This window comes from Taurulus bubalis, assembly GCF_910589615.1.
Source record: "Taurulus bubalis genome assembly, chromosome: 4".
NCBI lineage: Eukaryota > Metazoa > Chordata > Actinopteri > Perciformes > Cottidae > Taurulus > Taurulus bubalis.
This window is the reverse complement of record NC_136592.1, coordinates 26,947,786-27,019,874: the sequence shown is the minus strand read 5'-3', so window position 1 is coordinate 27,019,874 and position 72,089 is coordinate 26,947,786. Positions and strand designations below refer to the sequence as shown.

Here is a 72,089-nt window from a genome sequence, read left to right as displayed (position 1 = left end):
TCATCTCTATGCAGTTATGCAACACAGATTTTGCTTATCTCACGGTGTTACAATGGATATTTTCTGATGACACTGTATAATGACGCAGGCACACTGGAGCACAAATACAAATATCTTAGTGATTATGGCTTTTCAAAGTTGTTTATGGCTGAAAAACGTCTATTTACACTACAGCTTTTCATAAGAACTCCAAGTAGTGTGTCAAATATTGTCTTGTCAGACACCTACTAAAGGCGACTGTGGCTCAGTGGTGAGCAGGGTTAGCCTTCAATCAGAGGATCGGGGGTTCAATCCCCGGCTCCGCTTGATTCGGCCTAGAGTTCTTCTTCTTCTTCACATCACATTTGCAAACCAACTTTAAAGATGCATACCTCTACTTATTGTGTCTAGTCTAGTGCGTGGTGTGAGGAAGAGAGAATTATAAAAGCTTCAGCTAATGGAAATAAATAAATTAATAATATATCTATACCTTTTAGTATAAAAGCAAGACCAAGTAAACGCTGCACAAAAGTTAGTTACATGAATGAAATTACAAAGTGGTTGTTAAATTTAGAAAAGTGGATGGCGGAGGAGAAAGTTACTCTGGAGACAACACAAGCAAAAATGCAATTGCACAGTACAAAATAAATGGATGCTTTTTTTGCTTAGTTGGCACAAAATGTTAAAGTAGTATATATATATATATATATATATATGACTCATATCCTTTATTTATGTTCACATGAAGGCCCTCTCTTCTCCATTACACTGGAAAACACGAACCAACACACACACAAAAAACTCATTTCTAAACATAAATAGTGGATGAATGACAGTGGGAGGTAGGTTGCGAAATGTGTTCACACGGGAGAGTGTTTACATGCTGCAGTACCCTGATGGCTTTTAATAGATGCAAGTAGTAAAATGCTTTCAGACAGTTTCAGGATCTCTGTGGCTGCATTACATCTGAAGAGAGGGCAGTGAACGCTGCCTCTCACACTGTGAAGGATATGAGCTTTAATGGAAAGCCCCTGGAAATCTACAAATAAACCTCCTAAAACAGCAGGACCGTGTGCATTTTCCAACCTGCCTTCTTTGCTCCTTGAAATTATTTTCTTTACTTTTTTTGAGAAATAAATACATGATCCGTCCTCTAGGAAAGAAGAATCAGTTTCTCCAGTTCAGAGGGTCAACAAGACGTGGTTTAAAGAGATGTGTTTCCGATAATTGATCGTCTCACCACAATACTCCATCAATCCAAAGAGATTTATTTTAACTATATATATATATATATTATTTACTTAATTTGCATGTCATTCATTCATTCATTTTTAGTGTTTCCCTGTTTTTATTTTGTCACTCACTGCCTTTATGTGCTTTCCCGCCCCCAGTTTTAATGGTGCGCCCGGCCCGTGATTAGTTTCACCTGGCCCTCGTTAGCCCTGCAGTCACCTGACCTCCTGCTCACCTGCCGCCCCTTAGGTCACTCACTGATTGTACCAGCACAGTTCCTTTCTTCGCCATCGGTTTGTCTTTGTTGCTGCATGGACTTTTTGTAAATCTGTAATCTCTCTGATGTCCCTGCCTGCCTTTTGCCGTCATTCAGTTGTTGTTGTTTTTCTTTGCAATATTAAAGTATCCTCGCTGAATCTCCCAGTCTGCATCCACCATTTGACACATATAAAGCTCTATAAAAGAAGAGAATAGACTTGATTTGGGACTACGGACCCTTTTACAGTTTGTTTAAAATAAAGACATACAAATGTGAGCATGTGCACTTTAACAACAGATGTATAGTGGAATTAGCTGCCAAAAGTTGGGAATGCAACTTGAACAAATTGACTTGATCCCGTGTGTTATTAGAGCAGTGGTTCTCAAACTGTGGGCGCGGGGGGGGGGTGATGCTGTTTTAAAAAAATAACAATAAAACATTTTTTTGCCAAATATTAGTTATTTTTTGCACACATAGAATTTTATTTGCATTGCTCTCACAAAGTGATTGCACATGATATTAGTTTTGGTCTGATGGAGCGATCTGGTTTACTTGAAAGGGATTTAAATTTTCTTCATTCTATTATTTGAAAAAGCACGAATGTAGGAGACACAAAAAGTTGGGCCATTTTGTTACAATTTTGTTGGGGTGGTGGGGCCCGAACATTTTTCTTCTTCCAAAGTGGGGCGTGACAGAAAAAGTTTGAGAACCACTGTATTAGTGAGTGAGTAGAATACATTACAAGAGGAAGGTTATATAATGGCCACATGTATTTGGCCTGTGACGTCACACCGGCCAGAAATGACAAGCGTACCAGCGACTAGTGAGTTAAAACTAGATTGTTATCACATATAGAATGTCAAAACACCATGACACAGACTCGGTGTTGGAATTTATCCCGTTTAAAATGGGCACTACAAACACAAGCATTTTTTTTTGTATCTGTCCAGTGGTAGTCAACACGTTTAATAGCTTGCAGTCACAAATGCCGCTGGTATTTCAGTTTACCGAGTGACTGCGTTAACCTCCAAAAAGCCTTTAATCAATTCTAAATACTGACACGTATTTTTTAAATTAACAACCAGACATGTTGATGCTATGAACTGTTTTTATTCAACGTTTAAAGCTCGCTGACCTGCCTGGATGACTGGGGAAAAACTCCAATTCTGTTGCCAACGTGTTCACAAACATTTTTGATGACTTCAGCTGTAAAAAAAAAAAAAAAAGGGCCTAATGTGCGTGTGCTGTTATCGTATCCAACTACTTTTTTGGAGTCTTTTTGAAAAATGTGTTTAAAAAAAGTGCTACCTGCTATTTGTCATGTGAACCTTTTTTGGAATAAAAAGAGAGAAGAGAAGCTTCCCCCTCCAGTATATTAACAGAAGGTAACGCATGGAGGGAGTATTGCCAGCAAGTACAGAGCGCTTGTATAAGATATGAGTAATAGATGAAAAGGGTATGATTAATGGAGCTGTGGTGTTGCTGTTGATGTAATCTCCTGTGATCACCCGGTGGACATTGAAGTGCAGGCAACATGAAATAGCATGAAAGTGTTGTCCCCTACAGGGATTTTAGAACTGTGATCACAGTCTCAAATTGAACAAAAGCCATTCAAGTCTTTTGTGTCGCTGCATGCTTTCAATGTTGTCTTTATGTCTATTTTTAAAATGTCATTCCAGCACACACACACACACATATATACACACACACATATATACACACACACACACACACACACACACACACACACACAAAAGATGGGATGCAAACACGCCTTTTACAATGTGACCCAAGTTCCAAATGAGCGATGGCAACTGAACAATCCCCATTCAACGAGAAACCTTGTGAGATGGGATTGAATGCTTCGGAATAAAAACCACTCAGTGGACCTTGAAGCACGTTTTTTTTTTTTAAGACTTTAAAAAAGGCTTTTGATGCTGTTAACCACAGTGTGTTGATATTCAAATTACAATTTTCTGATCTTGCATAACAATGGTTTGATTCGTACCTCAAGGGAAGAGTACCTTGTGTGAGAGTCAATGAGTAAAAGTCCACCATCCATGCCAATAGCATTGGGATACCCCAGGAGTCGGTTCTAGGTCCATTGCTATTTAGCATGTCTATCAACGACCTTACCTGAGAGTTTTGCGGAGGTTGGCTGCCAAATGTATGCCGATGATGCAGTTATTTATACATCAGCCAAAACATCTAGCAAGGCTGCTGATCAGTTAACTAACTCCTTACATTCTGTATCGCAATGGCTTGAGCAGAAAAAAACAGTCTCAATTTGTTTTTCAATACGCAAACGACATGAAAATGCAAATTTATGGGAAAAAGAAAAGAATTAGGTTATTAGTGAGGTTGGCCCAGCTTTACATGCATGCCATGCTATTCTCTCGGCCTATCATACTGGTCACAAGCCTCACAAACAACTATACGACCCATCATATCACTGTATAACCATGAAATCACAGAGGAAAACATGCGTTATTGAATTATGTTACTATTCTTACTGATTTTCCGGCAAAATAATTGACCAAAAGCTCCCTGAAGCACATAGAAACATGAATGAATACTACTTACTGTGTACTTTTACCTCATAGCTACATTTTGTAGTACTGCATTAACCTGGATGACAAATGTCACTTGTTATGTTGCAGATTCATATTTGACTCACAATGTAATAATGAAATATGATGCAACATAACTTTTTTGCAGGACTTTTTTCTCCTCTGTTGCTCTCCCGACGATTTCTTCTTTTTTTTCCTCTTTGAAAATTTTTTTGGGGGGGGGGGGAGTTGTTCTTGATTTGATGTGATGACAGGGATGTCGTATGTGAACAGATTGTAAAGCCTCCGAGGCAAATTTGTAATTTTTGATTTTGGGCTACACAAAATAAACTGAATTGAATTTTTTGTTTCCATAATCAATTACTAAAACAACGCAGTGATACAACAATGTCTCTGCAGGTTGTATCTATTCATTTAGCATGAAGGTAATGCTAAGAAACTGAATGTGATGTATATATTGTGTGCGACAATGCTGAGCAGCAGGGAATATTTTAGCAACGAGTATGTTGATAAATGCATTTGAGAGCAATACATTCAGTTTAATATGATTGTTATGTGAAAGCTATGAAAAACTAATTTAATCCGAGATACTGATGCTATTGAATATTTTTTAGAGAAACAAATTGTGACAATTGTTTGCACTGATCATCTCATCTCCGACATTCAGTTCCTCTGTAATAACCTGTGTCGTGTAAATCGCACTGCAGCCCACAACGCAACAGCTCTGGCCGTGAGCCAACAGCACCATCTAGTGGACATAATCATACATGCAAATATTCTGCAAAAAAATGTAATTATATTCATCAGTTGACCTTTATGTCCCTTCACGAATAGGCTCTTAATTGGATGTAATGCATGTTTCAGACTATAATAAAAAGGCATTGATGATCAATAATAATATTAAAAAAAATAATTGACTAAAATAATAGACTAATCACATTACTGTAACATAACTCACTGGCTCCTTTCGTACACATGTACAATGATGATAGTAATAAAGTTTATTGCAATCATTAAATCAACTTTTATTATACCTGTAAGTTCAGCACTGTTGACAATATCATTAATGTGTCATTATATTTAGTAAAATATATGCGCTTGGTTGTAGTTTCTATCAACTATGAATATTGATATATGCCATGTATCTGAGTAACCTTTGACACATTCCCACTCATTTATTAATATCTTGACATTTTCTCTCCAACACTTTTATGGACGCAGCATATGTTTATACAGCATGGGTGCAAACATTTAAGAAGTCAACCTGCTGGTAATGGACATTTGCTTTGCTTGAATATATTTCCAGCTATTTCTTTGGGTGTTGAACTCATGCAGTAAATGCATTTTAGTCTTCACATGTTATGTAAAAGTGAAACCTGACGGTACGTTTTGCATGATGAGAAGAGTTCATACGAGTACAGCGGAGGAGGTGAAGGTCAGACCCCTGAGTGGAGAATCCCTCCTTCAAGAGCCTAATACTGTTTGTCTTTTTTTGTAAACCTCGGTTACACATAATTGACAAATCATGAACCCGCGCAAATGCTTATTAACCTTTCACTGGTGTGACCAGACGTATGTGTTGTAATCGGGTGTTGGGGCATCATTACAAAAGTAAAAAAAATACTAAAGGTGCATGTGTTATAACACCATATAACTTTCCACTTTTTTTTTAATGCTTCTTTCTTTCTTTCTTTCTTTTTTCTCTTTTTCCCGGCAACTTCAAAGCATGATTGGAATAACTCATTATAGCTTTCATTAAATCCTCTTAGTGACAGACTGGGTAAAACCTTCTCTTGGCCACAACAGAGCTGATAAATGGCCATGTGTCTATTTCAGACCTCGGTTAGTCCTGCTTTTTGCCACCTTTTTTGTGACGTTGTCTGTGCTTAACGTTAAGTGTAAACGTCTCTCTCTCTCTCTCCCCCAAAATGAGCAAAAACAACAATCATATAGTGGCAATGCATTCCCCAACCCCCTTGGCACCAGGTTTGTTTTGCACTTTGGGAAGTCCACATTACCAGATCAACAAAATTTCAATAAAACTAGATTATCTAAGCACCAAAAAAGAAGTAAGAACTCAAAACGTGTATAAAGAGGAGCAGCAGGAAGCGGCCCCACCACCACCTTATTCTGCATGCATAATAAGCAACAAAATGTCCATCCCTCTTTGCATATTCCAGAATATATTGCAAATATCAATTTTCTCAACGTGAAGAGCTACAAATACAGTATAACATCATGAGAGACATTATACAGGTTGCTCAAATACATGTTAAAGACATCTTTCTGTCGGAACCCCTGCTGTGTGATCATCTTAGAAACCTCTAATCGCCTCTCAGGGATTTCAACGTGGATTGCACGGTTGCAGAACCCACGAACCAACGAAACATCGGCATGAAAGGAATCCATAACCATGCACCTGGAATTATTAAACAGAACACCGTTTTCTTACACGCTCATCCGGATTCTCGAGGCTCAGCCGTCTTGTGGGCAAGAAATCTGCAGTTACACTCTGCCGACCAAGACGCCGCAACGCTTACTGTACTCTAACGTCTCGCAATAGGATGGGGATGCTGACCAATAAGTAACCATCAGCTACATAAAACGCTATTGGGCACACTGCGGTATCCTGAGGGATCTTGTCTCCCTAGCCTATCCGCAGAGCGTATGTAATCTAATTAAAGAGATTGATATACCTATTCCAAATTAGCATGATCTAGAGCGCCTTAGCCTCTTAGCGTCTTTTTTTCCAAACAGAAAAAACAACACTATAACTGATTAAGGACAGTTATAAACTTGGGAATCAGCCATTTTGGCAGATAAAGTCATGAACAGGTGGCCATGCGTCTGGTGTGTAAATGAGCTTTAAAACTAAACTCTTCTGAAAAAAACAGGTCAACTCATTCAAGGAAAAACAGTCGGTTTTACAGGTTCAAAGGGAGAACAGTGTTCAGGGTAATAACTCTGATGAAGGCCCTGAGCTTAAATGTAAGTGGTATACTTCATCAAACTGGTACACTTCATCATTTATTTCATCTGTTATGGATAACGAATTGTACTAACTGCTGCTGCAGGCTAGTCAAAGCTCAGTTTTCCATGTAATAGACAAGACTATTGGGGAAAAGTCAGAGGATCATTAATGACATGTTTTAGAAAAGGCCTTGCTTACTTTGAAAAGTACTGTAGTTCACGTTTTGTATTTGTTTTTTAACAATGGATTATTATGTGTAATGTGGAAGAGGTCACTCTAAATGACCCCACACACACACACACACACACACACACACACACACACACACACACACACACACACACGGCAAGGTGAGTTAGGGTGGAAGGTGATCAGAGGTGTCAAGTAACGAAGTACAAATACTTTGTTACTTTACTTAAAATAAATTTTGGGTATCTATACTTTACTGGAGTATTTATTTTTCAGACAACTTTTTACTTCTACTCCTTACATTTTCACGCAAATATCTGGACTTTCTACTCCCTACATTTTAAAAATAGCCTCGTTACTATTTCATTTTGGTTTGTTTTCACTCCGGCTTGTCATCGTTCAAAAACACACACACAAAAAACCTCTCCGCCCCCTTGCCCACAGATATGTGCGCGCACACAGGTGAGCGCTGAGCACACACACCAGCGGACAGAGAGCGTCGAAAAATATGTCGCGTGAAAAGTAAACGCTCCCAGGGTGAAGATGCAACAGCAGCTCTCCTGTGAGGAGCAGCGGAGTTCTCCTCGCACCAGAGCAGCTCTCTGAACCCGGACCAGCTCTCTGAACCCGGAGCAGCTCTCTGAACCCAGAGCAGCTCTCCTGCTCCAGGTGAAACGAGACAAAGTGCTCGTGTCTTCTACCAACAATGAGCTGCTGGCTTCACATATTACAAACGTACAAAGTACACGGATATAAAACTAAGTCATTAATAAATTCATGGACAAATGCCTGTACTTTCGGGTAAATGGTTACGGTACGCCGTTAACAGGTTACGCTTACGCATGCATGAGTCACACAATTATGTTATTTACAGAAAAAGTTTGAGAACCACAGCTTTAAGTGTTTGTGTCGGAGTCGCCGCCGCCGCCTATTTTGCACTATTACAATACTTATAGGCAACTAGTTATCGTGTCTTCCGCTCCATGAAACGCATGTTAATGCTCAGTAGTACACATATGGTACTTTAATGTATTTGCATTGTAATAAAATGTGATCATTTTAAATGGGCATATATGTAGCTGAAACGGGTAGCTTAGTGCATCCCACATTTTTCAACATAACATTTTAAAACATTATAGTCATTATGGCCTTTATAAAAATTATTATTTTGGGGGAGGTGGGGTAGTGCACTATAGGCCCCTGAGACGTGGCTTAAGAGTTTGTCCTTAATGGAAAAAAAACATTCCCCTTACATTACTTTTATACTTTTAAGTAGTTTTTAAACCAGTACTTTTACACTTTTACTTAAGTAAAAAGCTTGAGTTAATACTTCAACTTTTACAGAAGTATTTTTAAACCCTAGTATCTATACTTCTACTTGAGTAATGAATGTGAATACTTTTGACACCTCTGGAGGTGATGAATGAGTCAAACAAACACAGGACTTTCACTCAGGAGACCACAGTTTGTGTCTTCTATGAAACCGAAAGTCAACATCGACTTATTTTAAGTTGAGTAAGTATGTGGATTGTAGAAACGTGTTCTGGGGACTGAGCAAAATACCGTACAGCATACTGTTGGAATGCACAAACCTGTAATTTACATGTTGAAGTAATATGAGCCGAAGATGAGCCCTTCCTATGAGTTTGGCCTGCCCCCACATTTAGCTGCAAACTTAATTCACTCAGAGAGAAAACCCCACCAACATAATACCGCCTTAATCCTAAGGCCACATTAATCGCCTGTCTCGTAGGCGGAGTGGAGCTTTGGGATTCCACAGGGTTAAAAAAACAACAACACTTAAGACCACGAGATGCCCATTTCAAGTCTGGCCACTCCAATGTGGAGTTCATACCCAGAGTTTTCCGGACTATGGACTGTTGAATTACAGGTCAGCCATGGGGCAGACACATCAAACGGAGAACTGTGAGGAGATCGATGTCAAAGTAATTCAGGATATGTATAAAAAGTTTGTCATGGAGTGCCCAAGTGGACTACTTTTTCTACACGAGTTCAAGCGTTTCTTTGGTGTGGACCCGACGGGGGAAGCGTCCGACTATGCGGAGAACATGTTTCGAGCTTTTGACAGAAATGGGGTGAGAGAGTGAAAAGCCTGGCATACTGTACATCTTGACACAACATGTGGAAATGTGTCCCCAATTGTTCTTATTCAACCTACCTTTTCAGGACAATACAATCGATTTCCTTGAGTTCGTGGCAGCAACGAACCTCGTTTTCCGGGGAGACCTGGAGCATAAACTGCGCTGGTCGTTCAAGGTGTATGACAAAGACAGCAATGGCTTTGTGGACAGGGAGGAACTACGCTCAATAATTAATGTAAGTTCACCTAGATGTCACTTACGAGTGCAACTGTCTTTGGGGTGTTGGATGCAACTGAAGTACTGAGCTGGGAAAAAAAGAATCCCTCACAATAAATTGTCCTTTTACAGAATGGCATCTAGGATACAATGTCTACCTCTGCTGTATAAAATGTTTTTCTCAAACTAAAGAAGATGAAGACAGAAGAAATAACCTAAATTATTCTCTATAAGATAAAATATATGCCTATAAGCTAAATGCAAGTCTATTCCTTGTGAAGCATACAATGAATACACAAAGTATTACGGACAACGTCAATTTTAACATAGATATTATACAATCTTTTTACCGGCCATCCAGAAGTGTTAAATTATCTTGAGTAGGTGCTCACGTACATCTTTGTATCCTCAATCTGGTAGCGATTTACAGCCCAGTCGGAGAGAACATGTTTGGCATTGCACATACATTAGATTAGGCTGCGTATGCATGGTGCCACCTGCCTATCAGGACTAATGTGTGTGTGTGTGAATGTGTGTGAATGTTAACATGTAGTGTACAGCGCTGTGAGTTGTCAGATGGTGCTCTGTATGTGCAAGGCTATTTAATAATTCAGTTTCTGCAAACCACGGATACATTGAATGTGAATGTTTTGCAGCACATTGAGTAGCACATCATTGTTGGGTTACGGTGTTACATTATTATTATTATTATTATTACTTTTTTCTAACCGTAACAAAGACGTTTCTTTGCCTTAACCTCACTACAATGAAAACTACAATGCCAAAATTTGTCCTGGCGACCGGGATGCTAGCTATTGGTGTGACAGTGGATGTGAACATGTGCAATCCTGTGGAGCAGATTATAACATTTCATCACTCAGGTTCAAGTCTGAACCCAAATATCCAATTTGTTTCTCTGCTGAATTCCAATCTTTCTCATTCAGATGAAATCTGTTTTCACAATAGCACTATATGATTGTGTATTTTAACTGGTAACAAAGGAATCTGTATTTTTCAACAGTCAGTGCATCAGTGCAGCAGCTTATGCTAAAAAGGCTGTTTTTCTTTGTTAATAACGTTAAATATGACGTTCATATTTTTGTATTTTCTGTAGAGCCTCTATCGGATAAAGCAAGGCATAAAGACCGATATGGGTGAGCCACAACTTACAGCAGATGAGGTTGCGGATCGAATATTACGGGCCGTCGACAGTGACGGTGATGGTAAGCAATAATTATGGCATGTTTTGCAACAAGAACACTTTTGTAGAGGGAATATTTAGTTGTTTCGAGAGAGAAAAGTAATCCAGACTTTGGATATTTTTTGTTTCGCAGGTCATATTAACCTGGAGGAGTTCATTCGAGGCGCACAGGAGGACCCTTGGGTGCTCAACATGTTGCAGTTGGACATGAACCCTGCTGGATGGATGCTGGAGCAGCGGAGAAGGAGTACACACTTCTGAAATGACACTTTTTCATGTGGCGAAAGGGAGAACAATTAGTTCAAATCTAGGCCTTGAATCGTGTTTGGAAAAATGTATTAAAACACGCGTTTTAAATGTTTCTAATTTACAAACTGAAGAATGAAAGAATTGTTTCAAAACTGGCAATCAGTGGGCTTTTAGTAGCAAAACTATAATAAGTAAGCTTATAGGGTTAAGATGAATTACATTTTAAGATTAATTCCACTTTCTTTTAATACTATTCAAGCAACTATATATAAAAATATATTCAACAACTATATATAGTACTCAAGTCACAGCTGTCTTGTTATAAAGTGTAAATATGTAAATATGATTATAATTTCTGCTTTTCTATTGTTTTTTTTACAGTTTTTTATTTTTGTTTTGTTTTTTGTGTGCAAAAAAATAACATTACAAGAACACTATTACGCCTGCTTTGTGCGTATTGAAATATATACTGTAAAGTTATGTTGTTTAACCTGATTACTGTTGTAAAAGGCCATTTTTTCTATCCTATGAATTAAAGTTCAGTAAACAATCACAAGTCAGTGTCATGTCCTGCTTCCCAGATGTGCAAATGTCTGCGGATATCCTTCTTCTTTCCACTGAAATAGACCAGAAATGCATGCTCCCCTCTTTATCATAAGACATGCTAGACTGTTAGACCACCTGCGAGACAGAGATCGCCTCTTGCAGCACTGTAAAGCTGCGCTCAGTCAGTGGCAGGGCCCCGTCCTCCTAGTCACTCAGACCCATAAACCCTGAGGATTTAGTTACTTAATTATTCTAGCTCCAAAGGTTTACCTGAGTTTCCCCCTGTGAGTCATACGGCAGGTTACTGACTCAAAATGTAAGCTTTGGTTACCACTTACATAAGCATAACACTGCCTGTGATTTGCAGTGTCATTTTGATGTTGGAAACAGGAACCAATGAATATGTATAAGGTGTTGACTAGGTTGTATCGGTTGAGTAAAGGTTTAATTAAGTTGTAAAACTGATGATGGCTGAATCCCCATAAGCACACACAAAGAAAACCACAAAGAAAATGAAGGTTAAACACTGAATAAAGCATGCCATCGCTATACCAGGATCCAATCCACAGAGTACCAGTGACCCTGAGTCACAAAAGGTTCAAGATGGGATCAAGTGTGTGGATTACTGGTTGCCAAAGACTTTGGCTAAAACTAAGCCTCAGTTATTACACTCAGTTCCAGACTGGGACCAACAACAGCAGCCATGTGGAGGACACTGGACTATGTGTTGCAAGCAAAATAGAGACACGGGAAGAAGAACTGGAGTCAAACAGCATCCAGGACCTCTCCAGGTGCATCATGGAGCTCCCCAGTGGATCTCTGTACCTGCACAAGTTCAAAAGGATGCTTTGGAGTAGAAACATGGCACACCGGAATCCCAGGACATGGACAGCATCTTCCGAGCGTTTGACATGAATCATGTGAGTTCCAATGTCGCTTTGAAGGGAAATGTTTCAGTCTTCAAATGAAAGTCTTAACAATATTGAGCCACAATCATCTGTTACCTGAATTGTGTTCTTTAACACGTTTTTCCCATGTTTTTAACTTCCCTTCTCTCATTTAGCTAGCTAACAGCTCAGTGGTGACTTGAGCTAAACGCTAACGTGAGCACGCTTACATGCTCACAATGGCAATGCTAACGTTCTGATATTTGGCAGGGCAAATGGTCACCATCTTAGTGTTAGCATGCTAGCAATGACTACTGAGCACTTACACACGACGTACAGCTGAGGCTGATGGGAAATGCATTAGTTTTGCAAGGTATCGGAAGTAAACGAGTATTTATTTAAATATCCTGATGATTGTGCTAGATAAAAGGTCTACTGATTACTGAAGTTATTATTGATCATTATTGTTATGGTAATTTGGCACGGCATTTTTTTTAAATTTATATTACAATTTTCTCAACAGTATATCCCTACATATATTTTGATACAAACAACCACTTTACTATAACATTATTAATACAATTGTTATCACCTTTAACGTCAAAATACTTACCAAGGAGGAACTGATCCAAATGGGCTCTCGTCATCATTGTCTGCATCAGCTTTTGAGTAGCCCTTGACACCTGAAGTGCTCTATATAATAAAAATTATCATTAGTTTCTGAAAAAGTACGTTTTCATTCTGCTATTATTGTGTATGTTTTTTCAAGTAAAAATCTAAATTAATTATTTTCATTCCAGAAATATTTCAACAAATGTTATAGGAATTAAGTAAATGAAGAACAAATTACCTCCTGAAGCTGAACGGCTACATTTCAAATGTTTAACCGATTCACCAATGTGTGCACTTTCAAAGACGGGACAGGATCAAAGGCGGCTTTACGCATGCGCGATTCACTTTCAGTTTGGTTAATGAGATAAAGTTGATATTATAATTCACTGTTGATAACATGTTCCCCTGACATTCTCCCCCCACAGGCAACTTCATCTTCTTCATGCAGAAGGAGATTTTTGAGCAGCGTCAGAGTCTGTGTTCAATACAATGAGGGGGAGAATGAACTTTGACAACACAGGTTAGTTTTCTCAGTGGCCATTGATGTAATAAAATATCTATAAATGCACTATTTTCAAATGTGCATGCATGAACACATTGTTCATTTTGGTTCCTTGCATGTCACTACATGTCATAATAATCATACTTTTAAAAGAAGAGAAGTTGAGTTTATATCCATTGCAAGGCGCCGGTGCTGAATGTTGATGGCGTTAGCAAAATAACTATTAAAGAGGAGTGTGTGTGTGTGGAGTGTGCACTAATCCAACAATATAAATACTTTGACCGACTCCTCATGCCTTCATTCTGCAGATAGAAAAAAAAATTGTGTTGACTGTATTTTTTTTGTTCGAGGACTCTTAAAATACTCTAACTGGACTTTTTATTCTGTGAGAAGAAATGTGTGATTTTACAGACATTTGACAGAGATCTGACTTTGTGACCTCATATTGCTTGTCATGAATCTTTTATAAAAACTTCATGAAACTTGGTGGTTATTGGTAGCATACAATGTAGTGGGTTCAAAGAGAGCTTCAAAACTACTCAGTACTACACTTCAGAAGAATTGCAGCTCCAAAACGATGAAGTGGCGAGAAGACATCTGCCCGGTCCGGCGTACTCATGGACGGGTCACGGCACCAATGTAACCTCTGTGAGATGTCTCCTGGTCAAATTAATCTCCTGGAGCTGGGCAGGCTTGTGGCAACAGCATGTTTATTGTGTTTCTTCTAAAGGGATCCTGCGTTACTCTGAGAGTTACCCACATTTATAAACTAGTACAGTGAAACAGTGATCGTATAGTGGATTTAACATGTGAATAAAATAAATGAAATGGAACAGAAAATGTCTCTATTAAAAGGCATGAGGAGAAATACAATATATACAGATTTCACACCGTGGACTGTTACCATATTTTAACATATTTTACATTTTATAATACCAATTGTGTAACTGAGTAAAAACATGTAGACTATAGAAAAATACTTCTGCATATTTAAAACATTACCACAACAATAGAACAACATACTGTATAACTGCATGTATGACTAAAGGACATATAACAGTCAGCTCCTGTGGGCGGAGCCTGCTCTGTCTAGAAAGATGACATCATGTTAGCGTTAGCTAGCTACTCTGCTGACATTCTTACTGGCAATAAAACACATAAAAAACGAATAGTTAACTCAATGAAAACAAGGCAAATATACTCTCAGACAATAACTTTCCAAACAAATAAAGCCAGGTCAACTCTTACATACTTTTACAATTAGTTAACACTATCTTTTCCACAGACATTCATAGACATGTTACCTTCTAAAGGGATCCTCCGTTACTCTGAGGATTTCCCAGAGTCCTTTGCGTCTTATATTAAGCGCAGGTACACATGCAGGTGGCATAGGTTTCCCATTTTAGGATTGAACATGCATCTATTCAACGATGTTACACGTGCATATAAGGAGGCTAAGTATTTCCATTGAGGTTTATTCCCTTACGATTACGATCAACAAGAGCCCTGTCATCTTGGCATTTATCACAATATTGTTTCTGACAAATCAATTAATGTAAAAGGAATCATTGTAATCATTGGATTCACTAGCAGAGGCCCAATAAATCTATGCGGAGCGTTTGTTTAGAGCTCAACTTTTAATGAACATCAGACCTACCAACTCTCACGGTTTCGCCATGTGACACACGCTTTTGCATGTTTTCACACGCACTCACGCCACACAACCAATTTCTCACGGCAAAAAAAAATTCAGATTTTGGGCCGAGGCGCGTTCGTGCCTTTTCAAACTCCCGACGATAGATGGCGCTAAGGAGCGCATCTGTAAACCTATTCGCTGCATAGACATCCTATTTACCCCAAAGAGTCCCGAAGTTAGCAACAGAAGAAGATTTTCAAACAGACACAACCGCGGGAGAAACTCAGGAGGAGCAGAGACTAAGGCAGACCTGGGCATCTTACGGCCCGCGGCTCTCCCAGTCTGGCCCGCGTGAGGTCAATCAAAAATGAAAAATAAATAAATAAGGTGCACGCCATGAGTGCAATACAAACGGCACTGCTTTTACTTTGAAGGCGATTTATTTATGTGCGCGCCTCCCTAGGAGCCTCGCGCTGCAGTCGCCGCCTCCAGATTGAAAATGAATCGCGCAAAGCCGCCGCGGATCTGACATGCGGTCTGATCCACTATGGCAGAGCACTTTAAGTCAGTATCACTTCTGGATTTCTATTCTTCTCTCAAAGAGGAGAACTTTCCTCACATGAGGAAAGATGCTCAGAAGATGTTGGTTCTCTTTGGATCTACCTACATGAGAACAAACATTCTAGTGATGAAGTTCAACAGATCAGATCCTCTCTCTCTGACACCTGTCAGCTGTCCTTCATCTCCACCTCATTCAACCAGACTTCATGCTCTTGTTCAAGCAACACAGACTGGACTTTTCTCCCTGAGTAAGAACAACTGAACTGGAAAACATCAAAAGCGCTGATTGCTTTTGTTTAAAGTTAATAAATTGCTGGTCTTTAACATACATATTTAAGGTACGGTTTACATTTTTTTAAACTTAGTTTCATAGCATTATTGTAGCATGTATTCTTACCAGTAGCAGCTCAAAACAATATAATTTACAGTTTTTTAATAAAGTAATAACATTCATATTGAGTTAATTGAATTAAGTTCAGACTATTGGTTCGGCCCTCCACAACGGTCCAAATTTCTCATGTGGCCCCTTGGGAAAATGAATTGCTCACCCCTGGACTAAGGTATGTTAATGACATGTGGTTCCCAAGCGCTCTTTGGAGACGTGGGTGATTACGTTACTGTCATCTGTCCATCATCGTATAAAGCCGGCAGCTCTGGAACTTTAACAAACCGCTTTGACATTGCTGACCTTTTGAGGGAACAGAGAGTCCAAGCTACATTATTTCTTGTATCGGACCATTTAATAATACGCTGTAGTTCAGTGTAACTCGAAGAACGTAGAAGAAAAATGTTTTAATTTACCATCCAGCTAGCGACCAAATAGTCACCATGTCACCAAGGTTCCAACCCGAACTTTTCAACCAGATCATGCAAGTGGATTTTGCTGTGCTAGTTTCTGGAGTGACCAAGCACGAAATCTGAACCTCTTCATGCAGACAATGAGTGATCAGAATCTTAGATTTACCACAATATAATGTTTCACCAGGAGTAAGGCAGCTAGATAATGGAAGTTCCTCAAGAAATGCACAGACTGGAGGTACTCTATGTGAACCAGAACAACCTCACAGCCATTCCAGAAAGACACACATCTTCACACATCCAGGGCCAGTAGCTGGTAGTTACTCGCCTCAGGACTCTATAGTTCTGCCAGATCTAATTCTCATGTTACTCTCAAAGCCTCACATTAAACATTCTTTCATACTCTTTAGGATAAATCCCCTTGCTTCCTTCCTTCCTGCTTTCCCCGTACTCACCGTCATCCAGCCTGTTCTGTACTCTAACCTCCGTGCCTATTGGTTCCTTAAAAATAATTATTTTTATCTTCACCAACAATCTAGTCTGTGTCCAGCTGCACCACAAAACCAATAAGGGAATAAAGATGAAGGGAAGATGGAAAGAAAATGAAATTGGGGGGGAAAGCAAGACATCAGAATGAAGAATACTTTTTTATTTTTTAAAAATGTATTTCTGTTCTTACTGTCAGTATAGCATCACTTCCAGTATCCCTGTGTATAGTAGCTCCCTCTGCTGCTTTCTTACTGACATGACTCGTCAATGCTCTAAGTTCTTGTTATTAAAGAACAAGCCAACATTACTGTCTCCAATTTGACTGTTTTGTTTATGTATTATACAAATCTATTTTCTATCTTATTCTCAACACTGTCAGGTGTTTATTCCTGTAATAAACTACTGTAGTGTTAGTATGTAGATTTGCAGGATAAAGTACATACATGTTACATACACGCCAGTCACACACTGATGAATATATTGGGTCCGATATTTAGTAGATAGTCCAACATGATACTGACAACAAGCCTAATGAAATCCACCTAGCAGAATGCACCTCTGTTTTTCCTCCAGTTCGCAGCCCCTCTCCTCTCCGTGAGAGCTGCTGCTGCCTTTACGGTCTCCTCGTAAAACTCCACGCACGGAATGTGACGTGTTTTTCGAGCACTTTTAGTCAGATGAGATGATACATTATTAATCAGAAAATAGTTCCCACTGGGGAGGAAGGTTCTCCAAAATGTTACCTTGTTGTGGTTGGGCTTTGGTGAACATTTTGACTGAATCTAGGGCCTGGCCATTTTAGCATTTTTACACTTGTTCTGCTGCTTGGCTCAGTTGGCAATCTTTAACTAATTTTTAATACTGGGCTATATTAATCTTTTCTGTTTAAATTGTAGGCTAATTAAAACAGATGAGCTACTTTTGTACAATGGACAAATACATTTGCATCCATCTCAAAAACAACACGGCAGGCTATGTAGACGTCCTCGCACAGTTTCTGCAGAGCATCTGTTCTGCCCCACGGTCCGCGAAGGCAGCACCCTATCGCTGCATCGCCGGGCCTCAGGTGTCTCTGCTGGGCGGCTGCTGCACGAGGAGCCCGATGGAGGGACGATAAACAAGGGCAGCATGGCGGACAGAGAGAAGAGGAAAGTCAGCCCGCCGCCCGGCCGCAACCTCCGGGTGAACTCCCCGGCCAGCTTCAGGTAAGCGAACGGGAGCTCGAGGAGAGCCACGCTCGAGAGCCTGCGAGTGAATGAGCGACGAGCTCCGCAAGAAAAAACACCTGAAAGTGCTGATGCTGCCGGCGGCGTTTGGCACCGCTCAGCTTTGCGGACTGAAGTCGCAGTGTGTGCGGTGCGGAGTGTTTTTGGGCGTGTCTGCTCCCGCAGGACCAACACGAGCGGTGCGCTCCCCGCAAGGAGCTGCACCTTCACACATGTGTCGCAGACTTTGTATTTTTTGGGGGGGTTACCTGCTCCAAACTGAAGTCCCTGTAATAACTGCAGCGTTTTTTTTTTTTTAGGAGTTCCAGCATCTGTTTTCATATTGGCCTGTCTGCCTGCTTCATGGTATTTTGTTCTTATTAATCTCCATTAATCCATATAATTAGGTTATTAGAGGAACTCGTGTTATTACGTGTACAGGACTAATGAGTTGGCAGCAACCTTAGTGTAATTTCTATTTTTTTTTTGGTGTGTCTCTGCAAATTAGGCCGAATCCAGACAAAATATTAGAGAACTTTGAAGTTCAGCAGACACATTTATTTTTAATACATATTTGAATATATGCATAATATGCCTTAAATCTTTTGTTTTTATGGCAACTTAAAGCTGGAGTTTGTTTTTGGGGGGGGGGACACAACATCTGATAGCTCCTCTTTTTTTTCTTTTTATTAGAAATTTGATATTTTTTATTAATACATTGTTTTGTGTGTATAATTAAGTAGCTATCTGGGCTCAACACAAACTTTAGTTTCACTTTTTGGTTGTCGAAACCGATAATATAGTCGCAATTTTCAGCCACCTTGTATTTTAGGTGATTAAGATACGCAGCCAACCTAATTGTTAAAATGTGACATACGAGAACAACATATTGATTACAGTTAATTATAGTAATTGTTTGTAGTTTGTGTTTAATCTGAGCCTTTAGAGAATTTGAATCTCAGCAAGTGGTCGCTTGTTCATCCTTTCTCTCCCTTTTTCAAACGTGTGGACCTTTTTTCTGGACCTTTTTTTTGTGCCGATTCCCACCACAGGTCTGTTTGACCCCTTCGGCATCCACGTCCTGGATTTTTATGTCTAACGTCAGCTGCTCAATCGTCTCTACTTCTAAGAGATGACCTCCACTTTTGGCTGCAGGTTTTTTTTTTTGTTGTTGCTGTTTGCATGTTTAGTACATGTTAAGAAGTGACTGCAGCCAAAGGCCGTGAACCGGTTCGCCCCAATCCATTGACGACGGCGACGACCTGGCAACTGTTACCGTCGAGGACCGGGGTTTTTGTAGTTAAAATTCATATCCCCACCCATGCCACAGCCTTTATTTAGTAAAATATAAAATATCGTCTGATTATAGTAGAGTATTTTCCACTTTTTCCATTTCATATTCGTCTAATTTAAGTCCGTTTTGCTTTTTGACTGTTGTAAGGACGGAAAAAGTATCCTGGAGAATTATTGTAGCCTCAAGGGAACTTGCGATGGGTATTTCTATTGTGCAGACTGAATTAGCAATGAGTTGCATTCAGACGTAATTGAATGGCTGTAAAAAATGGCTGGTCGATAATGAAAGCAGTGCAGAGACAGGAGAGACAGTATAGACTGCATCAGGGCGGTTGATCAGCTGGAGCTTTAATTTAACCTGCAGCACAGGTCACATCAACATGTTGGGAGAGCTGAGCAGGGCCAGGGATTAGCTGCATGCTGTTGACGTGTTTCAATACTCTGTGTCTCTCTCTCTCTCACACACACACTCACACGCGCACACACACACAATGTTGCCTGAGGAAGAGCTGTGATTCTTCAGAGGCATGACTGGAGTGGATGGTGGCCTGTGATCAATGCACCCCAGTCTCTTTCTCTCTCTCTCTCACACTCACACACACACACACACACACACACACACACACACACACACACACACACGAAGGGTCCACAACCGTATTTCTTCAGATCTTCATCGCAGTGGCATCAAAGTTGCTCCAGCAGTGTTTGATATCACTGACAGAAATATATATAAATATGATTTTTTTTTTCTCCCAAGGGTCTCAACAAATCAGGGAAAACAAGCAGTAGAAGCAATGGAGTCTGAGTAGCGCGACTAATTTAAGACACATCTGTGATACAAGTGTAAATTAAAGCACTAAATAGTGCAACTAGAATGATTATTGTAAAGGATTAGCGGTAAGTGAAACTCTTAATTTATTTATATAATTGTGTAAATTGCATGGTAAAAATAAATAAATACAAAGGAACAAAACCAGACAATAAAATAAAAAAGCTATAAATTAAACGAAAGGAATTATGACAGCTGCTTTTAAAAGACACATCCTCTCTTTAAATTGCATAAGGAGACTGAACTGTGTTGCTTTGATATTTCAGAGTTGTAGTCGGCGAGGGAAAGTAAAGCCGTGATAATCCACAACCTCAGGGGTTGGCCCGGTCCCAGAGCGGCCATATGCCGGCGTGTTTTTCCCTCCGTCACCCTCCCTCCCTCCCTCCGCCCACTGGGGCCGACTCCTCCGTCTCTCCATCAGCCGCTCTGACGGAAAAAAATGGAGCAGCTCGCTTTCAAGTCTTTCTTTAACATTTTCCTGCCGTTTTTTGAGGCTCCTAACATGTTCACGACTCGGCAACAAAGAGTTAATAAGTGGTCATATGAGTTTGAATGAAACATGTTTGTATTGTTTCCAACAGTCTGGATGGATCAACACATGGGAATGGAGCATCCAAGATTTAGAACAAAGTGTGAGAGAGAGAGTTAAACAAAATGGAGGTCTTTCCCTTTACACAACACCTTTATGCTCTCATACACTGTTCACAGCTATACCTATGATAAATAATGCACTTTATTTGTATTCAACCCACATTATCAATGTGTATATAATCTACATACTCGTGAGAACTTTATTAGAGAATGTGCACAATATGATGACAGGGATTCACATAAAGTGAAAAATGAGAAGAAATACAACTAATATAAAAAAAAGTAGACAATTGAAAATAAGGAAAAATCATTAATCATAACCCGCCCACACACACACATGGCCTTTACATGTGTTCACAGAGTTTTCTAGTACACTGGACTTTCACCCAGGAGACCGCTGTTCGTGTCCTGAGTGAAACCAGAAGATTATGTTGACTTATCACATCACTCCCGCACAGACTTTAGTTATTTCACCCTAAACGTTGATTATTTCTTATGTAACTTCCTAACTTAATAAATGCAACCTCCAAAGTTTGCACAATCTTCACCTTCAAGCAGTATTGTTGCTATAGCAACAGCAGGGGTTTGCATGGGCGCACCAATTGCTCACGTTTAGGGACATTTTGTTTAGGCGCATTTAAAAAAATAATAAAATATCTTTCAAGTGAGACATCATATACTCGTTGTATGGGGACACTTAACGGTGGCATACAGCAGCTGACACATGACACATTTTAGATTTTCAGTTCAACTAATGATTGAAACGTTTGGGTGTGTCACTCAGACATCAACATGAAACTACTTAAGTGACATTCAGCTCTCAACATTGGTTTTCTGCTACGCCGCTGAAAACGGCTCCCGGGACGCAGCATTGACAGAACAGGAACACAATCGGCGGTTAATGACATTCACGCTGACGGCAAAGTTAAAAATAGCGTCTTTGATGACATTTCCCAGGTTCACACCTGCAGAGCGCCGCCGCTGGCCGACGACTGCGTCTGAACATCGCCGCTGCGTTGATGCCGGCGAGGAAGAGAGAGGCTGTTCTCCAGACAGCAGCGATCCACAGTGACATGTCGTTTCCTCGCTGATGAACTCAAAACACTAGTGGAGGACACACAACGTAGTATACCAAGTCATGAGAAGGAAAGCGGTGAAATCTGAGCAGCTCCACATATGAATTTCACATTTCATATCATATATTTAGGTTAATTGTGCCTTTTAAAATTCTCCATTACTGCATTGATCATCTGTGTATCCGTCTCTATGGTCAATTGTATTATAAAAGATGGACAGCTGGTGCTGTCGGACCCCGTTTTGTGGCATTGTAATCTAGAATCATGCTTTGTTTCTTGTCCTCTGGTGCTGATTTCAGCAGTTCTATGGAGAGTGCTCATGAGCACAACATCATTGTCAAGTTCATAGGTGTTTTGTTCAACTCTTGTCCATTAGGTTGAAAACCTTCAAAACACAAAATGCTAAAGTTCTCCAAAAATGTAAATACATTTCAAACTATTTCAATCCAACAAGTGAATTGTTACAGTACCAGTGGCTTCTTTTGGTTGTACCATGAGTTGAATCCTTGCTTGCCTTTCACTGTCTCTGCTGAAATGTTTGCCTGGTGTTCCAATTTAAAGTAATGAGCAGCCGGCACTGGCCTGCTGGTGGTGCATTGTGGGACTTGCAGTTTTGTAGGCAAAGTCAAGTGAGCTGATCTGATGAGGAACTGAAATGAACTTGGCCAAATTTGAGAGTTTTGTCCCAACAATCATTGTGAGCTTTCTCTTTAGAAGTCAGATGTAAAAAAAATTGTCCCACGTAACAATGTGCACCCTGAGACCCTCTGCCATGTTGAGCACAACCCTCACGTCCTGATTCTTCTCTGGGGCGCCTCCAATCGGCTTTCCGGTCTAAATCTGCAGGTTCAATGCACAGCTGGAGTTTGCATCACATGCTGCAGATTTGTATGCCATATTTTAGCAGTTTCAGAAGGCACGTATTGCCTAAATGGGCAGAGACCTCTGAATGCCACCGACCTTTCATCTGTGACGTTAGGACCCGGGGTATAGAGGAAGGGAAGACCCTCTACCCACCCACCCACACTGTCCTACCAGCTGCCAGCTCTTCTCTCCCGATTATCAAATTGGATTACTCTGGAGAAAATGTGAAAAGTCTCCAGGGACATGGTGGCTGGAAATATGGCCCTGCCTGTGTCTGCAGCCCACAGGCTGGCTGCCGATTCATCCTTTGAAATGCATGTAAATGCAGCTCATCCAGCTCCTTCCACTTCTCCCCTAAAACACGTCTCCCTTCTAGATTAGTAATATCTAGAATGACTTTCTGTTTTGAGTTTGGAATGACCAGCTTAAAAGCTGACTTAATGTCTGTGACACCAGTCACTTATATGATGTGCTTAATAATAGTGCTCATACTCAGAAAAGGCATAAAGAATATAAATCAGACGCATAACGCGTTTCTTTGAAAATGTGCAGATCACTGAGTAGTCCAGAGATCCACTTGAAAGCTCTCTCTCTCTCTCTCTCTCTCTCTCTCTCTCTCTCTCTCGCTCATTGGCTACCCTCTCGCTTTCCTTTCATCTTTTCACTGCAGCTTCAAAACCGACATGACTCTGCTGGCGAGATCCGCTCAGCCAGATGGATTCACAGGGTATGGGATGTGAAGAGGATGTGAGTGATAAAGAGAGAGAGGGCGGGAGGCAGATTTTCAAGTGTCAGTTTCCCAGATTCACTTCATGTGTCATGGGCATTTGTCGGGGGAGGGGGGTGAACATAAGCTACAGGATTACCTTGCTGTTATATTTTATGTTTAGTCGGGAGAGAATTTAAATTGAGCTGATTTAAATTTCACCCACAGCAGAAGATGACGGAGTGGACAGTTATTGCTCTGGTTGCATCTCTCTCCTCTCAACATGCTCATTATTTACAGCCGTCGCTCAATTCTGCTGACATGGCATGTTCCACCTGATGGCACCTCCCCTCTGCCTATACAGTTCTCTCTCTCTCTCTTTCTCTCTCTCTCTCTCTCTCTCTCTCTCTCTCTCTCTCTCTCTCTAATATAAACTGGGCTTTATTCATATGTTTCTTCTTTTTAAATGATTATAATAAAACATCGTTTTCATATTTTAGTAAGAGTAGGAACGAGTCACATGCGCAGATCAAGGCTAAACGATCAGGTTTAAATAAAACGTCCTATAATAGAAAAATAAGAGCCTTTTAAATATAATAATAATAATGGGTTTTAAAAAACATGGGGCTGGTTCTACCTAGTTCAGATACCAAATGTACTACAACCGGTGATTATTTTGTATTATTAGTTAATCTAATTGATCTGAGTGTCACAACCACAGTGTTTTAATTTTTCTGGCCAATTGAGAAAGTATCAGTCCGGTACTGTGAGATGAATTCATCTTGTTACCGACAACCCTCAGGGCCATTACGGGGTTAATTTCCCTCTGCTGATGAGCTGCACAGGGATTAATGCACAATCCTGGGATCCCACTCTCTCTCTCTCTCCATTTTCCATCAGAACACTTTGTCCGTCTTCTGTGTGTTTTACAGCTTCATATATGTTCCTACAGCGTGTTTTTCCTCACACATGTGTAGGGGGGAAGTGTTGAAGCTCCTCTGGTGTGTGCGCTCCAACTGGATAGTTGCCGAGGCCGTGCAGTTATTATTTATTAGCATTTATTAATTTCTGGCCACTAGGGGGCAGAGAAACATCACAACAAGTGGACTGAGAGCTGAAACATTAGCATGTCATAAAGCTCACATTGTAGCTATGTCCAGCAGACATAGACCTATATAATAAACACCATAGTGTGTGCAGATGATGTATGTAAATGTAAAATCCTCTCCTTTTTTGCTCCGTTGTGGTTTTCGACAACTCCCGGATCTAAATATCTGCCCCTGTCTGTCTCCCTTTTGGTGCTGGACTTTCACCCAGGAGACCGCTGTTCGCGTCCCTCGTGAAACTGAAAGTCAACGTTGACTCGTTCGCCATTCGCTGGTCATGCGAGTCGTTAGTCAAGTTAGCCGGCAACACGATCCTTTTTCTGACCGTAACACCGAACGCCTCTGCGGGAACGCTTGCGTAGACTTTTGATTGGACATCAGAGCCGGGAGGCGGGGTTTCCGGGGGTACCTCACATCCCGTTGCAACAACGGCAATAACTCTATTAAATCTAGTTGTGTTGTCCCAAACGTATATGGAACTATTGAATCATGACTATCAAATACATCAAAGACCACCTGACAAAGGATCTAAAAACCCTTTTTGTCGAGGTGGGAGTGAGAATGTGTTGGCAAAGGAAAACTGAGATATATCCCTTTGCTTTGTGGCTACAGCCCGATGCTCCTAAATACAATGCTATTGATCAGATACAGTGCATGCACACACTGGTATACACTGTTGGAAGGTTTTAAGGTTGACGGGGTTAATGGACTGTACAGTTCTTGTTGCATGTGCACACAATTCCAGACCATATTGATTTTGAGATGACGTTTAACCACCATGCATGAGAATATGTTAAATAACAGGTTCATATTTTCATTTATTCATTTGTGTACCTTGTTGGTCATTATTTCCGCCTGCAACAACAACATTGCACTCGATGTACGTTGTGAACATCCATCACAGTTTACAGACCGGACTGCCTGGCTCCACTTTGACCCACCAGTGCATCTCCCTGCATGACAAGAGATTTTCTATTGATTTGTTTTTTCAGTTTTACCTTTAAAAATGCACAACCAGGCATCTTTTTGTATTAATGTCGCCTCGTCGCCAGACCTCAGCAATTACTTTGGGAGGGTTCAAGTCTATATTAACTGATTGAGACCAAAACTACCCCGCAAAAAATTATAATAATAATAGAACCCACGTTGTGATAAACTGGAGTTTTCCTTTAAGAGGATGATTAGAGAGAAAGAGAGAGAGAAAGAGAGAGAGAGAGAGAGAGAGAGGAATATTAGGAGTCTGATGATCAATGGGGCCTCATGAATAATTGAGCATGACTGTTTTGCAGAGAGAGAGAGAGAGAGAGAGAGAGAGAGAGAGAGAGAGGTGTCTGTTGAGCTTATGTTTCTCCCGTTTGCCGTGGTGTTGGATGTCCTGCTAACACCAGCACTTTCCTGAGGTGGCGTAGTAAATCTGATGCACACAAGACCGAGTAAACAGAGAGAGAGAGAGAGAGAGAGAGAGAGATTATACAACACTACTCCTCCGCCTGAAATAATTCCCCTCTTCCATCTCCCTCTCTCCTCCGGATGAGCGGCAGCAGCGGGGCTCTGAGTCGGACGCCTCTCCCATCGACCCCGGGGGAGCGGCACCCCTCCTCCCCTCTCCTCCGGCTCTCCTCCTGCTCGCTCCTCCCTCTCTGCCGTCCTGCCTCCTTCCTCCTTTCACTTTCTAACCCCGATCCTCCTCCTCCTCTCCTCTCAGCTGTGGATGCCCTCCTCACTTACAGTATGGACTCGGGAGGGGAAGGAGAAGAGGGTTGGATGGAGGACCAGTGGGAGAAATGGTAGGACACCTCTCTCATTCTCTTCCCCCCCCCCCCGTGTGGTTTTTATTTTTACCGGCACACACATGCGACACACGGCTGTGTGTGACCTTGTGAGCGCGGAGCCCTATTTTTACTCGTTATATGTTGCCTCCTAAAGCTCAGGTCAGGCGTGCCCTTGAAGGAGAGCGGCTGCATATGGCTGTGTGCGTCTGAAGGCGGGAGGTGGAGCGTGCGGCAGAGGTTTGCCGGTTTATCTTGACCCAAAAATAGGACCGGAGAAGACGCACCACACTTTGTGTTGTGGGGGTGTGTGTTGTCATAGCGATGCCCATGCAGGAGATGCATTGTTTGGACGAATTTGTGCCTTTCGGAGTTTGTTTTCATACAGCGGATGATGAAGGAGGGGTGGGGGGTGTTTGACGGGACGGTCCTCTTCCTCATCCTGGTCCTGTCCTTGCAGGAGGACGAAGCTGACGACTGTGTGCAGCCTCGTAATCTCACAGTGGGAACATAAACGTGTGAATTAGTGGTGGGTTTCATGCGTCTGCTGTGACGAGTAAACGCGAGGCTTAATGTGTATGTTGTGTGAGGTGATTCAATTGTAACGGCACAACGCGGATGTTATTGCTCATTAAGTGGAATATCGGAAGCTATTTGCAAGTGTAAAGAAATTCCTGGTTGTGTGTTGTTTTTCCCATTTTAATTTTTTCTTTATTTTTTTTGGTAACTAGTAGCTCATTTGCATTTTTCTCTTGAACTTTCTAACACCGGAAGCATTTTTCTAGTCTGCCTTCGCCACTGCATGACCTTTTCCTCCGTCGTAAACTGCATGAACTGCGTCTTATTAGCTAATTTTCCATGAAAATAAAACAAAAGGTGATGAACCTCATCTCCACTTGACCGTGCGTGCTATTTGCAACTAAAAACTGGGAAATGCATTGATTGTTGGGTCATGGCTGGATTCAGATAAAGACTAATGAGCTGCCCGGGCCCATCGTGGCCTGAGCGCGAGGTCACGCTGTCCTTCATTAACACAAGCAGAGAGGAGGCACAAACAAGCCGGCAGGCCGCCCACTGTCAGCCCAGAATAACGCAGGACTTTATCCCAAATCCTTCACGAACATAAACTATGGACAAAGTGTCGGGGATGTTTTCTGAAGGGGCATTTTTTGATCCTGCACTGGGTCGTGGAGCAGAGATCAAACACACAGAGAGAGGTGAACTCGAGGCTTGAGATACATTAGACATCTTATGGAAAAGAATACGTATTTTAAGGGATGTTCAGGGTCTTCTCTGGTGACTGGGACTTCCTGTAGCATGTAGCATAACACTTCCCAGATTCGTATTTGTTTGATCATTTTGTGTCTAGTGCCATAATGTATGATAATTTGACTATTTTGTGACACTCACAATTGGTAGTTTGGTTTATTGTAGTTACATATTGAATTAGCTTAGTTTATGGCCTTAACTGTTTCCAGTCTTGTAAGTCAGGCTACTACAGAAATGCTGAGACTGATGGAGACGAAAAATAACCACATGTGGCTCGATTTGTAGGTATGTGACACATTTACACCTATTGGTTCTCATGTTATGACTGGTAGACAATAATCTTCCTCGAAATATGATAATTCCAAACCTCTCTCTCCTACGATAGTTTAGCATTTCCTATTTGGCAATGCTGTCGGTAGGCGACTTCGTCCTCTGCTCAGGTAGACATCACTCCGCTATATCTTTAAATAGCAACTAGTATTCATGCTCTGAGTATCATAAATGGAAGAACTTTAAACCAAAACCATTTTTCCCCATCCTGAACCAGCGTACCAGTGACATATGGTCAAGGTTGCCCAAACATCCACTCCAGCTCTCTTCCAATCACATCAGAACCTCTCACCTCCTTAATTGAAAAAAAAAGAAATACGAGCTGCCATTGAACAAAATCCAGGCAGCAACTAAGTTCCTCCTAGAACTTTGTTGGCATGAGCAAATGAATAGTATAAATATGTAATACGTAAGAGAGAGAGAGAGGGCTGGTTAAACAGATTTCATAATTCCTTGACATCGTTTCAACAAGCCTCGAAAGGCCAACACTATGTGAGGATGCTGAGATCCAAACTAGTTAGCAGTTACCTTTGCTACCTGGATGCTCTTTGGGGTCGTGGGAGGTAACAGTGTCACAGTGTCAGGGTGTCACAGGACTCTCTGAAGACTGCCGAGTCAGCCCGCATTGATCACGGAGGGTACTGTGAGGGAAACGATGGCTGGTGTACAACGTACAGGAACACAACCCCAGGGGAGACCAACACGGATATTAGGTTATTGGATTTGCTCGGCTATTTGTAGCTCCATTTCGTGTTCATTCAGGAAAGTAAGATGGGATGTTTTTTTTCTTTTTATATATTTAGATGTGTAGGTGTGCTGATTGTTTGCACACATATATGCAAAAGTGTACAAAGATGTGGAGCATCTCTTAGCTATAGGAGTCAGGACTTGCCATGGCCCCTTTGTTCTATTGTCATGCCTCCTCTCCCCTTTTCTCACGTTTCCTCATCTATCAGAAATAAAATGTGTGAAAGTGAGCTCGACAGTTCAATGAACGACAGCCTTGCAGTGGTGAAAAGAAAACCTAAAAATACATTTGGCATGACTTCAGAGTTTGGGGAAAAAAACTAAATACTTCTCGCAGCAGACATTTTGACAAGTAGGAAACGCACAGGTGCTACTAATCACACTAACGATTAGGGCCGTGATATATCTGTGCTATGCTGACAGCGGAAACCTCTTATACACTGTGTTGGTTTTTCTCTGGTGTGTGCAGCCCTCCTTACCCACAATTCACTGCAGCAAAGGGGTCACCCTGTCCTGCCCAGGTGGTTTATCGCCCAGCACTTCTTCCTCCCTCCTTTCACTTTTGTTCCAATCCCTCCTTTTACTGCCCGCTGCTTCTATTTGCACTTTTGCTCGGGGGTTTGATCTCCAGTCACAACATCATCCTCTCGCTTCTCGTTCGCCACTCTTGAGACTCCCCTCCTTCTTTTGTCCTTGCAAAGTCCTTATTACAGGTCAATACCCGCAATTCAGGGTTCAATATAAATGACATACTTATGGCCGATTGGCGAGCAGCCGTCCCTTTCCTATCCTTCATCCCTTCACTCTTCTTCTCTCTCCTCTAGTCTCCTCCACCGTTCTTCTCCCTCCTTCCTGGAAGTGAGGCCGATAACGAGGTCGCACAGGAGCATATTGATTTAGTTCCTCTCCCGAGCGTCTGTCTGTGTTGTAATAAATTGCATTTGTAGAGAACTGATAAGGTTACAGTTTTTGTTATTCAAAAGCAGAGCCGTGTCCCCAGACCAAAGTCCCGTCAATGCAATTCATTTGGGAGACAAATTTCTATCCCTAAAATTTTAGATTTGCTGTGTGTGTGTGTGTGGTTCATTTTGCGGTTCACTGATATCAAAACCGACTGTCCAAAACAATAAAACTATGCAAACTTTTCCCCCCGCACTGTTTCGTCGATAACGGCCCCCTACCAGCTGGGGGCCGCTTGAGAATCGGGAGGGAGGAGTCAGCCGTCAATCAATGGCGCTATCAAACGGACAATTAAAAGTTGTTTTGAGAAAGTTTGAGTCACTGCAACTATGAGAGCTCTTTTGGGAATGCAGCCATAAATGAGCCCCCGAATTATTGGTGCAGCAGTATGCCAGATTACAGAGATACTCACTCACTCAATCAAGCACACAGATTAAAAGTTCCCGATGCTGCAGCTTTACTTTGTGAGTCGGAGGATTGTTCAGTGAAGGTGGATTATTCCACTGGTTATTTATTTAAGTCCCTTTCTCCCTCTGTTCCTCTCTTTCTATCAGGTGTACACGTGTTCCTCTCTATCTATCAGGTGTACATGTATTCCCATCTGGCATCCTGTATCCCTTACCAATAGATCCACTTTCTTTCTCTTTCTCCCTCTCCATCCTTCAGCCCCTTCTCTCCTGCCTTCTCCTGGGCCTAATTATAGAGGTACACAGATGCTTTACCTCCCATGCCCATATTCCAACAGGCGACGGCTAAAGCCGGCCATAGCTGTGCGTAACGTTGTAAGAGGAGACGGCTGCGTCGTCGATTTAGCCAGAAATAGCATTAGCTTCATGCTTCAACAACAGGGGGATCCAAACTCTCCCGAGTTCACCAGGTTTCTCCGACAGCTTGCTTTTATGCTCCTTGTGATGACAGTCATCTTCTCTTTCCTCCCTCTAATAAGATTTCCCCGCTCTCTGACTCGGCCTGTCACGCCCAGGAGGCTGCAGCGTAAAGAGATAACAGGCGGACATAATTACAGATGGTGGGGGGAGGGAAGCATTGTTTACTGGAAGCTAATTGAATCCTGCCACAGACGGCAGGACGGAACATTTCCCCGTTTGACACTGGAGTGAAGAGCAGTAAATCGGGTTCTTCCCTGTGAAATATAGTATCTAGTATAGACTTTTGGATGGCTGGATAAATAAAACAATTATGTGCCTCCCATGTGTTGGCACTTCATTTACAGTGGATATTCCTGGTCCCCAGGGGGTGAATCCTAATGCGTTGGGGGTGTTTGGTCACCACGTCCGATCGCCTCAGCACCATTGTCATGCCGACTTTTCCTCAAATAAACAAACAAATCATGCCCTTCGATCTACTGAGCACATTCTTGTTCCTCAGAGGATGAACCCCATCCCTGAATTTGCATGCTATGACCTTACTTTTAGGGCCACCCTGGAGCAGCACAATAGGGCGAACAAGACTCTACCACAATCAGGACGCATTGACGACCGCTGAACGTAGTCGTGCTCCTCAGAGGATGGATACCAATTTATGCTGTTTTTGATAAATGCCCCAAAACCCCACAGTATGTGTATTGATGTGTGCCATGTGGTATATCCTGAATGAATGGCGTGGCCGCCGAAGTCTCGTTTTAGTCTCGTTGATTTATGGATTACACAACACTTCCGTCATTGAGTTCGGGCAGGTTTAGTCTCTCAAGCCTGTCATGATTTTTGTTCAAGTTAACTCATAGGTTGAGCTGCCATCTGTGATGATGCCGTTGCCGCTCCCATTATGATCCGGTCTTCTGGTCGCTGCAGGTGTGTCGCTACATCCAGACTGCTAATGGCCAGAGGTTTTGGGTGATTGTATTTCCAGGATAAGAGTAGGCGTTGGAGCCGCCACCCCGTCAGGCAGATTATCCGGTCGGAAGGGAGATTTGAGAGTGCGGAGGGATTAGCATTGATTTTTTCTTTCCTCATCTCGCTCCCTTTTCCCTTTCTACCTCTTCTCAACCAGGTTGACCCATGACATCAGCCTGGATGAGTTTGAAGACGACGACCTGTCGGAGATTACGGAGATCACAGACGAGTGTGGGATGAGCCTCAACTGCAACGGCCCAGATATGAAGGTAAGTGACCTCCATACAGAGCTGGTTCTCACAAGATGTTATTTAATCAGAACACAAGGAAGTCTCTTTATGTAACTCATGAGCCGGTGTGTATCTGTTGAGGTTTTTCACTCTTATTTGAAATATTCACTTTGTAAACCTTATGAAGGAGTTGTGCTGTGAAATAGAATATTTGCAGATTGTTGAGTTAAAAAAATGTTTTTTAATCACATTTCATCTAAGCACACAACAATAATTTCCCTCAGATTTCCATAAAAATACAAATAAAAAAAGTAATGAGGCTTACACACAGTCTCCAATCGTTTTATGCTCATCATCATCGTTTCATGAAACTGCACGAGGCATTTTGTCCTGAACAGCTGCTCCATTCAGCTTCCTGCCAGCCGAGAACAAGAGCCCAGAGGCAGAGAGGCCTGATGGACGCCGACAGAGCCGCTCTGTAAAAAAAAAACCTCGAGTCTGATCACACATGATTGCCCCGTTGCATCCTGGTTATCTGAATAATTCACACTGAGCTGTTTACTGTTTGTTCAAGTCCTCTGAAGATTGAATTGGAGAATTATCCGGTGAGGAAAGTTTTGGTGCCCCACTAGCACCCTGGCGTTCTCACGTTGTAGTGGCGTAGAAACGAGTGGGTCATGAAAGAAAACTGGAGCGCTGCTCGGAGAGGAGAGAGACGTGGAGTGGTACAGAGGGAGAAAATAAGCAGAGGTAAATGTATTATTCTGTCAGATCTCTCCGGCTCTGTTCCCAGTGAAGCCCTCATCACCTCTTCCTCTTCCTCCTCCTCCTCCTCCTCCTTTCAGCTCTGCTACAGTAACCAAGGCAACAGGAGGGTCCAGGGTCTTTTTTCACTGTCAATTATACGAGCACATGAGCGATATTTTCTTTTCTGTGATGCATTTTTGATTGTCTTAGTGAGGCGCTGACCTAACGGATGAGGAAATTGCCGTCACAGAGTGATATACATTTTTTGGGGTTGAAAAGCCATTTATCCATCTCTGCCTCTGCTTTTTCTTATTCTCCTATCCAGGGAGCTAATTATAGCCCAGCTCGTTGAATGTGAGGGCTCTCGCCTGGAGGTGTGTGTGTGTGTGTGTGCGTGTGTGCGTGTGTGTGTGTTCGCACTGATGACGCATCACCTTGCACGGAGATCAGAATCCAAAATGGCTGCTTGACAGCGGCAACAACAACAAACCCCACGTGTCATAGACGTCACTCTCGGGTCGTGAAAGAAACTGTATAACATCGTCTTGTAGGGAAAGAGCAGACTCTGCTGGTTGCTCTCAATAATGTGTCCCCCTCCTCCTCCCATTCTTACCTTTGTCACCCATCAGACATCAGTCGGTATCTCAGTCTCATGCCCTCACTGTGCATAAAGGTGCTGAACTCTGAAGCAGTTGGTATCTTACCGGAGGCAATTGTGAAACTGCGTTGTCAGCCGATGACTAGTCGGTTCAGAAGGCTGTTATCTTATTCACATGGTCGATAGTTGTAGTAGTAGTTTAGACGGGAGCCAAGGAGGCAGTCGGGTGTCGTGGTACGGACAGCAACAAAGTCGGTTATCGATGGCGACGGATGAGACGGACAAACACAGGACTTTTACCCGGGATACAACCGTTCGTGTCTCGCGTAAAACCAAAAGCCAATGTTGACTTATTTCACTCTACTTTTGTGACTTACATACTTACCGCAGCAGCAGCGGGGAGTTAGCAGCGGGGAGCTAGCAGCAGGAGAAGGAGGTTAGCTCCTAGCTGACCGGAGGTAGGAGCGGCTTGTAACCCGACTTTTACGGTATTTAAAGGTAAGATACTTTCCAAGGAGTTGGCGAGCGAATATTGGACGTAGATTCATCAGGTGGGCACATGAAAACATATTTACCTCTCAGCTGGGTAAGGCGGACTGAAGTTATTTCTGCTCCTGTCATATTTCAGCTTTCCTCACAGACCTTAGAGGCAGCTTCATTCCTTCCCTTCCCATTTAAAAGTGCAAAGTGTTCGATGGAGGCTGCCTATAAATGTATGATGAGGCGGTGCAGCAGGACGTCGGGTGACTGGGAGGATGGAGGGAAGCACTTCATGCAGAGCCCTGACTGGTGACCTCATCAGTGAGCTCATCACCCCAGGGGAGTTTCAGGACATACATCTTGGCTCATCAATAATGGACAGTCACATGGAAGGAGCTTCACTCACCACAGACAGGCGTGGTGTCTGCCTCAGCGGGGTGTGTGTGTGTGTGTGTGTGTGTGTCAAGGGGTTTATAGGGAGGGATCAGAGGGCGCATCCGAACTAATGGAGACATTTTATAAAAGCCGCTAGAGTTCAAACTGGGTTCCGAGCACATTAACATTTTAAGATTGTTGTAGTGTTTGTGCTGCAAATTTGTATGACTACTCTTACAACGATATAAAAGGGCATTCAAATGTATTTATTTGCCTCCTGCATCTCTGCGACGCGTGGCCTTCTTTCGAAGAGGAATCGCGAAGATCACAATCTCCAAATTGTATATAAACGGGACCCACATATAGATCCAACTAGGATTGTTCCTCTTTATCGTTTTTTTTTTTTCAAAATGTTGCCTATGATGAGTGCAGATGGATTTTTTTTTTATCTCTTGTCCTCCCACAGTAAAAGAAAGTCCTTTTACCCACCCGGAAACTGTCAAGTCAGGAGTGTAAAGAACTCAACATTGTTGACTAACTGAACACAAGGAACTGACCCTGCATCTCAAAAGGAGTAACAAACTTCCTAACTGTTTTGAGTTTGTTATTCCTGGTTGCACAGGCTGATTGGTTGTGGGCAGAAGATCTTCACAAGAGAGAAAAACATGGAATTCCAAATTAGTGTGCGCATGGCCGTTGTTAAGAAGTGTGGAGCGGCTCACGTCCAGAAAGAAGCTATAAGAGATTTGGTGTTCCTAAGAGACGGGAAATGACAACATGCATTATCTCAACCACTCTGTGAGTGTGTGTGTGTGTGTGTGTGTGTGTGTGTGTGTGTGTGTGTGTGTGTGTGTGTGTGTGTGTGTGTGTGTGTGTCATTTATCATGTGCAAATGGTTGAAAAAGTCAGCTGTCGGCCAGGGGTCGGATAAAATGGCCAATAGCACTAAGTGACTGTAGAAGCACACACACACACACACACACACACACACACACACACACACACACACGCACAGATATATACTATACCCTCCTTCGTAACATTGTATCAGACATAGACAAAGGCATTTGTGAAATTAAATGGTAATTAAATTGTTTGTGTTTATAAATATGTCATGATTATCCCTCTATAGATATACATAGTATATTAGCCATGTACTTGAACATTGTTCTAAAACCTTTGAGCCAATTGAGATGAATTATGTTATTTACCTCTTAAAAAACAGTGTTTAACTACATCAATGCACATCAGGAAAATGGATCTCATTAACCCAGATAGGGAGGGAGTGAGAGAGGGAGAGGGAGAGAGAGAGAGAGAGAGAGAGAGAGAGAGAGAGAGAGAGAGGAAGCAATGCAACAAGAGAGAGCAGATTGAGAGAGATAAGCCGGATGGGAGGGGGGGCAGCAAAACACTTACAAGAGGAGAAGGAGACCTATTTCCATGGCAACAGTGTTTCTCTCACCTACCCCATGTGTCAGAGCTGAAAATACATGCATTACACATACGCACACACACACACACACACACGCTGCCCCCATGGATACTGTTCACGTCGTGTCATCCACACATGGCAACAGCAGAGAAGAAGCTGCCTCATCAACACAAACGGAAACAAGAGGAGCCCTTTGTATCTCCGGTCCCTTTAAAGAGTGTCATCCACCGTCATATGTTGTTGTTTACTGATAGTCAGCTGTTTGTTGATCTTCATGCATTCCCATGCATTATTCAGGCCCCAGCACGTTGTTTACTGGGAGTGATCGCAGACCGTGATGGTGACGATCCACAAAAAATGAGGACAAAATCACCCGGATACGCAAGCGGCCATTTTGCTCTTTTGACGTTATTTGGAGAGCCGGGGCCGGAGAGGAGTGGTCAGGCGATTGGCGCCTGGTCCCGCCCACCCACCCGCCCCGAGCCAATCACAAGCCAAGCACGACCACAGCTTGTTAGCGTTAGCCACCTAGCTACTACGCCACCATAGCATCTCCTTAAATACATGATCAAATTGACGCATTTTCAATTACACGTTCTTTTGGTCCATTCGGTGGCAGTGGAACAAGTTCAAAACATTTTGACGTATTACGTTACAGAACTGTTGTGGTTGTGTTTTTAACAAATACCAAACATTCATTATTCACTAACTCTCCCTTAGGCTCCACTTTGGTCTCCTCCAACTCCTGAGAAATATAAATGGCTTTAGCAACTAGATGTTCTCTGTATTAAAGTTGGCAACTAACTGGTGAAGACAGAGGGTTTATCAAAGCTTTTTTAAAATGTTTTATACTACCTGTTAATGCTTAGAAACAAGGTTGATGAGGCTGCCTTCTCTGGGACGGAAAAGCAAAACAACGAGCCGAGGCTTCATGATCTGTATGTTGTTCTTCTTTGTGAGTTTGTCCCTATGAGTGGCTCCTTTTCTGTTGCGCATACTCATGTTATCCTCTGTTGCCATAGAAATAGTCATGAGTGCAGCTAAGAGGCAATCCAGACCTATAGTGGGTCAACATGTTGCTTGATATTCACAGTAACAGATTGTTTCTAGCTAAAAAGCAAAGCGATTTTAGTTATGTTCAATCCAATTATATCATTTAAAACCAAAAGTTGAAATAATAGTGATTTATATATATCCTTCAGAAGTATTACACAAGATCTTGGCTTTATATATTGTCTTTTTTTGGACTTTTCTCTATATCTATTATTGTATACTGTATTGATTCTATTGGTTTTTTGCTTTCTGCTTTTCATCTGTCTGGTGTTGTTATATTTGACTTGTTGGTGTGTTATTGCCCTACTGGGGCTGTTCTGATTGGACGAGAGCCGAGCATCAGTAACTTGGAGGCAGCGGTATCTCCTCAGGCTCCTCGTCGTCACGGAGCCCCTTGTCTCTTAGCAACAGGGGCCCGGGCTCTCTTAAAGGGGTCAGGCGTGATTTGAAGTCCTGATAACGTGAGAGGAAGAGTAGAGGCCCGCCGCATCAGCAGGCATTGATCGTCTGCAGGTGGAAAGATGAACAGGCGGGGAGAGAGGAGAGAGTGAAAATGACGAGCTGATTACAGACAGGCAGACAGGCATTGGTGTTGTGTGACTGTGATTAAAATACAGGAGGATCTCAAACATATTTTCCCAACCCCAACATGACTTAAAATAAAATAACAAAATAACCCACAAAATTCCCCCCTCTCTTCCTGCTCCTTTTCTCTTCCTTTTTGTTGTTGTTGTTGTTGTTGTAGTTCTGAAAGAAGGGATGGATGAATGGACAAGTGCAATGATTGATGGATGGATGGATAGATTGATGGACTGATGTATACATGCAGGATGGATACATGGATGACGAGGATGGGGAGAATGGATACATGGACGGACGGACGGATGGATGATGATAATGACATTTAAAGGGATGGTGTATCACTTTAAATGTCATTAAAAGTGCATTACCCCCTTTCCTTTTACCCTATGTGAAATGAGATAAGAAAGGAAGCATTGAAGCACCTTTCCTTCCCATTCAGCAATATTTCTCTCTCTTCTTACAATTTGACAAAGACTGTGTCTGAATGCGTCATTAATTAAAGCAGCATTTTGGGCTACATTTGCAGGAACATATGAAAAGGAAGGTTTTGTATTGCTATCAAGTCCAAAAATGGACTTTCAAGGAGGCAATCGCTGAATAAGAACGCAGCTGCACAAACAGAGAGAGAGAGAGAGAGAGAGAGAGACTCTGGATATGTGTGGTCAGAGTGTCGCTGCATACAAATGTGCTTGAAGGCAACACTTTGACTCTCCTTACCACTCTGCTTCATTTACAAAGGAGAGCGCATAGTCTTTATAATGCAGTCATTCACTGAGGAAGAGCCAGCACGGAGGTTTAAATAAGGTTACAGTTATAACCACGGATTAAATGACTGAGAATGTTTCTTATTATTACACACGATATGAAGGCTGTTAAGTGAATGAATGTAAAGAAAGGGTTACATAGAAGCTTTGCCGTGTCGTTAAGAAGCGTGCTGGGTTTCTTTTCATGTTTTACTGACATGTAGATCTAAGCGATAAATCAATAGTATCATTGAGCTGTGGAATTATTTATTAAGAAATAAGTGTATCAACAACTGACTCGCAATTAATGATATTTGACCACCGTCTGTCAATAGAAAGGACTCAAGAACTTATATATTATTAATAACTATTTTATTTTCATTTCAATACATTATTTATATTTTTTATTCTTGGGATGTTTTGGTTGGGTTGATTGGATTTTATCAAATATTATATATATAAAAATGTGATTTTATTATGAGTATCATAACATGTTACATGATACAGACATAATGCTTCTGAATGTCGTGTAATTCATTAAGTCTATGCCACCCATCTGTACTGGGTTATGGATACTGGATAATGTTTTTGGGAACTATGATACATTTGAATTAAACTGGGCCATTACAAAAATAAAGTGTTTTCATGCAGTCATGAGGAAGAAAAGACTCTCAACAGTAATTAACTGGCAGCGTATTGCCGTTGGAAGAGTGACACTAAAATCAGACTGATGAAAATATCGCAGGTTTAAAAGCTTTTTAAGTCAAACCAGTCCAATAATTCTGACCGATTTGATTGACTTTGACATATTTCTCGTGTTGTAGTTCATATTAGCTTGACAGCTTTGGCGTTGTGAGCGTGCATTTGTGCATATCTGCATGTTTGTGTGTTTGCCATGTGGAGTAAAGAGGGAGCTGAGGACCGTAATAGGCTTAACAGCGACTTGATGTCCATGTCAATGCATCTACATCACATCGACCAACAGGAGGAATTACCGCGTGTGTGTGTGTGTGTGTGTGTGTGTGTGTGTGTGTGTGTGTGTGTGTGTGTGTGTGTGTTTGCGGGCGCTGTAGCTGCAGAGATTGTGATGGTAAGTGAAGCAGACTGTGCTGCCCCAGTGCCCCCTGACTTACTCTGTCTCCCAGATGACCCCGGTGTTTGTCACATTGCTTTGATTTCAGCAGCGATGTAAAAGACAAAGTGAATCTCATCACAAGAGGCCTATAAGTTGCCTTGTGTAGAAGTTGCCTTGTGTAGAAGTTGCCTTGTGTAGAAGTTGCCTTGTGGAATGTGTGAAAACAACCGAGCCAAGCAGAGCTTTCAGCACCTTTTTCAACCACATAGGTCAAGGAACCTCTTGGGGAACGAAACCCCAGGACAAGACCAGGGTCCAAATGAAGTTCTCCCGTCCCCATCCTCCTTAAAAGGCCCTGGTTGGGTGGTAGTACTATCTCAAAGTACAGGAATATTGGGATCGGTTGATTCAGGATGAGGGGAGAGCATTTGGCTTGGTTTGACAACATAAAAAGTAAAGTTAGGCTTCCGGGCTTTTAATTAAAAAAAAGACAAAAGGAGGCAAAGATCGCGGGAGCCATTTTAAGGGGCGCTCTGTAGAAGAGACAGCCAGAGATACTGAGAAAGAAAATCTATAATTTATGATTGTTTCACAGCTGTTACGTGCTAAGGCGCAAATACATAACCATCAAACACTCCAACAGATGATTTACTGTGGGGACAGACGCTCAGTTCCCTTTTCCTCCTCCTGCATTTTTTATTCATCACGTCCAACGTGCATCGGTAAATACTCGACGAGACGGTTCGACACACTGAACTGCGGAGCTGCAGAGAGAGTTTATTACTAGCGACCCCCGCCGACCCCCGGCGTTGGGACGAAAAGTCACAGGGAACACCAAAGTCAGAAGGATTCATCTTCTGTAGACCATGAATATCAAAATCTCAATGCAATCCATCAGCAGTGGTTGTTGAGATATTTCAGTCCAGACCCACCAACCAACATTGCCGTCCTTAGAGCTAATGCGGCTAGCGAGGTCTTAGGTGATGAGGAACACAGCAACAAGCGTGGATGAGATCAACACAGCTGTACAGATGGTTTGTGGGTCAATTTAAAGACTTAGCTCTTAAAAATGCCCTCATCATTTGATTAGCTGCTCCTACTGTAGCAACGAAATTCTACGGCAATGGTCGTGTTACGTTAAAACCAAATTCAACTGCAGTCAACACTGAGATCGCAAGCTGAACACTTATTAGTGGAAGTCGTTTGGGGGCGGCTGTGGTCATGGGTAGAGCGGTCGTCCAGCGACCGCAAGGTTCACGGTTCACGGTTCGATCCCCGGTGTCCCCGTAGTTCGCATGTGGAAGTCCTTGAGCTCCCCGGGCGCCTAAATTGCTGAGGATGGGTTAAATACAGAGACCACATTTCATGTATGTATGTCAAAATATGTAATTAAGTTTCCATTCTCACTTCATTGCTGCCGGTAAATGCCGTCCGGTGGAGAAGCTGACTAGTCCGTCTCTGCCCTCGGCTTTAAGCAGCTCAGCGTTTGGCAGCGAGAGTGTTAAAAGGCAGAAGACAGAGCCGTCTCTAATTGGCCGCCTCGGTCTCCTCATCCCATCCCCGCACACACACTCTCTCGCCCTCACTCTTTGCTGCCTCTCTCTCTCTCTCTCTTCTTCCGCCTCGACTGACGCCGCGTGTCCTCCAATCCCTGCAGGGCCGTGTGAGGCGAGGAACCAATAGCCTGTCGGGGAGGGCGGAGCTGGGTGCCGTCGGCCAGCTCCAGGCAGAGATGCTGCATTTGGAGCTCATCGACGGTGCCGACGGTTACCGCGGTGACAAAGAGTCCTCGAAGGCGTCAGCCATCGCAACCCCGCCGGTCACCAAGGTCCTTGCGGCACCTGTTACCATGGATACCTACCGGCCCAAGAGACCCACGACCCTTAACCTCATCTCGATTGTGCCGCGTACACAGGTAGATCCTCATCCACATGCACACATACACACACACACACACACACACCGTTTGCGGCAGATTAATATTGACTAAATATTGATTAAAAAAAGAAAAAGAGGAGGAGTGGACAAATAAGAAGATTTGTGTCTGCCTATCTGTGTGTCTGCCTGTCTGGCTGCCGCTTCACACACATGTAAATATGTATCAACAACCTGTCTGACATCATCATTGGATTCACTACAATTGTTTCTCTCACAGGATGTGTTCACTGGACTGAACAATAGCCTCAATTGTCAAGACAGAGATTTTTCCCCCCCCCTTGGTGCCCGTCTCTGTTTGTGTTTGAATGCTGCTGGATCTTGTGACTGTGTGTGTGTGTGTGTGTGTGTGTGTGTGTGTGTGTGTGTGTGTGTGTACGTCCAATCTTTGTGCGGACCAATTTCTGCTTTATACCCCAGAGGGCGAAGACATTTTGTTTTTGTTGGTTACGTTTAGGCTTAAGGTAGAACTAGGTTTAGATATTGTAGATATATGTAAATAAGTATTGCACATAAATCATTGGCATTATAATATCAGTAAAGCATCATAAAGACCATGCACCCACAATACATACTGCATTCAACAGTACCTCCTTCCTGTGAAGAACAATAGCAAGAAATTACCTGTTTTTAGGGAGTTGTGTTATAGATGTTAGGAGGAGAGAAAAGTTTGAAGCTACATAATAAGTAGCCGTATTAATAAGGGCCCTCAAAAGTTTAGATATACAAACATGAGCATGTGTTGGTCTCACGAGTGTCCGTCCACTTCCTGTCCATACAGCAGAGCTACATGTTTTTCTTCACTGTGTGTGTGTGTGTGTGTGTGTGTGTGTGTGTGTGTGTGTGTGTGTGTGTGTGTGTGTGTGTGTGTTAAACACCTCAAAGGTACAGATTAATGCGAGTTCCTCCAAATTCAACAACTAAGGACATCGTTTGTGACCGCACACAAGCGTCTTCTGATGTGATCGGACGGATGACGTCACTCGTCTATGAAGTTACAAATGAACTGCAGAGAAATGAATCAGCTTCATGGCGTCACACAGGCCGGGTTCGGTTTCGGCACAAAAACAACATTGTTAGACTTTGGGGAGGATCGTGCTTTGGGCTCAAATGACCAAAATACACCTAATGCTCACAAAACCACATAAAAAAACGAATCAGTGCAGCAAGGACTTTGTTCAAATGTCAGTTCTGGGCGAACAATATTTCACCAAAGCATTTTGACAGGATGCTACTTCTGTGTTATGGTGGAACGTGGATAAATCAGAAAGCTATGTAGCTTTATTTGCAAGTGCCATCCAGTAAGTCGCTAACACGTAGCTAACAATAGCTTGTCCCATCCCATCATCCTTTTAGTTACACCCCATCGCCCCTTTCACATTAAATGTACCTGCCAGGTCCTGCAGAAATATGCAGCGTCCGCGTGGTGATCCTCTTGTTATGCAACGTGGACATTAATGTATCGTGAGTTTGCGACTCTGAGTCCAACATACACGCGCTGCCCCACAGTGAAGGCTGTCGACGGGATCAACCAAGCAGCTCTATATGTGTCTGCGCTTTGTTCTTTGCTCAGTTTCCATGAGGTGGAAACAAGCCGACTATTCTTGCTGCTGTGACTGTGTGTGTGTGTGTGTGTGTGTGTGTGTGTGTGTGTGTGTGTGTGTGTGTGTCTTTGAACTGTCAGAACTGGAAAGCATGAAGGGAATAATTGCTCTGAAACATTTTTCTTCCTGGGAAGTCTCCCTGTCTCCTGGGACATTGTTCACTCTCATTCATTCAGCAGCGAGAAAACAAAACCTTTTGATTTTAAATATATTTCCACCATGGAGTGGGTGAGGGTTTCTTGGATGCGTTGCATGAACTATGAAGACACGAAGCAACAGACAACATGTCGTTAGCTTACCATCCATCAGCAGCAGATCTTGGGGTCATTTTTGATTACTTAAAAAAGCCAATTCAGCCCAATATGTTGTCTCCACACAGCTCTCAACATGGTGGCGGCTAGCAACTAACGCCGCGTATAGTAACAGTGCTAACAAAACAAACTACGGCGCCATATTTACAGATGATGTTTCAGTGTTTGTAATGAATTTGTCTGCTTAATTTGAGGTATATATATTCGTTTGCTCTGTGTTATGACCTCCATCTATAAATCATTAGCTTTAAATTATCACTCACAGACTCAAAGGCTCAACTGAAATCTCTAAATGTGCGTCTTCGCGTTGTCGTCTTTGTACGTAATCGCGCCCCCGCGAAAAGGTCGCTTTGGTGTGAACATAACGTCAAGTCAGGCGGCGCGGACGCAACTCAAATGAGATGAGATAGATGAGTAGTGATGATCTGCAGAGAGAGAGAGAGAGAGAGAGAGAGAGAGAGAGAGAGAGAAAGAGAGTGACTGTTTCCAGGTCAGTGGATTGGTAAAAATGCAAAAATATACAGTTAGCTCCGCATCATTTGGCAACAAGTGACAGAGTCCTGCTGTGGTTGCGGAAAAAAAGCAGCTCTGAACACCGACCGGCTTTTTGAAAAGCAGTATTTTTGGATCCAATTATCTGCTGAGTGTCAGCGTTCTGTGCCAGAGAATCACGAGGTGAGGAATCTTATGAGGCACTGAAACACCTTTTTCCGCAACCACAGGACTCTGAGTGAGGCAATATTAGCAAAGGAGTATGTCAATGATTTCAGCCACAACATTAAAGTAAAAGCTATGAAACAAAAGGCTTGACAAGTGGAGAAGACTTACAGTATGTGCAATATAGTCAGCTCTTAGCAGACATAGGGTTTTATTTCACAGGTTGTCTCCTCTGAAGCTGCTGAAGTAAAATGATTCAGACAGAAAAACAGGAGGGAGCCCTCCGTCTTAATCCGAGTCTGACTTTAATCTTTCCCCTGGCTTTGGCACACTCCATATGTTGAAGTACTGTACATGTGTGTTTGTTTGTGTGTGTGTGTGTGTGTGTGTGTGTGTGTGTGTGTGTGTGTGTGTGTGTGTGTGTGTGTGTGTGTGTGTGTGTGTGTGTGTGCGCGTGTGTGTGTGTGTGTGTGTGAGATTTGGAAGGTATACCTACATTCGATTTGTTGAGTTGTACCCAAAAATACAGATGGGCAAAGACAATATCAGGATTTTTTGAAAAAAGGCATCAATGAGTAATATTTTGGTATATATTTATATTAGTATCAGCCTGGGTCTCCAGTTATTGTCCTTCAGTACTCTAGAGAGCAAATCCAAGGGTGGAGCTGAGGTGGGAGGAGCAAGAAGCATCCGTCCCAGCTGAGTGACGCCTGTCAATCAACGCAAACACTCCCCAAGGTTTTTCGTAGTTTTGACATTAAGTTTGATCGTATCCTTGTTGTTCTGGTCGTCGTTTTACCGAGTTGACTGCTGAGATCTGGGAACATGGTGGCTTAAAAAAAACGAAAAGAAGGCGAGTTACAAACTCCCATGTTCGCCAAACTTTTCCCCTCATGTGTGATCAGAGTCACTTCCTTTAAGCCATTAATAGACACACACGCACACACACGATGCCCGAGTCACTGCCCTGAGCGATGATCTTTTTTTTTCTCCATCATTCTGGTTAAAAAGTTGAGATTAATGCTGCCTGCTGATTCACTCGTTACCACGGCGACAGCTCCGTCCGTGCACGTAGATGGGGAAGTGAGTCATGCGTTGGGGGATGCGTGGACAGGAGGAGGAGGACGAAGATATTATTTTGGGCAACAAGTCGTCGTCGTCGTCGTCGTCGTCGCAGGAGTTTCCAGTTCAACTCCCATCCCTTAAAGCCTCCCTTCACCATCTCCATGCGTCTGTGAGAGCTGTAAGCTTTGTGAACCGCAACCATGACGCCATGTTTTTAAATTGACATGGAAAGCAGTTGGAGTCATGTTTGTGTCCACCTCACACAAGTCCATTATTCACTTCTGTTTTTGGTCTCTACCAAATCCTCAGAAAAACATCTCAAACTTCTTAGTGTCTTAGTGTCTTACCTCGTCTGTCTGCTGTTTGGAGCTGGGCAGGTACAGTGGTTAGTGTGCAGCGGCCTTTTTAGGGTTTTTTCTTTGAAAACAGCCAAAAAATTACGCTACAAAAAACACACCAAAGCAGTAAAGCCGTGGGCCGGACAGTTAGACAATGAGCTGAAACTCACTATAGAGCTCAGCAGGTTTGGTCTGTTGTTCATCCCCATCTCATTTGATGCTTTATCATAGACGTTTTATTTTTTAGCTTTCAATGGGATATTTTTTTTACTGCACCCTGAAAATAACTATTTGTTTTTCGATTACTCGACGCGTGTGACCTTAAATTCTTGAAGAGAAGTTTTTCTCACATAACCATTGAACATAAAATCCCTAAAAAGAAAAATAGAGTAAGCATTAGCAGATTAATTTAACACCAAGCTGGTAACAAGTGTCTCGCTGCCCTCTACTGTACCCACTAGTACTTTTCTACATCACTGCAGCATTAATTAATCAATCGATGTCTTGAAAACTATGTTCATAGAAATAAGAATAACGGGGGAGAAAACCGTTTTGTAATACGCAGAAAAAAAGAAAATAACTTGTTTTGTGATAGGAAAAGAGCCACGGTGTCTGGAAAAGGCCCATCTAGCAACAAATCCCTCAAAACAGCCCAAAGGAGACGTCTGTGTGTGTGTGTGTGTGTGTGTGTGTGTGTGTGTGTGTGTGTGTGTGTGTGTGTGTGTGTGTGTGTCCAGTAGCTTTGGTAAAAAGGTTTGGTTCCCTTTAAATGCACACCACGGATCACAGACAAAAGAATCCCTGCTCATTCAACAGAATAGAAGCTTTGTGTGAGTGTGTGTGTGTGTGTGTGTGTGTGTGTGTGTGTGTGTGTGTGTGTGTGTGTGTGTGTGTGTATGTGTGTGTGTGTGTGTGTGTGAAATAAGAGAGAGAGAGCGAGCGAGCAGGACAAAAAAGTTGTGTACATTGAGTGTCTGGACCCAAAACTCACTGACCGAACCTCTCTCTATCTTCCCCTCTCTCTTTTTCTCATCTGATGTATTCTCTCTCTCTCACCACTTCCTCCTCCTTCTTCTCCTCTTCCTCTTCCACAGGACACGCTAAACAACAACTCCTTTGGGAAGAAATACAGTTGGCAGGAGAAGGTTTCGGGCTCGTCCTCGCCCCTTAAAACAGGTGAGCTTTTCTTTAACCCACGAGCTGGTATTGAGCTTTAACTCGTCCGAATGTTCTCGCCGTGTCGATGAGGAATATTATTCATCCCTGTGCTACTGACACAGCAGCGGCCACTTGCAGCGAGTCTTGTGTGTTTAGGCTTGGATTATCGATGCTAAGCTAACCGCAGCGAAGCCGAAAGCAGGGCCGTGTACCGTGTGTTTGTTGGATGAAGCGGCTGGGAGCTGTCATGGCTTATTGTCACAGCTCCTTTCAGAGCGCCATGTGAGCCGAGACTAACCAAACTAAAACGCAAACTCGCTGCCAACTACTCCCCACTGATGGATGGAAGCGATACAGAGGTGATCCTTGTTATTTCAAATCATTTAAAAACACCTCCATAACGTTAACCAATTGGTTAGTTTTGCTTTTTGCTTTATTCAAGCCCACTGGTGGCAGAACACAGATTTAAAGCGTTATTCTGAAAAAAAACCTGCTAAACTGGAATTATTTGAAATGTTTATCTGCTTAACCAAAAAAAGGAAACGGTATACAAACGGTGCGCTGCATATTTTTGATTACTTGTTGTTTTGATATTTCAGACTATGTTACAACTAGGAGGCCGACATAAACTATGTTGTCCATTAGGCCGCTTTATATTATAGTAATATAATAAGTCATGTATGTATTTGTTGTATTGTCATCCTCTGATACGCTAAACCTCCACGTATGAGGACACCTCCCTTGGATAGGTGGTGTAAATCAGGTGATTTACTCACTGGACAGACTTAGAATAAAATGGTGAGACGGGTCACGTCCAGTGTGCAGGTTGTTGTGAACAAAGACAAGCAGACCGCTGGTAACACAATCCAATTACATGCAATCGAATAAGGTTGCATGTAATGACAGTAAAAGGAAAACAGTGAAATGTTAATGGAATATCCATTTTACTGCGTGAGCATTTTCAAAATCCCAAATAGATACGAATGGATATAAAAGAAGATGCTATTTTTAAAATATAAAAATAAAAATATTTAAGGAGCTGCTAATTTGGGCATTGAGATTCAGGGGTTGCAGAGTCTTTATGTAGAGTCTTTAGTTTTTATGGTTGTTAGACTTAGACTGCGATAAAACCTGCAGCTTCGTCAATGAACACAACTGGTTTGATTCATATGCAAACTAGCTCACGATATCCCACGGCCTCACGTTTGTTTTAAGGAGCCATCTGAGACTCTTCTACTGAATTTGAATTGCAAAGTGATTCGATGAAGAACAAGTGCATCCCCACGAGGAATTTCCATTTGTTTTTGTTTTTTCATTTTGAATATGATGAGAGGGCTAATCGTCGTAAAGTTATTTGGCATCGAATACTGGCAAAAAAATGCAAACGCCGCCCCTCTCAAGGAGAGATCAGACTGAAATGTCTGAGTATTGTCCTGAATCGTCCTCCGTAAACACTGAGCTCACCTTCCATTCCCTCTTCTTTGGCATCAGACAGCCAGTGCTGCATCATCCACAGTGAAAATATCAAGCCTGGATTTGCTGGCGATGGATTATGACATAACAGGTCCATTGTCTTCGCCTGGGTTACCTAACCATTTGTACTTTTCTTTCTTTCCTCCCTCCCCTCCGCCCCATTTTCCTGCATTTGTCGCCATGTCTGCCCTCATGTCTGCCCGTGTGTTTGTCTGTCTGCCATGTCCGCTTTCCTGCATCGCGTGTGTTCGCTCTGTGCTTGCGTTTTTTCTCCCCCGACCCAGGCGACCGCACCCCTCCGCGCGAGCACAGCTGTCTGAGCGACGAGGACAAGGTGCAGGGCGGCGGAGCGCAGACCAAAGACCGCGGGACGTCCACCGACGCCCCCTGCCGACACAGCCACACCTCCGGACACTCGTCCGCGACTCGCTCCAAGCTGCAGGAGAAGCCGCCGCCGCCGCCTCCCCCGCCGCAGAACTACACGCCGGCCCCCCTGTACCCGGCCAACTCGGGGAAGACGGACGGAGGCGGGCCCCACCGGGAGAGGATCCGCTACCACACGGACGTCCACCTAGAGCCCACGGAGGAGATCTACCTAACCCCTGTGCAGCGCTCTGCCGACCCTCTCGACCCTCTTGACCCCCCCGACGCGCAGGACCGGCCCTTCCTCTCGCAGCAGACGGAGCAGGGCCGCATGTCCATCAGCTCCGACACAGAGGGCCCGCCCCCTTACCAGCCCCTCCCGGACCGGACAAACGCCTCCATCTATGAGGACGACGAGGTCTACATCGCCCCGCCTTCCTATGCTTCTTGCATCGAGTCCCTCATCACGCCGCCCAGCGCGGCGCGCTCCTCCCTCACGCTGGACCTCAGCCTGAAGGGGGCGGGAACGGGGGCGGGCGTCATGCTGAGACCCGGATCCTCGGTGGAGTACGTGGACGCCACGGACGACAGCTACTGCGGCGAGGATGAGGACGTGGACCGGGTGATAATGGACGGGAGGATGAGGAAGGTGGGCGGGGCGATGGACGGCGGTGGCGGCAGAGTCCCGCTAAGAACTGCCATGAACTCGGAGGCCAGCGGCCTTTCGTACGACTCGGTCAAATACACGCTGGTGGTGGACGAGCACGCTCAGCTGGAACTCGTCAGCCTCCGGCAGTGTTACCAAGGCTACAGCGACGACAGCGACTCGGCCACCGTCTACGACAACTGCGTCTCCTCTCCCTACGAGTCGGCCATCGGGGAGGAGTACGAGGAGGAGGAGGAAGAGGAGGAGGAGGAGGAGGACGAGGACGATGAGGACGGCATTCAGATAGGAGGAGTGAGGAGAGAGGCGACGGCTTGTCTGTCGGAGGAGGACTCCACTCCAGAGGTCGACCTGACCTTCTCCAAGAAGTTCCTCAACGTCTTCATGAATGGACGCTCTCGCTCCTCCAGTAAGTCACAGCCATGTTTTGCAATTTCACACAGTGCATACATATTAAGTTATGTTTCATCTTTCATAGATTAACCGCATGTCACAAATGTCGATAACGGTAACAAACTGTATTTGTATTAAAACCATGATAGTCGGCCATATTGCATAGCCGAGCATGTAAAAAGGGTTAATATTATAAACGTGTTGAAGTCGTGGTTGTTTTATTATTATATAGCGGGGAGGCTCCCTGATAAAGGAACAAATGAGGATTTTCTTAATAATTTTTCCATTTGGTATTTTATTGTTGTCCTGATGTAAATGAGATGGCTGTAAATCTAAATTGATTTTGTATTTATTTATTTATGTTCTGTAACTAGAAAAACATACAGCACGCAAATACATTCAAACTAAGCCACTTTGTTTTGCATTATGGGATAGCCTCACGATACCTGTGACATCACAGCTTCTTTAAACCGCAGTATTTTTAGTGTTATAGCGCCGGTTAACATTCCACCCTCCTCTCCGTCTCAGAGACTTTATTTAAATTGTTTTTACATTTTGAGAATATGGATATTTTCTGAACACAATGGAGTTATGCGTGAGACAAGCAGGAAGCACAAAGACCCAGCGGGCTGTTACTCCGCGTAATCCCCTTTTTAAAACACAGCAGTGACACTGCAGTGAGCGCTGTCCGGCGGGAAAAAGGCTGAGAGCAACGTGGCCGATGAAGCAGAGCCGCAGAGATATCCAGGAGCCGGAATATTCTGCACGACGCGTGATATATATTTATTGTGACGTTCTGTCTTACCGACTTAGGTTTAACTTGTCAGACTGACAACTGAAACTGGTCGGGGAACAGCGTTTGGAAGTTTCTTTTTGAATCACGAGCAGCGGCTTGAAAGTGTTTGAACGCGTCATTAACATGCCAGTTGTACTGATTTAGTTCCACAAAGCTGCAGTTATTTCGCCACTTTGTTGATGTCGTTATCAGCGTCCCGACAGCAGAGCGTCCCGGGCAGAAAACCCAGCTGGACATATGGGCGGCCTGCTGGGCGGAGGGACGCCGAGCCAAAAGCAGCTTGCGGTTCCGTGTATTTGGCCTCCCTCTTCCCCTCTGCTGTTTATACCACTTACACATAAAAAAAATAAAAAGAAGATAGTGTGCCGAGTCGGACATTAAAACAATGGAAGTCCTTGAAAGACTATTTGGACGGACTAAGGGGGCGGCTTTGTTGATTTTTCTTTTTTTTTTTTCAGCGGCGTCTGCAAAGAAAATATTTGTCACCACCATGTGTATTTTGACTGCTATTATCCGGAAGATTTTCAGATCCCATTTCAGGACATTGTTGACCGTCTTCTTGAGGGTTCTGCATTAAACCTCAAAAGAGCAGCGGCTGAAGGTGTGTCTTCTGTCTTCTGCCCCCCCGGGGTTTGAAACACAAGTCTTTATCGAACACGACTGTACATAACAATCATGCGTATTATGAAAAGAGTACTCCCAATTCAACGTTGTGCTCCAATCCCCCCCAAAAAAAATCAGCACATGCATGTCGATAAGTACCTCGAGCAGCAAAACTCGAGCAGAGACGAGAAAGCGGGATACGTCCACGTCCTCTTAAGATCTGCTGCTTTCCCAGACTGCATCTGGGAACGAGGATGAGGAGGGAGAGGAGGGTCCTTTCATGAAGGATTGTCGGATTCACCTTCGTTAGGTCACTGACCCACGTCCTGGCGTTTGTGTGTGTGTGTGTGTGTGTGTGTGTGAAGCAGCCGTCTCCTTCATATGAAAGAGACGGACAGAGGTTTGTTCATAATATATGTGCGACCATTTCCTCTAATAGCCCTCGCTGTGTTGTTGGATGCCGTCCATGTGTTTCACCGACTCATTAGAAATAATAATACAGTTTATCTGAGCGGTGCAGGGGAGGTGGGGAACAGATGTCTCAGGGGAACGCAGGTAGAATTACACAAAGCTCATCTGTTCCACGCCTGATTAAAGTGTGATTCATCTGCCCTATAGGATGCATGTGAGCATTAAAGCAAACACAGTGTGTCCTAATTGTGTCGTATGTGTGTGTTTGTGTGTGATGGACCTTTGTTTCAATTTGAAGTGAAGGTCAATCATCTTTCCGCCTGCCGGACTGCAGAGGCCGGCACTCCGCACGGCTCTGTGTCACGCTCTCTTTTCTTCTCCTCTGGTTCCCAAGGCGCAGAGTCCTTCGGCTTATACTCCTGCCTCATTAATGGAGAGGAGCGGGATCAGAGCCACAGAGCCGTCTACAGGTGAGGAAGAGCTGCATCTTCATCACGGCCAGCATCCTCACAACCGTGCTAAATGCTGCTCCGTGATTGACTCTCTCTCTTTTGAATATCATTTCCGTGACTCAGGGCAATAGTTGCATATTATGTACTATGTGTAAGTAACAAAACCTCCTCCGCCGCTACAGGTTTGTCCCTCGTCACGACGACGAGTTGGAGCTGGAGGTGGACGATCCGCTGCTGGTGGAGGTCCAGTCGGAGGACTACTGGTACGAGGGCTTCAACATGCGAACTGGCGCCCGTGGGATCTTCCCAGCGTATTACGCCATCGAGGTGACCAAGGACACCGAGAGCGACAAAGGTACCGGCTCTGCCGCGCTCGTTAAATCATAGGAGGAGATCAACTACGACGGATATATTATTGTCCCGCTGTCGCTGTGAAACCGGGGTTTTAATAACGTGTCTTTCTTGTGCAGTGAAGAGCAGTGAATGGATGGACAGATACCGGCTGAAGTTCCTGGGCTCAGTTCAAGTGCCCTCCCACAAAGGAAACGATGTTCTGTGTGCAGCTATGCAGAAGGTACGAGGCCCATGTTGTGCAGTGTGTAGTTGAGTGTGACAAGCATTTGGCTCTTAGTGTGTAGAACCTGGCCACCTGCTCCAAAGACATAGGTGGAAGCATTTCGCCACTGGGGCCACACACTCTGAATGCACGGCCTGGAGTCACAGCGAGCGAGTGGAGCGCTGGGTCCAACCATAGTGCGTATAAGAAGTGGACGTAGTCATCGTGACGTCATCCATTGGTTAGTGGACTGCCGTTTTGAAGCCTTGAGTTTGGCGAATTCGCCGGCGCCATCTTGGATTACGGCCATCGCCATGTTTTGGAAACGGAAGTAACCATATTTGGAATGCAGAGGTGTGATGTAGAGTAAGCCCCGCCCCTAAAGCAGAGTATGCTTTGCGATCTATTTTACTCTAAATGGACCATCATTTACTTAATGAACATCATGCTGTACTGAAGAAGACTTGAAACTAGAGATTGAGACATAAACTCATGTTTACAATGTTTACTGAGGGAATAAATCGAGAGAAGTAGAGTCATTTTCTCATAGATGCCTATAGATGTCTATTGTCTATATGTTCATATGTCTATTGTCTATATGACAATATGTCTATTGACTGTATGTCAATATGTATATTGTCTATATGTCAATATGTCTATTGACTATATGTCAATATGCCTATTGTCCATATGTCTATTGTCTATATGCCAATATGTCTATTGACTATTTGTCAATATGCCTATTGTCCATATGTCTATTGTCTATATGCCAATATGTATATTGTCTATATGTCAATATGTCTATTGACTATTTGTCAATATGCCTATTGTCCATATGTCTATTGACTATATGTCAATATGTATATTGTCTATATGTCAATATGTATATTGTCCATATGTCTATTGTCTATATGTCCATATGTCTATTGTCTATATGTCTATTGTCTATATGTCTATTGTCTATATGTCTTTGGCAGAAGACATGTGGCATAATGCCCAAACAAATAGCGTTAATGTCATGTATCCCATTTGTATATTCTAATGTATAACATGAAGTGTGTCCACATTGGAACAAGTACCAAATTATTTGACAACGGGGCACTTAAAAATTGAAAAAACGTGCAGACTGCTTTTTAAGAACGTGATGTCATCGTTGCACAATGCAACACACAACAACAATGAAGTAGCCACTTGTTTGGGTACATTGTAATTGAAGAATTGATGTCATATTGCACAGGATTACCAGTATTTGCTTCCTGTTAACCGTCAACATAGTATTACTTTTGTATTATCAGCTAGTGTCGATAAAATGGCATTTTGAGTTTTTTACCTCGTAGGAGTCATCTCTCCCATTTGTTCCCCAGATTGCCACCAACAGACGGATGACAGTGAAGTACAACCCGCCTTCCTCCTGCATCCTGGAGATCAGCGTGAAAGGCATCAAGCTCGCCGTTCAGGAGGACTATTACGCCCGCGACAGAGTAAGCGCTCAAGCCGTCCCTTCGTCTGTCTCGTGCAAAATAAATCTTCATGGAGGTTTTGCCAATAAGAGCTGGTCCTCGCTCCAGAATCCCATCCAACAACTGAGGCATGTCGCCCCCGTGCGGCTGCTAATGGAGACTGCAGGCAGAGATGTGAAGGGGGCGTTTTCTTAAAGGAGAGCTGACTCGAGTGTTTCCATTTTGAGCACCTTTCAATCTCGCATTCCTCAACATTTCAGAGAGTAGCGTTGCATTGTGTTCTCCATCACAGTTATGGAACAGGTTTCCACTTTTCAGATGCCGAACATATGATAAACTATATGTCGTATACACAAGTTCCATCTCTACAAGGGCTTATAAAGACAAAATATGTTGTAGCGATGGAACATTTGTCAGAAAAAAACATTAAAAGATTATAAACTTTGTCTTCGATCCCAAACTCACATCCTAAAAAACAACTCTTCTTTAATATTCACTCAGAGATTAAAGACATTTTAAGTACAACCCTTCAATAAAAACATAGAACAGAAAATTGCCTTCAGTTTAAACTATGATTGAATCTGCTGGTTTGTTGTTTGCTTAACGGCTCCGGATGAAACTGAACATGCGTTTGGTCTTAATTATTGAGTAATAAACGTCCCAACACGTCAAACTATGACTCACATTTAACGTTCATACTTATGTAAACTAAGTCAAATGTAAACAACATAACATGTGTGAACACTTATCTAGTTGAAACCTCAATAATGTAGTTCTTTTGTATTTTTTGATTTTTTGACTTTTGAATGTATAACGATGCATTTTGTAATAAGTGAGTGTCGAGCGAGCGGCCTTTCTTCACGTCATTCAGACATTTATTTTGCCTCCTTTCTGCGTCCCGCCCACAGAGTAACGAGTGCAGCCACTTCTTCCAGTTAAAGAACGTCTCCTTCTGCGGCTACCACCCCAAAAACAGCAAGTAAGTGAAGGCAGAACACGCGGAGGGGAGGAGGCTGTAATACCAGGTCCCATCTTCTGTGCTGTTCGACTAGAAGAAGAAAAAAAGACACAAACTGTCACGTTTTTACCCTCTGCTGCTGTTTATCTGCATTAACTCACCACAAGGCGTCGCTAGCAACCAACACATGTACCAGCCGTCACACACAGACTGCACCCTCTTGACTACCTGCTAAATAATAAACAGCTAATTGTTTTCCCAACATGACCGAAAGAACACAGTGTTCAGAGAAGGAAGGTGATGAGTACCCTGAACACCCTTGTTTGGAGTCCCTTCATCTGTGCTCCCTGTCTCTTCTCCGCAGGTATTTTGGTTTCATAACTAAACACCCGGCAGACCAGAGATTTGCGTGCCACGTGTTTGTGTCTGAAGACTCCACCAAACCTCTCGCAGAGTCAGTAGGGTGAGTTCTGGGATGTAGCTCAGAGGTGTTTATTGTTAGTATGCAGGATTTACGTTGTCTCTGCTGATCTACTGCGATTAGAAGGAGCTGACCTGTTACAGATCACTGTTTGTTCCTGGAAACTATATATATATACATATAAGATAAGATAAGATAATACTTTATTAGTCCCTCAGTGAGGAAATTGCGGGATTACAGCAGCCTTGCACACAATAGAGACACATAATAGAACAATCAAGTAATATAAATAAAATAACAATAAACAGTAGTAAACAGTAAGAAGAATACAGTATCAATTTTCAATTAAATATACAGACGGAATATATATATAAAAATCAATATTTATATATATATTTATATATATATGTATGTCCATGTATATTCGGTATATATAGATATATATACACATGTGTATACAAATGTGTGTGTATATATATATATATATATATATATATATATATATATATATATGTATATATGTGTATGTGTGTACATATATATATATATATATATATATATATATACTCTATGTATATATATGTATGTACATGTTTATTCTGTATATATATATATGCAGATATAAATGTACATATATATATATATATACAGTGTGTATAATACGTGTATGTATATATATAAATATATATACGTATATACATACACATATATATGTATATACATACTGTATGTATATACATATATATGTATACATACATATGTTGGTTTACTGTATATATGTATGTATTTATACACATATATGTAATATCTAAAATACCTTAGATTCTAAAATATATCTATATTTTAGATTCTACAGCATAATCAGGGCGAGGTCTGAAGTGCATGTGTTTGTTTTTCAGGAAAGCCTTCCAGTCGTACTATAAAGAGTTTGTGGAGTTCTCGTGCCCAACAGAGGACATCTACCTGGAATAGCCCCGCCCTGCCTTCAGCCACAGCTCTGTACAGTACACTGTATCATAACATAATGTTGCATGAAGGACAGTCATATCTAAAATACAGAGAGAGGAGAGAAAAACGAATGAACACATCTGGCAAACAAGCAGGAGAAGAAAGGAGCGCGTATTGGAACTGTGGTGAAAGAAACGATAGAGATGAGCCAAAGGAGAAGGAAGTCGTGAGAGAAGGAAAATATGCAAAATGGAGTACAAGCGTTGTGTCACTAGGGAGCCTGTAGCGTGTATACACTGGAAAGCCCAGGAGCCGTAACTGGACCCCACCAGCTTGTATCTGCACACCGTGTGGGAACAGTGACCTTCAGCACACCTGATATAAAAATGATATATCCACGTTGTTCAGTGGCAACAAACAAAAGGGGTTGACTAAACATCCGGAATAGCTCCTGAGATGCAATCAGCATCACTTGTCCATGGTTTTTAAACGGCGTGAACCTGGACTTTTCCTTTTCAAACGTTTTTTTTAATCAGCTTCTATCGGTGCTCTAATGCTCAGCTGAAAACAGCCCCCACAACCTGCCCAGCAAAGCCGTCAGTTCTAAGATTATACTCGGTATAAAATCAAGTGTCGAAGATGTTTAACGCCAGGAACGAAAGACTTAAGCTTCGGCTCCTTTCGGTGGTTCAAGACGAGCTCCGACATACAGAATCCTCCTTCGTGTGGTGTGTTTTTTTGTCTTTTTCTCGAGAAACTTGCTCCTCGTAGTTTTCCACGCCAGAAGATAAACACGAAGCGCTCTCAGTGCGGCCGCCGGTGGGATACTAAGGCCGAGGTACAGGTGCTGACAAGGGAGCAGAAGGAAAAGCTCTGGTGTCTTCATATCTTCACTAGTAGTGCCTCTTTTTCATCTTGATCATTGTGACCTTCCTCAGTGAAACATCATCGACATTTCAAGGGATCGCCATCGAGTGCGTGTTGAGTTTGAAGAGTTTGAATGCAAATTGCGATGGAGGAGTATGTTTGATGGGAATTGCGCTTTTATTATTGTAATTTCTTTTCTCTTTTTTTTCACTGCACTAAATTTGCTGTGCTGTACCTGTGATGTCACCGGTCGTATTCCAGGACAGTGAAATCGTGCCAGTACGGGGCCTTTATGTAATACGTTTAAAGCACATAATCCCCTCAGAGCGCCAAAGTGAAAACATGTGATGCATGCGTTGTATTTGAATCATCTATTGCCGACATCAGCCAAAATAACCACTATTGCTGCTTTGTACATGCTGCGGAAGTCCCAGAGAAGTTGGGATTTATTTTTATTTTGTATTATTCAGACCAGGAACTGTAACTTGGTACCAGCTATGTTAAATAACATACACAACTTTGAAGCAAAATAAATAAATATATAATGCCAAGAAAAGCCATGCAGACATATTTTTTTCTTTACTCATGAATATGTGACTGAACTACAGGCGTATGCAGAGCTGAAATAAGTACTTTATTCATTGATTAGTCTATTGAAAGAAAGAAATGTACGTTAGTTTTCAAGTACAAATGTCAAACAATCCCCAGTTTTAGCTCCTCAAAAAGGAAGATGTGCTGTTTTTCGTGGTCTTTTGCTATAGTGAGCTGCTATGTGGATCTTTTTAGGTTTGGAATTGCGTTGAATTTTCTTGCACGACTTTAAGATTCAATGCTCATAACAAAAGAAAACCAAAGGATTTCCATTTTTTTATATTGTTTTTTTGATATCCTCCTGGGTCCAGCACAGGTACAGCACAGTTGTTCTTCAGTGTTAAACAAATGTGTGCTTCCTCCATCATTTATCACTAACACAACATTTCTAACAGATTATTTTATGTGATCTATATTTAACAGAAGATTAAATGTCTGTACGAGAAAAATTCATTTATGAAGGATGTGGAAATGGTCCATTCAGGCATCACCTCGCCGGTCCCCATCGTTTGTTCCTTTCAACGACAACAATGGAAACAATCTGGAGAGAAAAGAAATGTCCGAGTGCTTTTCCTGCTCCTCATCCTGCAGCTTCAAGAGAGCAACGCCGACTTTTATAAGAGTTCCTTCTCAAGAGCCACCGAGGCAGATAGAGAAACTGTACTGTAGCGGGGGCTCTGCAAAGGGTGTATAGACATGCCATATATAAATAAATAATTTAATATCTGTAATTATAAATATGACATTGTATGGATTCAACATGTAGTAAGTGAAATTTATTTTGGATTTTTTTTTTTTTTTGGTGTGAATTATTTAAACATTTTAATGCAGATCTCATGGTGTCCTGTCATTATTACATTTATCTTACCGTATGTGTGAGGTGATTCTCATGAGATGAGGCTGGTGAGCGGTGCCGCTGCCCGGCATCCCGACATCCCTCATCGCTGACTTGCTTGAGAGTGGGTCGCTAAACTGAAGGGAACGTATCTATTTTGACAACTAGTGCATCTAAACGATGACAAGTTTCTACCTGATAAAGCAGTCCTTACTGACTCGAGCCCTTCTGTTCAGTCGGGAAGACTCTTTGCACTCCTTTTCATTCACAATCTCTCTCCCCTTGTGATTATGGCCGTCCACTTTAAATTAACCGACCGGATTCTGCACCAGTTTCCTTCAGCCAATCACAGCGTTGCTGTCAAACTTTAGAAATGTTCTCCTCTCTGCTGCTGTCAGTTGTCATTCCAGCTCAAATCCGATGCGACCCTCCTCCATCCCAGTCACCTCCAGTCAGCATCACAGTCCTGCTCACCTCCCATCACCACCACCACCACCACCACCAGTGTCTGGACTCCAGGGAGGATTCTGCCTCGTCTGACCTCAGCATCGCTACCCCTCGATTATCCTACTTCAGGATGGAGTCCAGTCGCCAATGACTTTGCACTTTTTAAATTGTATGCACATGTAGTACATATGTAATTCTCTTCATGTTATAATACATTTATTTGGGTTATGTTGCAGTGTAGGCATGACTTTTATGATGTATTAGTTTAGAAGTGGACAGTAAAGAGGTGGCAGGTAATACTCAGTCTGAGTTTGTTTGTGGCAACACATGGTCAGCGTCTTCGACCCCGAGGCCATCATGTCTTGGTCAGTGTGCGCTTATAGGAGGAGGACTGTTTGTGTTGCATTTAGAAAATGGAAGCAGGTTGATAGCTGCAGAAAAGAGAAGCGAACGCCCCGAATTAGACTTTTCCTAACTAATAGTCAAGTTTTATTTTGTATTCGTGACACACAGCTGTGTTTGCTGGAGAATCAGCTTCTTTCTTTTGCGTCAGGGTCTGCTGTCTTTCTGTTAGTAGTATTCCTCCTCCAGGTTCGGCTCATAAGGATATTCAGTGTCGGGTGGGAGAGGAGGAGGGAAGGGCCTCTCGCCATAATCTGCAGCAACACATTGACATAACCATAATGTTTGTTTTAATCAAGGTTATTAAATATCCTCTGCTTCCTTACCATCAATGACGCCTCCATGCTGTTTGAGGAGGCCGGGGTCAAAGAGCAGCTTTAACTCTGCTGTGCCTTCATCAGCTCTGCCAGAAGAAGACACAACACCATGAGAACAGTGACGGTGACGGCACACTAATCTGAGAGAGGAACAGCAGTTAAAAAGATAAGAGGGCTACACCACTTCCTTGTTTGTCACTCCCTCCTGCAGCCATTGCTCCCTCACTTCTCTCACGCATCGTTTTTTAAAGATGCTTTAAAGGAAGGGTTCCAGCAGACCATTCACGCCAAAATACATTTAAAAAATGCACATTTTAGCCTTTTAGCCGTAGTGTCGTTTATCAATCTAGATAGTTTTGGTGTGAGTTGCCTAGTTTTGGAGGAATCGGTAGTAGTATGCCTTCTCTCCAATATCAAAGCACCATCACAATACATTTGAAAAACTTCCACAGCGATGTCTCTCTCCAGGAAATCCCGATAAGACCTTGTTGTGAGCAGCCTCCTGTCGAAAACTACATTTTTCTGTGGATTATCTTTACCAACCAGGTGATCTGTCCCTTTTTAATACATTAAGTTTGAGAAAATAGCATTATTACACGGCTCCGTTGAATCCTTGATTGTGATTGGTTCAATTACAGCATTCTGAAAGGCTGTCATTTATATATAGCAGGTAGATGTCTGCTGGGGAAACAGACCTTTGCAATGGATGCAGTCCTGATCTAACTACATAACAACTGATTGTTTAGTTTTTTAGCAGAAGCGATAAAATCATTTTTAATTTGATGAAATCATTTTTAAATCAATGTCTTGTCTTAAATTATTGATGTCTTTTAGCAATACGCCATGTAAGATGCAGGAGGATTTACAGTGAGCGAGTCATTATTCTGAAATCCTGCTCATCGACTGCCTATTGATGATTTTCATAAAAAAACAAATAAGCATAACGCTACATACCCTTATCGCAACAATAGGTACAAAGGTGTGTGGTTCTCCTATAGAATTATGTAAAGCACACCTACCTGACCTGCACAGGTGCAGAAGAACCTCCATCAAACACCAACGCGATAATAAGCAGAGCTACAATGTGTTTACTGATCATGTCTGACCGCATTGTGAACGCAACGCTTTTGGCATCCATCTGATTCTAGAATGAATTATTGGATTTGTTAGTCTTCAAAAAAAAACAAAAAAAAGAAAGAAAAATAAAACTGATTTGCACATTCAACTTTTTATGCAAAATCCCAGAACGCAGAAACTACAAGCAGCACAAACAAATCCATCCTGCTGTTGTGACGGTCAATAAACTGAAAAGGTCCGACACACTGACGCGTGTTGGCAACCAACAGAACTTCAATATTCATGTTTCTGCAAAACTCTGGATGACACTCCTCATAGGCAACACACGCATGAATCTGCCCGTTACAGACTTTGCCTCAATTAGTTGTATTTCTGATGGATATTACAAATGCCAATGTGCAGGCCTTTGTCCCTGAGGGGCCGATCACGCCGAGACACGTCAAATCTAGCCAGAGGTCTACTACTTTACCATTGACTTTTTTGGGGGATTTTACGTTACACAGACAGGAAATTTGGCTCGGTGATTGGTGCATAACAACATACCCAGCGCAATAGTACGAGGCATCATTTAAAAACAATGCAGTTGTATTATTTACAATAAACTATATGGTAAACAAACCAATTCAGATTCTGATGTTTTAAAAAAATGCACACCATGTGTTCAGTTTCTGTCATGACATTTTTTAACATTGCAACTGTAACGGTTAATAGTACCAGCACAGACAGATTGACAGGGACAGTTCCATTTACTGAAGTTCAGGCAGGGTCAATAAGGGGCGACTGTGGCTCAGTGGTAGAGCAGGGTCGTCTATCAATCAGAGGCGGTTTGATTCCCGACTCCGCTTGTCTGTGTCCTTGGGCAAGACACTAAACCCCAAAATGGCTGCCGTAGCTGCGCCCGTGGCGGCAGACCGTTGGTAGGGGTCGGAAGACCGGAAGACCGGAAGGCCGGAAGAGCGAAAGAGCACGCAGCGGACCTGCCTCCAAGTGCGTCGGCACCGCTGGACGAATGTATTGGACTAAAGGAACTCTGGCCTGCAGTTCCTGCTCCGGGAAAAGTGATGACCAGTATCCCCCGGGCACACTGGAAAGGTGAGAGACCGGTAGCTGAACTGGGAAGGGTGTCGAACCACAGGAGTTGCTTTGACCAGTATGAGTATGGGTTGCGAGAGGTGTGTGTGTGTGTGTGTGTGTGTGTCTCCTGATTGTTCATTCCCTACACCTGTGGTTACCCCTCACATATATATACTCCCCTGCCTTCCATTGTCTCTTGCCAGATTGTCTTCATAACCCTTGTGTGTGTGTGTGTGCGCGCGCGCATGGCCTCCGAGCGCTAGTTTTCAGTATCAGTTTTCCCTTGTTTTGTGACTTTGCCAAGTAAAAGACTTTCCCTACCTCCGTGACATCAACCGTGACCTACTTATGTGGATGGGCGTGGAAGACCAGGTGAGGGGAATGAGTGATGATATGGTTTGACTGGGAGGACCCGTAACGACATGAGGGTTATAAAACAGGCAGGCCGGATGAAAAGCAATTCATGACGTGAAGAATAATGCGACAGGAACAATGGCTGCTATACTGTTCCAACTCCTATTGTGCCAGCGGTTCAGCTTTTGTACTGCACCCAAAAAACAGATTCTGATTTGACAGGTTGGTAGGTAGGATTATAAATGGGGTTATAAATTTGCCTCTTACTCTCTCCCGCTTTTGATAAGGTGGTGTCCTGTGTTTTCACTTGAGTGCACTGCCTCAGACTGGCATGTAATCATCTCACATTTTCTCCGAAACTGTCACACCGCGGTGAGGGTTGTCTTGTCTTGGGTTTTTGTCTCGTAACTTCCTGTTTTATTTTGAAGCCTGACTCTCCTCTCGTTTCAGGTCACTTGCCCTTCCTCATGTGTCACTGGTCTGATTGTCTCCCCTGATCCCTGATTGGTTCCACCTGTTTCCCATTGCCCTCATGTGCTTATAGTCTGCGTCTTCCCTCTGTCCTGTGCCAAAGTGTTTTTCCTTGCCCATGCACCAAAGCCAGCGGCCACAGTTCTAGTTAGAGTTTTCCCGAAGTTTTTTGTGCGTAAGTTGTTTTGTCCCTGTTTTCCTTCCCTCCTTCAGGAGCGTTTTATGTTTGAAGTTTTTGTAAGAAAGTTGTGTTCACAGCCTAATGTCTTTTCACTCGTCGAAGAGGATCTAAGGAAATAATAAAGTGCGCCTGTACGGATATCCCCTGCATCTGGGTCCTCCTTTCAGTCCAGGCCTGACAGAAACCTCTATCGGATAGACGTAATGGCAGATACAGAATCTTTTGAAGATTGTTGGTGTATAATATCTTTATTCGGCTTGTAAATTATGGGCGCTAGCCTATAGGTCAGTGGAAGGGAGTGCACAGGAGTAACTAGTAAAGTTTTTCTACATTGTATTCATAGGGGTTTTTTTATATTTTGTATGAGCTTTGCTCAATAATGCTTTTTAATAAGCATATGATTTTGTTATAAATGACCAAAATAAAAAGTAACATGATATAAAGATATTTTTACTTTTTCAAAGGTTTATACACTAAATGTTTTTTTTGTTTTTTCTAAACAGTTTCTATTTCTGATGTGATTACCTGATTTACTTGCAAGGGCCCATTCTGCGTCCCTGCTGGAGGCCCCTGGCCCCAGTGGAGCTGTCAATATTCACGTCCCTGAGGCCAGGACGGTTCTGCTTATAGTCTGCCCTTTTCTTGCTTGTATGTGTTTGACAGGGTGAGTGGTAAGATGGCAGGGGGGCGCGGATGTTCCAGATGGTGGCAGCCTATGAATAATGCATCCTTGCCTCCAGTCAGACGGGTCCAAGCTGATTTGAGGTCAGCTGAATGACACAGGTGGCTGCTGCGTGGGTCATGCTGAGTGGTAAAGTGGGCCACCCAGGAGTGAGCTGGGCAGACCGGCTTTGGACACGCACATCTCTTCCTCCTTTAGCTTCCACAATAGTTTGATGTCCTTCTGGGTCTCGAAGGCCCAGACAACATTTGAATACATACAGTAAAAGTGTATCAGGTTATTGCCTATATTATTTCTTTATTTTAATAAGGTTGCTATTTACGACCACTAGCTTCACCTTTTTGAAACAATGGATTGTCTTGTCTGTATCAGCCCCCTCCATCCTGTCGTCAGTGTTAGTCAAACATTAGCAGAATAATTCATGACGAACAAAAAAGACTTGTATGGGCTTAAATGAGTGAACAAATGAATGTTTCATTTTATCGTCATTAGGCTTTGCAGCAAAGCCATCTCTAGGATGCATTGCAAACAGGCCATATTTTTAAAGAAACAGGCCTGTGTCAGTGTTTTAAAAATGTAAATATAATGTAATGGAAATGTAACGTTCCTGCTGTCAATCATGACTGTTTAAATTTAAAACCAATACATAGGCTAGCTATATGAAACAAAGAGTATTACTGTGTGCCCAACAACAGTTAATTAGTTAGTCCACTAAACAGATTCATTAGCTTTATTTAGCATATTCTAGCCATTGACACCCATCCTGGCACCTCACCAAGAGCTCAGGTCCATTCGAGGAAAGCCGCCAACGGGCTTGGAGATCCGGACCCATTAAACGGAGAGCTGGTTTATTTGATAGTCCTGTATTGGGGTGTATCATCGGGATCGAACAGTTGGATTATTAGTGGCATTACAATGTGCCAAAGGTCACCACATAAAGTACTTCCATATGAAATATATGATTTATAGTTTCTTTATTTTTTTCACGGGCTCCTGATTTAATTAGCTTTGTCCATTTCGATTTTTTTACAATATGTGAATCATAGTTTGGCTGAAGTTATGCACTGATGGGGATTGCTTTCAGAAATAGGTTTAGGAAAATGGAGAAGGAATCTTTGAAGAGCCACACAGGTGATACAGATGTGGTTTGAGGTGCAACAGGAAAGAAGGATTGTGTTTTTGTTTGTCCAGGTGCAGCCTAAGCCACAATAACAACAAAAGTCAGGGAGCCGCTTCACTTATTACAACACTGTGACGCCTATGGACAACGTTAATACAAAAACAAGCAGCAGCGCATTAATTTGCATTTATTTTGCAATTCACGCATTTATGTCCCGTCTCGGATCAAGTGGCAAAGATAGTGGAATCCGAGTGTCAACGTTTTCTAAATGTGATCGGTGGAACCCTGAATCATCAGTGAGGCCGTTAAATATAAATGTAGAATGCTTAGAAGTTGGAAGCAAACAATGAAATACAGAAGATGTAAATGGATGTGTGATGATCCTCAGAATGTGCCCTTCTGAATGTAGTTATTCCACCAACATTGTTAATTAAAAAGGTCAGGACCTGAATATAAACTCCTTTGGAATTTAAAAAGCTCACTCAAATGTCACTGATTCATTTATTTGATTCAAAAAGAAAGAAATACAATGCACCCTGTTTAGGATCTTGTGTTTTGAGCATCTCATTTATCAGAACCACAATCGGAAGTACATTGCACATACATGGAATTTGATTCTGTGAAAAGGTGCATAACAATAGCATAGGCATAGAATAAACAATAAAACAGATAATACAGTAGAGGATGCACGTGGCAGAAAGTTACACTTGCATATTTCATTGTAAACTCTTATTTTTATATATATATATATATATATATATATATATATATATATATATATATAGATAGATCTATCTATCTATCTCTTAAGTTACCCTCAAGCAAAATAAATGTGAAAAGAATATATTTCCTTCACACAAAAAGCTTTGTATTTCACATTCACCATAATCTACAATAATCTTGCACCATAATCTAACCCCAACAATAGAGATACATCGCCTTTTAATCACTTCTTTCTAGATTTTGGTACCGTCAATTTACAAACATCTCTCAAATCATATTTACACTTGTATTGTGTATTAAAAAAGCTTCACTCTGCTTATGGAATGAAAGTCCTGTATCTCAGGTGTCAGAGTATGGCTAAGTTAAATTAAAAAATTTTTCCATTTCCTCATTACCTGCCCATGTGTCGGAAGATCTCATATCATGGAAGATATATTAGTGTACCTTGGAACCACTCTACCCAGTACGAAGTGTGTCATAATGTTTTTGAGCCCATATTAGGCGAGTGGCGTTTATGTCACTTTTGTCCTGGAGAACCGGGTCCCAGCAGTACTCGGGCGAGAGCAGCCTGCTTGGCTTGTGAAGCCAGAAGTACTTGTTCAGATGACTCTCGTCGTGCCAAAGAGCCTCCACGTCGTTTAATTTGTCCTCCATGATTTTCAGAAGGCAATAATCTGCCAAATCCTTCACATTTTCCCACATGCCTCCAAAAATGGCAGCGTGGTAGTAGTAATCTCCGCTTTCCATGAATGCTTTGGATTTGGGGTTTCTGTCATAGGTGAAACTCGTCTGTGGACGTTTGTAAAACCATGCGTGGAGTTGAGCCACAGAATCCCCCAAAGCCTCGGAGCCAAATCTTCCCGTAAACTCCTGATCCACGTCAAAGCAGAAGACATAATTGCAGTGGTGACGAATCTCTGTTTCGATGACCTCCGATATCACTTTCATGCGCATCATAGAGATGTCCTGCCACCTGGAGTGCCTCTCCACCTGGATAACCTTCAGGCTTCGACGAGGAGCAAGCTTGATGATCGGCACGGCATCTGGTAGATCCGTGAACACGTAATATGTCACTTGTAATCCCGACATAAAATGTTGTTCGGCAGAGGTCAGGAAAGTCTTGAGGTAGGCATCCAGGTACCTGAGGTAGAGAAGGAGAGAAAAACTATTATGAAGATGAGAAAAACCCAACAAGAAATTACCAGAATACACTTATTATTCAGGCTGTGTTCATCCACCAGTCGTACTTGCGCCGTAATTCTTGGGTATAATTTTGTCATTTGGATGTTATGGAAATATATATATATATATATATATATATATATATATATATATATATATATATATATATATATATATATCCATATGTATATGTGTGTGTTTCCCCTACCGTTATAATAGGGGGGCAGGGCACCCCCCTGCGCCAGATGTCTGCAGAACAGCTCTGCACCTTGTTCTGTTGCTAAACAAACTAAACAGCCGTATTTTATTGCTCTTATCTACACAACAGCTTGTGATTTATGTCTCTAAATGGTCACGTTAACACTTCTCCTCTCTGTATCGCGCACGGCGAAGTTTTTTGCCGTTTTGCCAGACGTCTCCGTGACGTCCTTTCTGCTGCTGCGTCTCTCAAAACAGAAAAAAAAAATCTCGGCTCAATGTTGAGCATGAATTGTATCAAATCTACAATCGTTTTAAAAGATGTTTAAAAAAGAAAGCAGAAAGCAAAAGAAAAGAAGAGCAAAAGAAAGCAGCTCACTGTAAAAAATAAATAGCTTATTGTTTTCCACAATGAGCTATTTAGTATTAACTAAATATTAGTAATTGTTTGCACAGATAGAACAATGAAAATAAAGTTCTAAGTGATTGCAATTATAAAAAAAAAAAAGTCTGATGGAGCAATCTGATTTACTTGAAAGTGACTGCAATTTTTTTTATTCTGTTATTTATAAAAGCACAGATGGAGTCATAAAATGAATTTTTTTACAGAAAAAGTTTGGGAACCACTGCTTTAAGTGTTTGTGTCGTCGCCGCCGCCCGCCCCCGAAGCTGTGAACCTAGGGGAAACACTGATATATATGAGGATATGTTGCAATATTTGAGACAACTATATTATGTGCTCACGTTTGCTGATCTTTTGGTTCAACATTGCGGTCATTACTTTGAGCGTGAACTCAAGCTTTGTTGTCCTCCATCCCTCTATTTCTGCAGGTTTGCTGTCGTGTGCGTTACATTTCCATGGTGGTTTTCACATAGAAGTGCGCTATAGTTTGCTGGTATTTTCCCAATCACAGGAGAAAACAAACCTTCCCACAGCAAACACGGTGAGGGCCACAGAGGACTGGTTTTGGATGTGCTTTTGGTCGTAAAGGTCGGGGTCAAACATCCCTTCCCAGATGATCGGAGCTTCCCAAGATGTGCGTGTTTGAACCTCTGGTCGTGCCCTGAGATGGAAAATGGAAGCAAGGGTATAAGTTAAACAGCCATATGGGGAGGAGATGTTTTAACTGCTGCTTGTCACAAAGCAAACAGACACAACATAAAATATGCTAATATTAGCTACACTCCTCGAAATAAAAAGGGCTCACGCCAACCGTACAGGGTTCTTTGGCTTGTCCCTCAGAGGATAGCCCTTTGTGGTTCCTGATGGTTCTACCTAACCAATTGCTGTTGTGGGCTGGGAGGGCCTATGTTTTAAAACATCCATGAAGAACTTTTTCTTCCAAGAAGAGTTTTTGGATGAAAAGGGTTGGAACCCTTGAAGTGTTTCTCAAAAAAAGGGTTCTTCTGGAGGAGATTGTTCTTGGTACAGCCAGCTGACAGACTGGTTCTCTTGTAGTACTATATTAACAACTGAAAATGCATGAATATAAGCTTCAATTCACATTACATTCTTACAGAGAACTCTGACACCTGCAAAGAGGATACTAATGCAAACGCCACATATTGTCATGTCCAGATCTCCTGGGTAGTTCTGTCTGTTTCTGTTGTGTGTCTGTCAGTCTCCTTGTCTCTCGTTCCAGACTCCTCCCTCCTCGTGTGCCGCCCTCCTGTGTGATTGCAAGCCCCGCCCTCATTGTTTCCACCTGTGTCTGGTTCCCCTGTGTATTTAGTCTGTGTCAACACCCTGTCCTGGGCGAGTTTGTCTCTTGATGTTTGTTTGCCTAGTAAACCTTGTCCTGAAAGCATCTACCTCGCCTGTGTCTGCTTGTGGGTCCTGCTCTCCGTGGAGCGCAACACATATAGCAGTATCATTGTTTATAGCCACTGGCTCATTTGCTTTGTAAATAAAGGACACATCCATTTGTACGAGATGTTCCCTGCTTGTAAATGAGACGAAGCATACTCGTATCAAGGCTTGGTTGGCAGAGCCATTTATTGTTACCCTGTTTGAACTCTTTTTACGACTCATTTTGAGTTTTTTGAGTCAGAGGAATCATCTGTTCATGTCACTGTCATTGCAGAACTTTGACCAGTTCATTTCTTATTAAAACACATTGAAATTAAATGATGTACTATTAAATTCATATATTTGTGCTTCACCCATACATACTTTTCCAAGCAACCTAAGTGACAGACACCTGTATGTCTAGTATCTCTTCTGCGTTGTGTTTCCTCATCTAGCTCACAGGGATGTCCATGAAATAGAAAACAGAGACTTCAGAATATACAGTACCTACTCCTGTGCTTTGGAAATGGAGCCAGGAGATGTTCGACCTCCGGGTTTTTGTGCAATCTGCCTGGTTTCAGTGTCACAAAACTCATTCTTCCTTCTCATATCTGTTACCTTCCTTTATACTGTTACTAAAGGAATCTTTTACCCAAAGTGAAGCGTGTCATCTAAAACGATCTGTCTCAGCAATCCTTCACTGGCCACCGGCAGGTAGTCTGCAGGGACGAGGTACACTAAAATTCTAATATAAAAAAAAAAACATCATCAGACTGGAATGAAATCATTTGGAAGTGACTCTTGAAAATGTATTAAATAGACTGGAATATGTGCTCATATAGGTATGTAAGAGCAATACTGATGAATGAATACAATGACTTTTTTTACTCACTTCAAATATAAAGAAGTCAAGCTGACGACGAGCAACAAAAGACAGCAGAGGACTGTGGCACTCCTTTCTTTGAGGCCACTGAAACAATGCAAAAGCAAAAATAAAAAAAGAGGACACGTTGTACTGAGCGTGTCGAGATATTGTTCAGCTGTAAGCGGGAGAAAGACTAAAGTTGCTGGAGAACATGCTGAAAGTGGTGTTGAAAATTCTGGTCTTTGATGTTACTGAAATATGTTTACCTTAAAACGTGCACTTTAATGTGCTTTCCATGTTTTGTGGGAGGGCTGTTCTACAATTTGTATTATCTCCTTATCCAACTTTGCGAGAGAAAAAAACAGGGTACTAAAAAGTATCCCCAATGGCATCAAATTTTAAAAACTAAAATTAGGAAAAACGTCCATAAACAATGTCTCCTGGTCGCTTTGCAAGAGAAACCTTTAAATATGTTTTCCTCAATCGTTGAGCTGATATGTACCAGTATTCAATATTTGTTTAATTAATTGGAAATAATTCCATCACCAGATAATAAAAGCAAATTGAAAGATGAGACAAGATACCTCCCGACTGGGAAAAACGTCCACTTCATTTTTTCAAACAAACTCTTGCAGGAGGTGAATGTATCTGTTGGCTGATGAGTAGACTGGCACCTTGAAGAAAACATAAACCCAGTCCATGCTGCAGTGAAACCAGATACACAGCAGAAGAGGACCAGCATTCTTTATTAACTGTCACTCTACAACAACAGGATTAAGTGGGACGACACTCACACACACATAAGGAACTCAAGTTCTGAGGTTTTATTGATTTCTCAAATAACACATGAACAATATAATTGTGGTAACTTTTACCAAAAAAAAGATGGGACATAGAGACTTACCTGCTTTCAGGTTGTTGTCAGGTATAAATCCACAACACTGCGAGAACATCAACAGGATTAACGGCCTTCTGGACACCTGGTTTCAAATGGCCATGTTGGCTCTATACTGCTGCAGAGATCTCCCTCCATGTCATCTCGTTTCAGGGTGGGGCCACAGAGGGAAGGGCTCCTTTGGCAAGGCTCAGGTTGGAACTGTTAAAGAAGTCTGGCCATGTAACTCTATCCTCTCAAAGCCTTTGGACTCATATACAGTTTCTCTAGCTAAACAATGCTTAAAGTAATAACTCTGTACTGCTCATATAATTCCAGTTTGTTCCATTGACTCAATTATATTTATTTTATCATGGCAAAATCTGAGCCCTGCTCTACTTCCTCAGGAAGCTGAAGCAGGCCCACCTTCTTCAACACCTGCTGATAAACTTCTACCGGGCGACCAGGACAGGAGGGATCTGCAGCGAGTGGTGAGGATGGCAGAAAGAGTGATTGGGACCACATTACCCCCCCCTCAGTGACCTATACGCTGGCCGGCTCTGTAAAAAAGCCAGCTGTATCCCTGGACATGCACTGTTTGCTCCCCTTCCATCTGGAAGGAGATACAGGACAATTAAAACACGCACAAACAGACTTTATCCACAGGCTGTCAAATGTATAGAACCCCCCCCCAAAACCTGAGAACACTAGCACTGACTACTGAACAATATTCAATGGCACGTGCACTTTATGATGATCCACTTATTTATCTGTCTACTTGTGTTGTGAATGTTTCTATGGTTGTTTTTAATGTTTGTCTTTACTGTAAGAGCTGCTAAACTGTTTTTCGTTGTTTTTGACAATGACATTAAAGTATTCTATTCTAATGCTCAATGTGGCATATGATTTAAGTTTTAATTAATTTAATCTGTGAAGACTGGGCTGAGATGGGGAGGTGGAGGGGTGTAACAGCAACATGAATGAACTGAAGGTAGAGAGACGGTCATATTTAAGAGACAGTAGCAAGATGATAGGCTAACGATGTAATTGTTTAGTTGTGCTTATTGGATGGAGGAGACCAGCTGATCTACACAGCTGGTGTCGTGATTGACAGCCCGAAACAATGACAGTAAGTAAACAATGAGTGAGCGTCTGTGAGAAGTGATTGGCAGATGTATGATAAATAAATGATGAGCTTGCAAGAGTATGGTCTTCCGACTGAACTTCTACCCCCCCAATTCTTAACTGTCCAGACAGTCCGTTGGGCAGCTTTAATAAATGCTGCAATTTCATTGGCCGTCACAATTGTCAACTGTGGCGGCCACAGCAGGAGGCGTTCACTGAAAACTGCGGTCAAGTCAGACAGTTTTCAGCTGACTTCAAAGTATACACAGGAAGTCACAGAAAAAATGACTTCCTGTTAGTTCCGATATTTAGGCTTTTAGGCTACTTGTAGTTTACAGATCACGTTTGGATTTATTCATGTGTTTATAAAAATATATTTATATAGAAATGTGCGGGTAGCTGCATTCTTTGTTCTTTTTATGTGTGCCTGTGAAATACATTACTACTGGTTTTGATGTGTTGTATGAATATGATTTTGTATTATCAACCACGCAAGATATGTTTTTAAATTAAACATGAGACTAATAGTCAACAATCGAGCGTTAAGTATTACAACTACACATAAAATAAGGATTTTCTACAACAGGTGGTGTTTGCGGTCAAATCTAAGAGCCAATCAGCTCTCTGATGTGGAGCCAGGCGTTTCCCATCATGCACTGGGGCCAGGCAGTCGGGGGAGAGCTACTGCGGCGCCTGGCTCTGAAATCGACGGCCTGCTTGCTCTCGTGGGATTATCGTTGACCACATGTGCATGACATCAGAGCAAGTCGGGACACAAATCTAACCGGCATGCATTGCGCGCCGATCGCCAACGAACGATTCTGCGCAGAACTGGCTCATCTCGAACGAGCCTAATATTTAGAATATGAGCTCTGAAACTGATGCTATTGTCTTTCAAAACAACATTTGAGCTTTTCAGGCATTAACTAACGCTAGTTGTCAAGGTCAGCTTAGTTAACTGAAAGTGAGTTGAACCCAAACGGATTTCTATGAACCATTTACAAGCGGACACACTTCTGAGAGGCATCGAGCGCATTGATCCAACCTATCAGCTCTTCTCTGGTAAGTAACGGAATTGTGTCCTAACCCGTACAGTTTTTAGCTAATATTTCAATAAAATACTACTTAAAATATTGATAAAAATTATCGTATCATCTGATTTAATGGTGTTAGACTAAGCTTTAACTTGTTACTTTCCAGCTAAATATTGTTTTAATTATTAGTTAATTAACCTATGTGTGTTGTTAAACGTTAGCTAGAAACAATCTTCCAGCATCTGTAGCAATGCGTCAGGTTACAGAATGAATTGTGCAATATACAGTATGGTAAACATGTAACATTCAACGTTTTAATGAATTATAATGAACCAATTAATTTGACCAACTAAATATTGAACAAAAGTTCGGAAATTTGTGTTTGGTAGATAATTTCACTAT

General features: G+C 42.3%; 3 protein-coding genes across 3 annotated transcripts; 2 read left to right on the top strand and 1 right to left on the bottom strand.

Annotated features, from left to right (window-relative positions):
• Window positions 1-9,099: 9,099 nt before the first annotated feature.
• LOC306736031 (guanylyl cyclase-activating protein 2-like) lies at window positions 9,100-10,981 on the top strand (the record flags this gene model as incomplete). The annotated part of the gene is made up of 4 exons (XM_079217611.1): window positions 9,100-9,297; window positions 9,389-9,538; window positions 10,634-10,742; window positions 10,854-10,981. The coding sequence occupies 4 exons, from the start codon at window positions 9,100-9,102 to the stop codon at window positions 10,979-10,981; spliced, it is 585 nt and encodes a 194-aa protein (XP_079073737.1).
• A 7,147-nt stretch (window positions 10,982-18,128) lies between these two features.
• Window positions 18,129-55,503, top strand: mapk8ip1b (mitogen-activated protein kinase 8 interacting protein 1b; the record flags this gene model as incomplete). The annotated part of the gene is made up of 12 exons (XM_079216484.1): window positions 18,129-18,205; window positions 31,756-31,867; window positions 40,571-40,828; window positions 45,918-45,999; window positions 47,739-48,890; window positions 51,079-51,154; window positions 51,319-51,491; window positions 51,607-51,710; window positions 53,057-53,173; window positions 54,061-54,131; window positions 54,475-54,573; window positions 55,431-55,503. The coding sequence occupies 12 exons, from the start codon at window positions 18,129-18,131 to the stop codon at window positions 55,501-55,503; spliced, it is 2,394 nt and encodes a 797-aa protein (XP_079072610.1).
• Window positions 55,504-65,076: 9,573 nt separating this feature from the next.
• LOC306735341 (N-acetyllactosaminide alpha-1,3-galactosyltransferase-like) lies at window positions 65,077-69,607 on the bottom strand (the record flags this gene model as incomplete). Its single annotated transcript, XM_079216801.1, has 4 exons — window positions 65,077-65,761; window positions 66,927-67,064; window positions 68,442-68,508; window positions 69,559-69,607. 4 exons carry the CDS (start codon window positions 69,605-69,607, stop codon window positions 65,077-65,079), a joined length of 939 nt encoding a protein of 312 aa, XP_079072927.1.
• Between the last annotated feature and the right edge of the window lie 2,482 nt (window positions 69,608-72,089).